Raw genomic sequence first — 72,089 nt, 5'->3', positions numbered from 1 at the left:
TAATATAATAGAATTTCAGATGAAACTGCCTGAAACAATCAGTTATGAAGATCTGATTTTCAACACACTTAACTCAACTATTTTCACAGCTTCCTGGGGAAGCTATCCTTTTTTGTTGGATAAGATGCAAATTGTTCCATACCCTGGCACTTCATCCTTCTCCATCGCCAAAGAAACTGATAATCGACAAGACAATGTTATTTTTAATGAATATCCCATCTCTTCATATGCTGACAGTGATCTAGGCGCAGGTGAGAACATATATTTATCGTTACAACGGTTAATAAATGCTACTGACAACAAACTCTTCAATGTACAGAAAGAGTTCTCCTACATCAGAATTGATAGAGATCTTGATGTTCTAGATACGAAGATCAAATCTGTGTTGGCCGAGGATGACACTGAAGCAGTTGATAGCTCCTTCCCAAAGACAGCATTCGAGGAGGGAAACGCAAAAAATATCCAGCTTCCTATGACCATAAGGTATGATCAAATGTTGTCATCTGGTGTAGAGTCCAGGATCTCCGCATCCTCTCATGGCGATTGTACCTTCATAGCAAAGAAGACGCCTTTTGTCCCTTTTCTGGGGTCATCAAAAGTTTTCCCTGCAATGCAGATGATAAATCAAGAAGGAAAACGTTTGGCAGGAAACCTTTATACGACTCAGCGTGAAAGCAATAATCTAGACTTTAATACGGCGATTATTATTTCGCTACAGCAGTTTGTTGACGCCAAAGACAATCCCAACTCAAAGATATTTTCCGAAGTTATGGAAACTAGACTTCAACAGTTCACCAATAGCGGCATAAAAGGTCAAACTATGCAAATTCTAGCCGAGGTGGCCAGAGAAGGCACGAAGGAAGACGTTGTCCTTATTCCAAAGAGGTCTTTCCAAAGGCATATACCAGATGATATTTCTTCAGAGTGGTTACCTACATTGGAAGGTTTTGATATCCTTTGGTGTCAGAACGACTGCAGGATTGAAAAGCTGTGTTTCACTGCAGCATTAGAAGATGGGAGATATAAAACACTTTTAAGAGTGAGTATTTAAAGTTGCTCTCTTGTTATTTGGTATTTGTATCAGTCCTTCTATTATCATTTAGTTATTTTATATTACAAAGAATCATCTAGAAAATATATAGATGCAAACAAGAACTTAAAGGGCCATCAGAACAGTGGTATTCGGACACTTTTTTCCCTAAAATTAAGGTAATTTTTTTTCTTCGGTAGGGTTTTTATATTGAACTTTATATTTCATAGCCAGTATATTATCAGGCATATGCATGTGTGCATACATTTTTGGAAGCAAAAGAGTCCATTCAAAATTTAGCCTTTTTATCCGAATATTAGTTTGATTTGTTTATACTGCAGTTAGTCGTGAAGTGGTTGTTCCACTTGGGACTCACTAATAGGTTTTATTGCCATATTCGTCTTAGTATAAAGACAAGTCTATATCCTAGGGTAACTATGGACACGTCCGACTTGTTGCAGCTGTGTACAAGGATGTGATGAAGCAAGTGAACACGGATTGCCTTGCAACCATCAAGTCTCCATTCCTCGCAGAGTAAGTTTGTAATTCTCACTATCTGGATTCATGTACATACTATATGTACCATTCTCATATTATGTATAACATTCCATACTATATTGACCATTCCATACTATATTTTCTATTCCATAATATATGTATTTATAGGTTACTGCATTGATATGGGAAAATATAAACGTTTTTTTTTCTTTCTCGAATGGATACTGTACGATTTTGTGGAGTCCAGTATCCATCCGACAAAACGGGTTCATAATTTCCCATGCAAATGCAATAACCTTTTTATTATATGCTCATTTTCTTATTCTACCTAAAGTTTATTTATATTAAAAAATAAACTACAAGACACAATCTATTTTAATGTATACATTATTTAAAATAAATATACAAGCGCAGATTCATCAATACACAACAATACTAGTAATGAGCACATGCCCAGCGAAATCTTAGTCGCGTGCTTGACATCACTTTCAAAATGAATTGTCGCTTTTGGTCTATTTAAAATTGCAATTTAGAGTCATATTTTGAATGAATGAGCATTGCAACAGCTTTTCCAGCTGGTCTGGAATGAATGGATATTTTTCTTTTGTGTCGATTATACTCAATTCCGCTGGACCTGGATTCATTAGCTTGTGAATTTCATACAAAATACACGTATCTTTGACTTGTGCAGAGAGGGACATGTCTTGATTCGGATGCATGTGTGTTCCTGTTTTGTCAGTGAATGCTTGTAATCTTAATGTGGGGAAATATACGAACCTTTTCATTTCTAATTATCTAAATGATTAGAATAGTATTTTCAATTCTGCGTCACTTTTGTTTGTTGTTCCAAATATTATGTTCATTCATTTGCTTGTTCGAAAGTTTCATTTGTAAACTCGTCGACATAGTTCACTGTATCATCTCTGCTTTCAAATAAACGAAACAGCTGTTTTAGTTCATTCACAAACAAATCTTAAACTTAAATCTAAAGTCTACAAACATGAGTGTACATGATTTGTTTACAAAATAGTTCCCAATACACTATACTATTTTTAGGCACAGTGTCGTGCACGTGCTATATCAAGGTGTTCATTATTGTAGAATACTGCACGATTCTGACAATGTAAAGTTAACGGAGAAAATAAGGAGTATAGAATAAAGTTCCATAACATAATATATGTACCAGTCCATAGCAACCTTACAAGCCAAAAGACAAGTAGTTTGAGAACCTGAATACATGTGTACTTCATAAACACTTCATTACCTCCACGGTTACATTAGTTACTATTGTTTTTTGAGAAAATGTGATTGGTCCTTACACATTGATTAATATATGCACATATATAGCAAGCCTCAACTCCGAGGGAAGATATAATCAAATTAATGTGCAATACGATCTAATAGACAATAGTGATATGTTAATATGATATCCAAGCGATGCAATTTATTTTCGACATTTTTAAAAAGTACACAGTAACATGCAAAAATGAGAAATAAACTACAGTAAACATTAAAAGTAAGATATTCTAGAAACAAGCACAAATGGTAGTGGTGGTGGTGGTGATGGTGATAGTCGGGGTGTGTGTGTGTGTGTGTGTGTGTGTATGTGTGTGTTTTACACCAAGGTAGTTTTGCTTGAGCTTTTACTGAATAAACAATTTCTGAAGGGCAATTTATTTGGATTTACCACATTTATAACCGCAGGTTGTTTGGAATGTTCCATCGAAGGGATCAGCGCTGGGTTATATATGAAGAAGCAAAGTATGGAGACCTCGACACATTTCTCCAGGTTGACACTCAAAGGTACATTTATATGTAAAGCCCAATACAGCTTAACGTATATATAGTATATACACGAATAGGAGACTGTACCAACGCATTTTAATCAAGTATGTCATAAGGCATATCAATTGCTTGCCTAAGTATTTTGTTTGAACTCGTTGGTTATGTTCCCATTACTTAGTATTTTATTGGCAATCTCCACCTGTGTCCCCCTCTAGTTTCCCGTGACTAGGTATTTTATTGGAACACCCCATCTTTGTGCCCTCTAGTTTCTCATGACTTAGTATTTTATTGGAATGTCCCAGTAGTGTCCCTCCTCTAGTGTTCCGTTCCTTATTATTTTATTGGAACTCCCCAGCTTTTGTTCCCCTCATGTTTTCCATACTTTAGTACTTAAATGGGACTCCCCCGTTGTATTTCCTTCTACTTTCCTTTGCAACTTTCTAATACGAGTTGGACCATGCCCCTATGGACTGACATTATCAGTGATATCTGACCATAACGAATCATTTGACAATTATAAAAATATACTTGTACTGGAGCTTAACGTTTATTGGCGCTACATAGCCAGGTTTTTCATGGCATACCGTTAAACCATAAACATACATATAATACCGAATGTCCGTTCCGTTATTTCTTTTGTAATTGAGATTTTCGAATGATCTTGATGATTAGGTTATCACACTCTTGATTAATTATCACACTCTTGATTTGATTATCACACTCTTGACATTAATGTAATTTTTATCTCACCTGCCCTCAAGGCCATGTGAGATTAATGTACTGTCCTGCTGCCAGTGTACGTCGTCCGTCTGTAGCCAGTGATTGACCTGTCACCATAGTAAAGCTTTTTGCACACATTTATCATGGCACATACTAGAAAATCAGAGTATTGTATGCTAACATTTACCACATGTAATTTGCTTTTAACTCTTTAGTGTATACAGAAAATTTAATAAAGAATGGCAATTAGAAAATAAAAAAGAAGTTGTTTACTTCAATCTTACTAATCCTGAATCAAGGTCACGAACTAGGTCAGCATTAAGATACAAAGTTCTAATATTAGGTGTTTACGAAAAAACAGTCAGGTCAAACTAAGTTCTGGAAAATATCAAATTCCAATAAATAAAATTACATTACAATAGCATGCAATGGAATAATAAAAAGTTTAAAACTAACAAACAAACAAGTAAACTAAATCAAATATAAATTAAATCAAATATACATAACACTTCCCCCCATAAAGATAAAGAAAGACTTATATAATAATGCTTTCTTTTTACCATATATTAATTATGCATGAGGTTAAAAAAAATAAGATGAACTTTTATGAATTATACACAGTGTACATGAAATAATACATTTCTATACACGGGAAAGTGCATCTGCTATTAAATTATCTTTTCCCTTGATGTGCCTGATGTCAGTATTTTATTCCTGTAACAACAAACTTCACCACCTTAATAGTCTTTGATTTTTATTTTTCATCTTGCCGATAAAAGTAAGGGGGTTGTGATGACTAAACACAATAATCGAAGAAGGAGCTGAACCAATGTAAACTTCAAAATATTGTAATGCCAGTATCAAAGCCAAACATTCTCGATTGTTGAATAATTTATTTGGTGCTTATTTAATATCTTAGAACAATAGCACACTGGATGATAAACACCATTTTTGTCTTTTTGAATCAATGCTGCTTCAACCCCCACATCACTTACATCAGCAGACAGTTTAAATGATTGGCTGAAATTCGGAGCTGTAAGAACTGGCGCTCGTTTAAGTAAGACTTTTAACTTATCAAAAGCCTCCTGACATTTTTCAGTCCAAAGAAACTTGTTTTTCTTACTCAATAAATTTGTCAGGGGTTCAGCAATTATGGAAACATGGAACAATGTTTCCGATAGTATCCAGCCATACCTAAAAATTGCATCAGTTGCTTTTTACTAACAGGCACTGGGAATTTAGAGATAGTCTTGACCTTAGCATATATAGGTTTTACTTGTTCATGTCCCACGATATGTCCAAGAAATGTTACACTTGCACGGCAGAACTCACTTTTGGATAAATTAATTGTCAAACTTGCATCAGTGAGTCTGTCAAAGAATTGCTAAATGTTCTTTCCAAATGTCGTTGTAGATGATGACATCATCGATGTAAGTATCACAATTATCTAGACCAGTGGTGATCACATTCATTAGACGTTGTAAAGTACTTGGCGACCCTTTCATCCCAAACGGCATCACTTTATATTGGTAAAGTCCATCTGGATTCATGAATGCCGAAAATTCCTTTGCTCTTTCCGTCAGTGGAATTTGCCAAAATCCTTTCAGACGGTCAAATTTGGTGACATACTTGGTATTTCCGATCTTATCAATACAGTCATCGTTTCTTGGCAATGGAAATAAATCTGTTTTAATTACACTGTTCACCTTCCTATAATCAGTGCACATACGGAAGTTTTATCTGGTTTTGGAACAAGTATACATGGTGAACTCCAGTCACTTTTACTGGGCTCTATAAAATCAATCTCCAGCAAATATTGAATTTCCTTTTTCAAGTATTCCTGTTTGAGAGGGTTCATCCTGTACGGCTGTTGTTTCACAGGTTTGGAATTTACAATTTCAGCGTCATGGAAAAGTTTGTTTGTTCTTGTAGGAACATATGGGAATAAGTGCTCATATTCAAATAATAAATGTTTAAGTTCATTTCTGTCGTGCTCTTGCAAATGTGAAAGTTTCTGGTCCAAATCTTTCATAATTTCTGAATTGCGAAGATTTTTCACTCCAATATAAGTAGAATCCGATGATATTCCTTCACTTAAATCTTCATTGACTCGGACAGGTATAACTAAATTAATTGCATTAACAAAGCCGCACTCTACTCCCTGAATAAGAACACTTTCATTAGAAGAAGAATTCTCACAAAAAGGCAAAGTACCTGACGATAAAAGACTCTGAGAAGCTCCTGTGTCCCATAACATTTTATTAGGGATTTGATTTGCCAAATAGAGTGATATAGAACCCTTCAATATGAATGGTTCATTTTTCTTCATAATAAAATCAGAATGGGGTTTATTAGACCCAACAAATATATTGCTTTCAATACATGACCGTGACCTTAACCTCTTAGAAATAAGAGCATTTGAAATAGGTATGTCTTGATTCTGGTGCCTATTTTTCAATTTGTAGCAATCAGAAATAACGTGTCCTTTATTTCTTGCAATAGATACACGTAGGAAGAGACAAGGATCCTTGAACAAGTTTATCTTGAACAAGCTTATCTGAAAGTTGTGCCAGATTGAAATTTGGGCATCGGCCCGTGTAAGGCTTTGATTGGCATATAACAATATGTTAATTGCTAGTTACTTCTTCTATCAGAAACCACTAATGTAACCAAGCCCAGAAGAGGACTTCAGCCGTTGCTAATAATTGCACATCGTAAACCTCTACACGATTTCTCAAACATGGCTGAGCAGACATTGATAAATTTAGCAGCAATTTAGGTTTCTTGCGCAGGTTCGGATACAAGCGTGACACATTCAGTAAACCTGCGTCTGGAATCATCCATGATTCCACGCTGATACTGTATATCTATACAAATAATCGTCCATGAGTCCACGCTGATACTATGTATTTATACAAATAATCATCCACGATTCCACACTGATACTATATATTTATACAAATAATCATCCATGATTCCATCCTGATACTATATATTTCTACAAATAATCATCCACGATTCCACACTGATACTATATATTTATACAAATAATCATCCATGATTCCATCCTGATACTATATATTTCTACAAATAATCATCCATGATTTCCACACTGATACTATATATTTATACAAATATTCATTCCCTTGATTTCGCACAGATTCTATATATTTATACAAATAATCATCCACGATTCCACACTGATACTATATATTTATGCAAATAATGCATACCTGCTCCTAAATATTGGCGCCGTTGTTAAAATTAGAAAACCCTTTCATTGTTTTCTCCCAAACAGCTAGATTTGACAAAACTTTGACAGAGAACGCTATTGAATTATAAACTCTGATACTTGTATAAAAGCATGATGCCATTTTGCAATGCATTTTTACGCCGTAAAAAGAAAGCTTTAAAATGACTTCTTCTCACAAACTAATGAACTGAATTTGGCCAAATTTGATAAGTCATTCAAATGTTTGTGCAAAGGATGTGAAGTCTGGTCACATTATAACAAAAACAAATACTAAAAGTGACTTATGTCGAAAACTACTTAACAACATATGATCCGATTGGACAGGAAGCACGTGCCGGTATGAAGGCCTCGCAATGTTACACAAATGATGCTGATCCACTATTGATCCACACGGTGCTACTTAAAATAATAATAAAATCTTTAAAAGATCTTTTCGGAAAAATCGATCAAAAGGATCTGACGAAATTTCTTACAAAGCATATTGTCACAAAATCGTTTAAATCTCCAGAAATGCTGCTCTCTCTCCCCCCCCCCCCCCGTTATTAAAAAATATTGTAAAACCTTTAAACGCTAGAGAGCATCAGACAAGCCCGTTTATGTTTGGACTGCTCCCCATGCTAATGGATATTAGGAACCTCAGGCTCACGTGGGCCTCATATTTTCAAATGAGGAAACATTGCAAAAGGATGGTAATCTTGCCGTATTTACTTAAAGGAGTCGTCTAATCTTAAAATCTGTAGCCGAAGGATTCCAGCAATTTCGTATACTTCAATATATTATCAGAGCATATATTAGATTATCTTCAGACGAAATTAAAATTTAAGAATTTGCGCCCATTAGAAACTGGGAAACATTATTTGAAGTATAGAATGTGCTCATTACATCTTATAGTGAAAAGAGGGTATAGTGTCTATAGTATGTTTATTTCTGCTTCATGAAATTCCATCTGTTAAACACTTACACGGCAATATTACAGAAAATAATATACATTATATACTTTCCAGGGAAGTTATAGGTGAAAATGTGGCACGATTTGTTGTAGCCAATGTTTTGTTAGCCCTCCATTACCTGCACGGACATGGTATAGCACACGGGGACGTCCGGCCAAGCAAGGTCCTAATTAATTTTCTCGGTCAGCCAGTACTGGTAAGTACTTAGGAATAAATGTAATAAAATTAAATCTGTTAATATTCCTAGAAATCTGCATTCCGTCTTCAAGAGCGTTTTCTAACATCAAGTATGCATTATTTATAACTTTAACTATTTAAACTAATATCGTGAACATTTTCTATTAAAGCTCAGACTACTTAAACTGGTGTGTGTGTGTGTGTGTGTGTGTGTGATTTGGATTTTTGACATAACTTTAACAATTTACCAGTCATATCTTCAGTGTGGCATTTATAGTGATGTCTAGCATTATGGCATCATGCCGCAGATATTTAGGATCATGTCCCACCCAGTCTCATTATCCTGACACCAGGCCGACCAGTTCTAATACTAATCTCTTAAGGCTGAGCTCCATGCGAGACAGCTGCTAGTATCATTTTATAAGTCTTTGGTATGATTCGGTCGAGATTCGAACTCGCGACTTCCCGCATCTGATGTGGACGCTCTGACCAGTTAGACCACCGGAGCGGTCACTTAAATTAAAGTGATATCGCAAAATTGTTTTTGTAGCTCAAAATACTGAAGCCGATAGGGGCCCCAGGTGGTCGAGTGGTCTAAACAGCTTGCATTTACCGATCACTGCCATCTCACCTCTGTCCGCAAGGGTTCGAGTCTCGGGCTCGGCCAAGGTGGGTATACGAGAAAGCTTGCCCGTTACTGTTTGTTGGTTGGTGGCTCTTACCGCGTCTTTCCCGGGTTCTTTTTCTAGCAGTTATGTTGGCCGCCGTGTATAAGCATATCGTAAGTTGAAAAATGGCGTTAAACCCACAACAACAACTGAAACCAATGTCGAGAACGTGTTCTTTATTACAACTGTAACTAATGAAACTGATATAGAGAACGTGTTCTTTATGGCTCTAACTACACACAGCCTATTTAGTAATGCACAGTTCAGTACAGGTGGGTAGGAGATTGTACCATGATTGTAAACAATGGTCAAACGTCATGGTAATAGTGATGTTCCATTTCTTTCAGTTAAGTAGTATTTAGCAGTAAGTGTGAAAGAATAACGTATAATAAAAATTATACCATTTTGTCAAGAAACTTTGATGCAGGGTACAGCAGTATGGAGACTGTATGTAGTGAAAATGTAAAGCCATTGACACTTATGAATAATCCATTTAGTGGCAGGGAGAAGTGGATTTTGTATAAAACTTGGAGAAACTGAACATGAGTTATTCGTCTGCACCTGCGGTTAGCAAATAAAATGGATTCTAGTCAGTCCTGAACAACCTTGACAGTAGTCCCTAAACAGTTTACGATGAAGACAGTAACAATTCTCCATGTATGTTGGTAATAATAATAACAATAATGACAAAACTTTAGTCCCAAAGATTAGGATAATCCCAAAAATGAATACTCTGGAATATTCGTATTCTCTGCTCACATGTATTACTATTTATGCTGAACTATCTAGTCCACCGATATTGGTATTTCAATTGTCTATACTTTATTAATTACTGAATCCACACAGGGCCGGCCTTAGGCCGATTGGATCGATTCGGGCCCCGCGCTCACAGGGGCCTCGTGCATTAGTAATTTTTTAAAAATATATCTAAGGAGAGAAATTACTTTTAATGCGATGGATGAAAATTTCAAGTTCAATATGATATAAAACTTGTTTAAAAGTTTATTTCCGAATTCCGTGCTCATAGGAGGTCCCACGAGTCAATCGAGGGGGTCCAGCCAAAATTGTCCAAATTGGGCCCCGCTTTTGCTAAGGCTGTTCCTGAATCCGAGATAAATAAAATCACTACCTTGCTATCCTAATAACACTGGTTTATAAGTTTTTAGAAGTCGTCTGCTTCAGAGATAAAATGTGCTATTTATTATGGATATTGACGTACTGACTTAAAATATGACAATTAAAATAACTGATTGGCTACTGTTTCCAAGATATCTAAATTTTTACATTTTACATCCATGTATACCGTGTGGATAGTAGAGTTTTAATCATAAATTGTAAACCTAGGTCTTTTATGTGTTTATGTTTGCTTTACCTGATAATATTTCATTTGTCTTGTTTATGTAACACTTCAACAAACCAAATGGCTTATAAAATACAATCTATTATGAAACAAAAGACCAAGAACTATTATGTATAAATAAGTAAACATTTGAGTCATTATTTAGTATCTACTTGGCGCTTCTTGGCTTGTCTCTTGTATTTATTAATGGAGCATCACTTGTCACTGTCCGGCAATAGTCTGCAAGCATTGGTGGGCTCCATTTGCCCTGATAACGTTTCTCTTGTACTGCAATGTCCTGGTGAAATCGCTCCGCGATTGGGTGGAAAAAATATAGATGAGCAAAATATATTTCTTAAGTGACACATTGCAACCAAGGCTTTTGTATGCCTTGAAGAGGTTTTCCACCAACTCGCTGTAGTTGTCTGCCTTGTTGTTTCCGAGAAAATTTGCTGCCACTAACTGGAAGGCTTTCCATGCCGTGTTTTCTGTCCATTGCAGTGCACGGTCAAATGCATCATCTCGAAGAAGTTCACGAATCTGAGGACCATCAAAGACACCTTCTTTTATCTTATCTTCACTTAACCTTGGAAATTTTCCACGTAGGTACTTGAAAGCTGCTTGTTTTTTTTTCCATGGCCTTGACAAAGTTCTTCATCAGACCCAGCTTGATGTGCAAGGGTGGTAACAAAATCTTCCTTGATTCAACAAGTGGTGATGCTTAACACTTTTTCTCCCAGGCTCCAATGACTGTAGGAGTTCCCAATCTCTCATGATATAGTGGGAATCTCTCGCATGACAATCCCATTTGCAAAGAAAACAGCAGTAGTTTGTGTATCCAGTCTGCAGACTAAGCAAGAGAGCAAGAACCTTCAAATCGCCTCAAAGCTGCCACTGATGTTGATCATAGTTTATGCACATTAAAAGTTGTTTCATGTTTTCATAGGCTTCCTCCATATGGACTGCATTACCAACTGGAATTGATGGCAAAACATCGCCATTATGCAGCAAAACAGATTTAAGACTCGTCTTCGATGAATCAATGAACAGTCTCCATTCATCTGGATAATGAACCATGTAGAGGTCTTCCATCACACCATCAATGTTGTTGCAAGCTACAAGATCACCTTCCATGAAGAAGAATGGGACAAGATCCTTTTGACGGTCACGGAACATGGAAACCTTAATATCAACTGCCAGAAGATTCCACTGCTGTAGTCTAGAGCCAAACAGTTCTGCCTTACTCTTGGATAGTTCCAAATCCCTGGCAAGGTCATTCAGTTCACCTTGTGTTATGAGGTGCGGTTCAGAGGAGGAAGATGGGAGAAAATATGGGTCATGTGACATTGATGGTTTAGGACTAAAGGTTTCATCCTCTTCTTCCTCATCTGACTCAAGTGAGAATGATTCTGGTGCATCAGGAACCGGCAATAATTTACCGTGGGGTAATAGGCGTATAGCTGATGGAATGTTTGGATAATGCAGAAGTACCAAATGCTGATATGATATGTTGGCTCTTTCAAAATCATTTGCAATGCAAAAAACATATAGTTCCTTTTCGTGTTCAATCACTTGCGAAGATTTGTTGCACAGCATATGTGTAGGGCCCACCTCTTGTCCTGATCTCCAATTTTGCAGCCAAAATAAAGGTGATAGACTTTCTTAACCATAGTGGTTATACTTAGCTTTTGTGATGCAAAAGTCACTTCACTACAGTCATAGTAGACGTTATATGCATTGTTCACGCAAGTACGAGGTATCTCACTTTGGCTAAACAGAAATATGTCCCTTTTCAAATTAAAACCCTGAAAAATAAGAGAGCACGACAGTGTATGATTTCTAGAGCTGATATAGGGCAATTTGTTCAGCAGAGTGATGTGAGCTTAGCACTGATTGCATCATCCATGACTTGTAGGAATAACATGATGCAATTCATATCATGTATCACGCAATACCAGCTGCATATTGCATCATTCATTGTTTTGCCTAAAAGGCATCTTCTGTCAAAACCCAGTCATAGATTTATTCATAGATCCAGTCAAAGATGTCATTTTAGTCATTTCTGGTTTAAATTGAGATCCCTTCCCTTTGTAATTCACTTATCCTCTTCCATTCCCAAGTCAAGGGTCAGATGCTTTGCTGTGATTATCTCCGACGAGACCAAGTTGTTGGCGGGACAAAGGTGACCTAATGATGGTCTTTGAAGCACCTGTGAGAAATTTGTAGTGCTTGCAATTGAATGACACACGTGTAATGGTGTTACATCACGAAGATGAAGTTGGTCCAGCGACAGCCAGTGTGCAAAAATAAGGAGCTCCATAAAATAAAAAATGACTGTGGGGTCACATTGAAACTTTCTACGACAAAGTTAAATGAAAACGACTCATTGTGGCTAACTCAAGCACAACTTAATCACCTCAATGCGGCAAAACAAAATAACACATCAGTGACATTAAAGTTGACGAAGTCAAAAGTGACGCAAATATAACGACTGGTAGAATATTTTGATTTCTCACAGCGATTCCAGAGTTTCTACCGGCTGCTGATCCTACAATTTCGAAATCGACTGCTTTAGTAGCCGTAGTAGCCCTATCCGAGATGACTTTGAAAAGGCTGCGGGAGGCCGCACTAGAACAAAAACGATTAAAACCAGGTAATAAGAGACTCTGATGAGTCGTCTGATTTCTTCAAAGACTACGTCGATAATGTTGATGCTGTTACAAAACGTACATGTATGCAAAGACTGTCCAGGTGCTGTCAGCAATGGCGTAATCTATGTAGCCTCAGATGTACGAAATGGCATGTCCACAGACCGCGGAATTGCCAGAGATAAAAATATTCCCTCGGAAGAGAATTTTTCATTATTGCATTGCGGCTGTACCAGCGGGAAAAATGCTTGGTTGTAAGTGTGCGTTTGGCAGCCCAGTAAGGCCGGCCTGTCGAGCGATTAATCTTTGCAGTAACACTATTAATGGAAGAACTGTGATGGCTTTCAAAATTACCGATGCGAAAAATAATCACAGCGGAATAACGGCTGAGAAATGAATTCACGCAGAAAACCGCTTTACTTGCAAAATATAAACACGCGTGTGTGGTCGCAGATGCTATTTGTGGAATCACCGCTGCAACCACCCCTAAACTTGGTGTTTGCTGGAATTGTGACTACGGCACTATATCAGTAGTAATCGGTGTCGCAGGTGGGGCTGTCAAGATAGTTTTGCAAAGGGCTGCATCAGCGAATACAAATAAATGTCTGTTCAGAACTACCATGTTATGTTGAAATTGTACCCATTCGTTGTCAACTGCATTCTGTTTAATTATTAGCCAACAAGTATGTAAGTATAACGCAACACAGTCACACACAAGTTACGCTGCTCGAAATCACTATGAATCAAAAGACTTGTAACATTTACGCTGGTTTTACAATAAATTAACCATACTACCCATACTTTACTCTTGTGACTAAATTTGCATGTATAGACAATAACGAATAAATGTATAAATGTATGTTTATGCCTGCTTCCATGCTTCCGTCTCAGAGCACATAATACATGAATAAAGAGAGAGAGAGAGAGAGAGGGTGAGTACATGTTACATGATACAGTAATCTACCTGCAGGGAGGACTTGAGACCGTGTTTTGGCCTTGCAATCAGACTTTAATGAGACGGAGCGCAACGGTCACTAAAATTGGATTTGTAGCTCCAGAAATTGTAAAGAAATCCAAACCTAACTCAGCGTCTGATGTGTTTGCAGTCGGGTGCCTTGGCTATTTCATTGTTACAGGCAGGTAATGTGATCTATCTATATATTTATTGCATATGTGGTAGTCATGTAATATTATAACTATTTTATTAGTCCCTCTGCCATCATTTTTATCTAGCCACCTTTGACATCGGGATCTCTTTGATGTCTACGTGTGCTATTTATATTTAATTGTGTACTTAACTTTTTTCCAAGATTGATAATGTAAAGAGAATGTTTTTTAACTTGTGTCCATGATTGTCAGTTGTAAATAGAGTATTTACATACTATTTGAGTTCCGAATGTTCTAGAACCAGTATTGTTTGCAATCAGATTGTAAGTTTGCGTTGGAATGATTCACATCTAGGTCAAGTAAAAATGTATATAAATAGGAATTTTATAAGCAAATAAATCACTCCTGCTCTATATCATTCTGTGTGAATCCATGATCAGTTTGTAGTTATGTTTTTGACGTCAGATATGATTCGAGAGCAATTGTCTTTTTAAAGTATTCATTGGAACAACAAAAGTGCGCATCGACTTTTAAACTATTATTTTTGCTTTGGATTTTTGTGAACTTATTCAAAGACATTCTGGATTGCATCATTGTGTTATATCGGACATTCGAGACTATTTGAATTCATTCGGTACATTCTATAATTTTTCGACTTCTGATAGGCCATTGAGGATTATTTAGAATTTAACTCACACTATTGTAGTATTGAAGTTTCATTTTTGTACTGTAAGGGAAAATGGCTTTTTGATTGTACTTACATGGTTTGGTTTCATTTCTTTCTGTTACATATTTTGAGACCTAAAGTCGTAACATTAATATTTCGTCACTCCTTTGCCTGTATTTCTCTATTTTACCCCAAACAGAGTTTGATGTCGGACCCTTTAACTCATGATTCAGTATTTTTATACCTTCATTTTCTGATAACCAACGCACGTCTAAATCTCTTTTGGACGTAACGTGTCAATTCATGACTAGCTCATTTGGGGCCGGGTAGGTTGGTTGAGGCGCTGTCTTTTAGCGTTATGACCCTAGGCCATACATTTTTCAAATATATTACCTGGTACAATTTTGGGAAACGACAGCTTAGTACTCGTTGGATATGTTTGTCCCCCATTTCATAGGAGGTTTTTATGTAAGATCTACTCGCACCATTCCATAGACTAATGATGTCATGATTTCTGGAGAAAATACACGTATACGTTGAATGGTACTCATTATTAATTTTTTCTAAATCGATACGATATAAGATAACGGTTTAGTAATATATTTACTGAGCAGAAAAAGGTTAATATATTAGTGACACATAAGAGAATGACTTTTCTAGTATGTTTTGCAGACAATATTAAGTCGTAATTAGTGAAGTAGGGAAAAAAGAAGTTTGAACACACGGATGTCTGTCCAAAACAGCACAAATACAATTTCACTGAGTATATCGTATCCTTTTCATCATCATCAGATATCCCTTCGCTACAAAGAGAGAATTACTCTGTTACAAGACAGTGCCCACTTTTTCTATCAACGATTTCTCATATGCGGGGGAACAGTTTCTTGGAGCATGTTTACAGTAAGTACAAAATCAGTTTATAGAAATGAACAGGCAGTAACCAGTCATTCTCGCCAGTGCCAAGACAGCAATCTCCCACCAATGAAGTACCGAATGAATTCTTCCCTTTTAAGGACGTGATCTATATTTACATGTACCTGTACAGCTAGTACCGAATGAATTCTTCCCTTTTAAGGACGTGATCTATATTTACATGAACCTGTACAGCTAGTGGACGAAAGAGCAAGCCCTGACTCGGAGTCTGCTTGAAAATAGAACAGCGAATCGCATTTCAAGCTACGGTTCCTATAGATAAATGTGCCAATACACGGTTTATTAAGATATGCTTTATTATGCAATATTAACCTCAGTGAAGTTTAAATGTTAGACTTTTGTCCAGTCTCTGTGAATGTCAAGGTCACTACGGGGTGCTGTCTTCGAAAAATAGTTATGATTCCTTTGACTCGTCTTTGTCTTGTAGAAAAGATGTAGTTAAGTATAGGCATTTATATCTCTTTTTTATTAAAAAATTGCAACAAAACAGTCACAGGAGTCTCTAATCAATCAAAGATGAAATCAGCGTTGTATTTTTAACCTTTTATAAGAAACCTTTTGTTAAAAACCTTTTACTAAGTATTGCTCTCTTTACTAGTATTTCGGTTGTTTTATTTTGTGTATAAGGTTTCTTGAGGTTTGATGAACTAGGTCAGATATTTTACATGCTTTTAAGTTCAATGGTTTAATCCATAGAGGAAGTATGATTGTTAAATTTGTTGATACTTTTGTGTACTGTACTATTGTTTGAAAGAGGCCTGAAGGAATGTCCTCTTTTCCAAAACTAGTGGGAAGGAGGGCTGTATTGCATGAGGACATAAGAATCGACAGTTGTGAAAAAGAGGGCGTACAGAGTCTTTAACTATGGCACTACTATTAATTAATGTTCATGTACAAATTTCAATGTGTTCTTTGCAGGAAACGGAGAGCAAGGAGAATCAAACTGGATAGTGCGCTGAGGAACATCCGCAGAAATGAGTGAGCAGTTGCCTTGCTTTATGTTATCTATTATTTTCAAACTGTTGACAAGTAAATAAATAAAAAATTCTCATTAGGTTAGAGACCCTGCAAAATACATTTGCGGGTCTTATCAGAGACAAACTAGTTAATACAATCAAACGACCTGTTACATTTTGAAATGGCCCAATTAAATGGATAGTATTATGATACTAACAGTTTTGTATTTTGGTTTTACAGATCAAGGTTTAAAACTTCTCTCCTCCCTTATAACTTTGTCCTCAAGGTCACGTGTACATGTACACGGCCCAGGTGGACCACAAGGTCCAGAGGCACGACAAGTGTGGCGCGAGTACTTACATTGGAAACAACATAATCGGTACACTGACTGGTTATCCTATCATTTTTCCCTCGAATTCTTGTTTATAACCTCACTTAAAACTCTTGCATCCACCATCTGCATCCTTTTCCCATAATGTTCCATAAAATGCTCTATGATTAGTGAAAAAGCGTTCGTTTAAAGCTGAATGCGTTGCACGTGTTAGGATCTTTTGTATTGCTTTCATAATATTTTGGTTGTTTGCTGATAATTTTTATCCAGCTCTTATTATGTCTTCCACAACATTGATTTCGTCCATTATTATCTGGAGAATATACATTTGTACGGATGTTGTCATTGACTTAATACTAACAACTCAGGCATGCTAATTGTTTAAGCCATCGAGTGTAGCTTTTTGTCGATACCAGATGTGTTTATGGACTTAATACTATCAAGTATAGGCTGAGGACGATTCAGGTTGATTCAGGTTGATGCCATGTTGTGTTTTTTTTTTTTTTTTTTTTTTTTTTTTTTTTTTTACAACCGGACAATGTCTGAGAGCGTTCTGATATAATCTGGTTGAGCTGATTCCATACGTTTCTTGGACTTATTTTATAGAAATGGATCCATTTTACGCAACTGTCTGCGAAAGAACGTCTGCTTGTTTTCTTGGAATTTGTATATTTTTTATATTTAAAAATTAAATTATTCTACTTTTCTGCCTTTAAATGAGAGCAGAATTGCCGGTGGTTCTCCTTTTACTTTAGCCGAGGTGTATAACTTGATAATTGTATTGAGACTGCTTTGTGTATCCGCGATAAGTTTTGAATAGACATGCATTAGTAAATTCAGCCGTGATGATATTATTTTACCAGCGCCGACAATCATGATGGTTCATGTATACGGACACTCACCTACGTTTGTACTTCACATATAGCGCGGTTCTCTTGGTGATTTCGTCTTGCAGCTGTTGTTCCGGTTTGATTATTTTTTTTAGGATAGCACTGAAGGTATATCATAGCTTTTGAATTAATAATGTAATCTCGAAGCATAATTGCTCAACAGGTTGGTCTCGTAAAGGTGCAAGACGCACGTGCACTTCTAACCGATTGCCCATTTTTAACAGTACAGCTACCATACGATAATGGAAAATATATGCCTCATAAATACTTAATTCTCTGACGATTGTTTGTTCTGTGTAGCCTAGTACCACGTTCATATAGAACCATATTGATTGCACCTGTTCTTAGTGTCTTAAACGATAGTTCTAGTCTTGCCCAATAATTGATTACACCGACAAGTGCGTCCTTGTTGAATAACAGTCGAGATTATTCTCTTCATAGTCTAGTTAATATTGGTTTAACATAATTACACGAGAATGCAGCCGGATTGGATTTGTCGGTGAATTCCAGTTCATCGTTGAATAAACAATCAATGAGTGTTTTAATTCTTGGCTTTGCAATCAACGACCGGGTGTTTCCACGTGCTAATGCAATGATTGTAAACTGGCTTCTAGTTGGTATTAGCACAACTGGATGGTTCCAACTGTTGATTTCTATTTTACCTTTAACAAAGTTAATTTTCAGTGTATACGAGGGTTATTAACATCGTTTTCACGCAGATATGCAAGTGGAACGAAGTTGCTATCAACGGGCATATCACTGGTCACCAGCCATCACCCTGTTGATAAATTTCTCAACCTCATGACCGAGGTCAGAATCCATTACCTATATTTAATAATTATAGGTTACTGCATTTGTATGAGAAAATATGAACGAGCTTTTCGAATGGAAATATTGCACAACCATGGGACTTGCAGTATATCCATCCGACAAAACGAACTCTGCGAACTGTCATTCCATTTGATATTACTCGTCTTCAAAACACCAAGTTTATCTTGACAAATAACAACTTCATCTTTATCAACTCTAGAAAGATTCATAATATCAGCAAGTTCATCTTTAGTCGCGTAATTCGACAGATCGATATCATCTTTTTTTCTTGTCTTTGATAGAAAAAGATCTTCCGTAAATATCAACCATTATAATTTAAAATCTGTTTAAAACGTCTACTTGTATAATCGTGCACGACCTTATGAGGTGGTGATGTTGATTTCGATACAGGCTCGAGTACAGCAATTACTTCACGACCGCATATTGGCGGATCTGTTATTGTTTGTATTGGTAATGTTGAGTAACAGATTGGTGTTGACAACGCCAGAGTTTTTATTGTGTTTACGTAATTTATAAATTCTTTTGGTGGAGCCAACCCATACGAATCAAAATAAACAATTCCAACTGGATCAATCGCGTATGCAACCCATTGAGTACCGCGGTGAGAACTTTCGTCAAGATTAAAGATATCGATTTCCATATTATTTGGTTTGAAAGATAACTGATCACGCATAAAAACACCTCTAAAATGTTTGGTATTTAATATTTAGCAGCATTAAGTAAATAAAAAATTTGACATTGGAAAATTACGCTTTGTGTCTAATGAAGTGTTTATGGATGTTTCAGACATTTTACGTATCTTGTTCCTGGTAATCTTAGACGTTTCCCTCTTTTTAAAATCCTTTTCCTGTTGCTTTCTTTAGTGCCAAACCATCAGCGCTTCCAACAGCACCAAGTGCGTCTTCTTTTGCAACCGCATGTGCGGCAGCGGCAATTAATGCTGGAATAGCTGCTAGAAGTGGAAATATACCACCTGTTTTAACAATATATTTAATCGCACCCGCGGAAAGATTGAGTTTAACACCTGTCTTTGATTGTTTATCTTTATTAAAGTTTTTAAGTTGACGTTCTGATAATGATAATTTATTCGGGCCAGTTGCGATAAGATCTCGCTTTAGTGATATTTTTATGCCGCAGTTTTTTTCTGAATTTGATTGAAGTTTTTTAATCTAACACTAACATGCTGATAGTCATTATAAATATCGTGAGCTATATAATTACACATTTTGTAAACGATGTTACATATTTTCAACTGGGGCATCAATAACTCTCATTCGTCCACCAACACCTTCAAGTAACAATGATTTGTCGCTGAGTATAACAGCAACTGCTCTGTAATTAACACCAGCGCCTGGATTTACACGAGCTCGAAAATGAATATCAACAACAGATTGTCTACATAAATAATAATAATAACAATAATAATAATAATAACAATAATGAGGACTTTGTATAGCGCCTAATCTTTAGAAGCTCTAAGCGCTTTGCAACATTAGACAACACATATAAGATAAAAAAACATAATGCTATGATTACAAAAACAAACATCATGAAATTAGAAAACATTAAAAAACATGCTGAGAATATTTAAGGTAGGAAATATTATTCAGTCTTTAAGCTTGTTCTTTCAGTCGAAATAAGTGAGTTTTGAGAGACCTCACTTTGTCTTTGTGTCTAAGTTCAGTGGGCAATTCATTCCACGTTGCTGGGCCCTGGTATGCAAATCAAGATGTTCCAGTGAGAAGTAATAAATCGGATGCAGATTTCTAAAATCTAACTATGATATTTGTAAACCGGTATCTATATTTTGATCACGTCCCATAAATGTCATTAAACGATGATATGGTAGTGCTATATAATTAATTTCAAAATTTAAGGTTATATCTTCGGATGGTTCTTGATGTCCATTGATCCGTAAAGAAACTTCACTAACTGTAAAGTTGTCAAATATCGTATGACTATGTTCTTGTTTATCTAATCGATCAGCATTTTGTAAAGCGATAAATGGTATGCCTAGGCGCAGAAACTCCTTGTTGTGATGCAATATGCCATGTAAATAACCCATCAGTATTACTCTGAATTCTATCTGTGGTCATTTTTAACCATGATAATAATGATTTACCTCCTGAATCCTTTAAATAAAGTAATCGTTGTTCCTCAGCAATTGTTGGAGTCATCACTGGCATCAATAGTGAAAGTTTAAATAATATTACTTTACCAACGGCACTTGGTCGCCAAATAGCATCAGTATCGTTACCTTTTCTCACAAGTACAACTGTATGTTTCGCTCCGAAGATAACTTTTTTGACATTTCTACAAAATCCAAAAATGTGTGATTTTGGAATAGCGCATGAATAGCTTCTACAAACATCCTTCAACTTTAATTTACGTGTAGCAAAACCTAGGTTATAATTTGGTCCAGTGTTAATAATCATGTTTTCAGCATTAATATCAGCAGCGCCTGCAATGTTTCTTGGTCGTCTTATATCATACTGGTTACTTTCAGAATGATCCGCGTTATCCTTTCGCAAACGTCATTGACGAACCAGCTGATCTTGTATAATCATCTGAATATCTTGCTAAAATTATTATCGTTGTAGCAACATCAACATCTTTTTGAATTGTTTCAATCTTTTTTCCGTCAATCCTACACGTAACGCTATCAAACAACGCCATAATACCATTGTCAAAAAAACAAAACAACTAAAACATCGGCTCCATATACTGTATTAAGAGGGGGCATCTTTTACAAGCTCTCCTTCTACTTCAATAAATGCTTCAGCAGTTAAGAAATATATGCTTGTATCTTGAACATGTAGTTCGATTCTTCTTCGTGCGTTAGATACACGTGCGTCATAAGAATACTATTAATAATCGTGTATAGATTCATCTTTGAGAACTAGTGCGTCTATGTCGAACGCTGGATCGGATATACGCTTGAACATTTTATTATAACAATGGTCGTCTAACACGAAGACCATTTCCTGACATTAAACTTTTATTTGTCAGCATAATTTCATTAGTCAATTTTGTAGGAACAACTTCATTAACAGCCATTTCTGCTAGATTTTGATTTGCAGCTTGATTTATTATTTTACTGATATTTTCAAGCATAATTTCAGTACAGGGCAATTTTACTGGTGGTTGTGATTTTCTTCGCATTAATCGAGCTAATCTTTCTTTGATTGCTTAAAATGCTTTACCGGCAACATTACCAACAGCACCAATACTCTTATCTCGAATAGCGTCAATATCCTTTATTCCTAATTGTTTTGCAATCGGTATTGCTTTTGGAACTATTCTTCTAAATAAACCTTGAACAACATCACCAAGTCCATCTCCGTAAATCGCTTTATAAGTAGGTAATCGTGAATTTACTACCCTGACCATGATCGGTCCACGTTGAGCATTATGTATAATCATCTTATTTGTTATTCATTTATATAATCGGAGGATAATCCTAATCTTTAGAAGCTCTAAGCCCTTTACAACATTAGACAACACCTATAAGATAAAAACATATAATAATATTATTACAAAAACAAACACCATGAAATTAGAAAAACATTAAAAAATAAAAAACATGCTGAGAATATTTCAGGTAGGAAACATTATTAGGTCTTTAAGTTTGTTCTCTTGCAGTCGAAATAAGTGAGTTTTGAGAGCCCTCTTGAATGTGATCACTGTGTCTTTGTGTCTAAGTTCAGTGGGCAATTCATTCCACGATGCTGGGCCCTGGTATGCAAAAGAATGCTGTCCATATGACTTTGTTTTGATAGTGGGAATAATGAGTATACGATTGTCAGAAGAGGAGCGTAAGTATCTTGCTGGTGTGTACACATGGGTGAGGTCGGATAGGTATGTTGGACTAGAATCCGACAGTGAAACGTAGCACAGAGAACAAATTTTGTGTTTGATTCTGGATCGAATGGATAGCCAGTGTAGGGTACAGATCAGCGGGGAGGTGTGCTCTGATCGTGGTACTCTAAGTATGATCCGAGCAGCTGTGTTTTGAACTTTTTGAAGTTTCTGGAGTAGATAATGAGATGAACCAGACATAATTGAGTTACAATAGTCCAGTCTTGAAAGTACTAATGAACATACACGTGTTTTAGTGGCATCAACTGAAAGATATTTGCGAATTGAGCTGATGCGTCTCAGCTCAAGATATGCAGCCTTGCATATGTTCATGACATGTTGGTACAATGTGAGAGTACTGTCCAGAGTAACACCTATGTTTCGTACTGATTGTGTGAATTAAATGTTGGCGTTGCTGATATTTATTGTTTGAGGTAAAGGATGTGAATGAGAAAGTCTTTTTGTTGTGATCAGACTGGCCTCAGTTTTAGCATCATTCATCTGCAGCTTGTTACATCCATGATTTCACATCAGAAATGCACCTCTCTACACCTTGGATGGTAGCATCAACTTCAGTTGGGTGCTTAGATTTGTATATTTGGGTGTCATCAGCATACAATTGGTGAGACACTGGATGATGATCTATGGCACTTGAGAGCGACTGAGTGTACATAATGAAGAGAACAGGTCCAAGAACAGACCCCTGTGGAACACCACAACATAGATCAACTGGGCTGGAGTGTATTCCATTTGCAGATACAATTTGTGTCCTGTTGACCAAGTAGGACTTGAACCACAGTAAGGCTGTATCATGAATGTCAAATACATGCTGGAGACGGTGAAGTAATACATCATGATCTATTGTGTCAAAGGCTGCAGACAAATCAAGGAGGGTGAGGACTGTAATGTTTCCGCTATCCAACGCAGAGAGAATGTCATTAACTACTTTTAGAAGAGTAGTTTCAGTACTGTGGCAAGGGCGATATGCAGATTGTACATTGCTAAAAAGACTGTTTGAATTTAGATGAGATACAATCTGGGATAGAACAACCTTTTCTAAGATTTTTTTATATGAATGGGAGATTAGAAACTGGGCGGTAGTTCTTTAAATCGTTATGGTCTAGCGTTGGTTTCTTCAGCAGAGGCTTTACAATGGCAGTTTTGAAAAATGATGGGAATTCCCCGGATGAGAGAGAGGTATTAATAACATCCGTTAGTGAAGGCAATACTGGATCTAAGCACTCAAGCAGCAGTGATGTTGGAATTGGATCAAGTTCACATGACTTAGGTGCACTTTTCATCAGGATTGTACGTACGAAATCCATAGAGACAGTTTCAAATGCTACTAATGGTTGCCGCTCAAATTCTGTATCCAAACTGTATGGTGACGACGAGTCAATTGAAATTGTGGTGTCAAGCTTATCTCTAATGGTTTGTACTTTGTCATGGAAGAAATTTGCAAACATGTCCGGAAGGTCGACTGGAGAGAAGGTAGTTGGAAGTGGTGTTGATTTGTTCCTTGACATTAGCTTGTTAGCAATCTCGAAGAGCTCTTTGCAGCTGTAACTTTCCATGATCTTAGTAGTGTAGTGGGCTGATTTCGCTGCATGGACTATATTTGTGACATTCTTCTTAGCGACTTCATAGATTTGCTTATGAATAGTGAGTCTGGTGGAAAGCCAGAGCCTCTCAGCTTTACGGCGGTCTCTTTTAGCAATGCGAAGCTGGTCCCTAACACTGCTATACCAGTGATATACGAAATATCCATTTGTACCAGATTTTACGACTTATATAACCGGGATTGTATCCATATTTTAAAAAAAATCTTCTTTTTTATTAATACTTTCAGCGGCAAGTTTTGATAATGTATCAACGTCTTTAATATCTCTTTTTATAAAATTAATACTCCCAATGGTAAATGTATCACTCAGTATGCCTCTACTCTCATCTTCGTCGTCTTGTCTTGGTTTTGATATGTGACTTTTTATTTCGCCTATATCAGCACGAACTCTGCCAACACCTTCAAGTGTTTCTTCAGGAGGAGGCTGAGAAGCAGCTCTTTCAACCGGAAGTTCTCGTAAAATATTTTTCATTTGTTTAGTTCTTCTCGCTATCGCTTCAGTTTGTTCAGCAATTTGTTTTAACGTAGGAAGAAGACCTTCAGTGGCTTGTACAACATTTTCAGTAACTTTTGTAACAGGCTTAAATAATTGTTCTGAACCTTCTGCAAATTCAACTTGAGATTCTTGTCGTTCTTGTAGTTTTCGCCGGACAGAATCACGAACAGGGAAAAATTTCTTTATTACTTCTAGTCTCTTTCGAGCTAATCTAGCTGTGTAAGATTACTTAGTTGGTGGCATTCGTGCTATGATAATGATTTAATTATAGCAGCAGGGAGGGTGCGACCTCAAGTTTAGTCCAATTTTGTAAGGTACGAGTATACGTTTATATTTTCAGTTCGGGAATAAAAGCAAAATAAAAAGTTGAACTAACCCAATTAGAAAAGCCTCCACTGGTGATTAGAAGGCTCAGTCTTTTTTTTACAAAGGCTTATTTCATTTTTAGACCCTTCAAAAAAGTGGTCTGTTCACCTTCCCTGCTGCTACATTTGAAATAACGCACACAATGTGTCAATACATTTTCAATTTAATAAATATGTGATCTTTATCCTTATATACATGTTAGTTGCCAAACATTTTTTCATTATGCACATACTAAAACGTTACTTTCTAGAGTCTGTGTTGTGTTTTTGCTTTTGTCATAGTATGGCACTTAACTAATGTAGTTTTCAATAATCGATCACGAATCTTTAAGAAACTTAGCTTGATCAAGTTATAAAATGGCACTGCCATACGTATGTTGTTACATTACCGATTTTGACCTGGTTTTTCCTTGAGCGTCCTACTACGAAGGACCTTCAATCTGCATTGCACTACAGACGATGCCTATCCGCCTTTTAATTCTGCCGCTATATGAAAAGCAGCACATCTTTCACATGCTCATTTTAAAAAAAAGAAATAACAGAACAAACAAGCAGAATCACGGAAATTGTAATGTCAAAATCAACACTTTATTTCTCCATAATCTTGTGTAATCACTTTCGCCAACTATGATACGTAAGGTTGTAATATAAGAACCTGCAAAATCCCATTCTTCCCCAATCGTTTAACTCCATTATGTTTATGAATAATGATACTAAAATTACACGAATGTTCCTTTACTACTAGACTTATCTGAATCTAAATTTACAGAGAGTAACATTTAACCTTTTGACTTGTTGACCTATACTACTAGACTTATCTGAATCTAAATTTACAAAGAGTGACCTTTAACCTTTCGAATTGTTGATCTGTGCAAAGCTACGTTGCTCAATCTGAAGCCCAAGCTAATCTTGGTTTATGCAATGTATTTTATTATAGATATTATTATTATTATTATTATTATTGCAGATGGTTTGCTAACTTTGATGTTGGAGCAGTGTTCCAAAATTCTCCAATTATTGCAGCCGTGAGTTTATTTCCAACTAAAATAAAATGCAAAGATGTCTTCACGACTTAAATGTCAGCATGCAGATATAGGTTGAAACGAGTGAGAGTAAAATGTTTCAGATACAGGCTGAACATTATTATTATTATTATTATTATTATTAGTAGTAGTAGTAGTAGTAGTAGTAGCAGTAGTAGTAGCAGTAGTAGTAGTAAATTGCACGTTTAAGAGGTCGAATAATCTTTTGACAGTTCATTTTTTCATCTTAAGTTGCGATAGGTGATAATTAATCTTTCCTTTTTCAACTCTGCTACAACAACTATCAATACAAACTCTGTTACAAGGCACATCAATACAAACACAGCTACAACTCCTGGCAATACGAACTAATCATATTGCAAAATCAATGTGAATGCAACAAGTTTAGATTCAACATCATTGCGATGTGCACAAAAGGGGCTTTGTTGTTCAACAAGGAATTGGAACAACATGGAAGCATACCCGGTGATCTCGGCCAATTATGGGTTTTACTCATCAGGAATGTCATATTTTTATGGGTTTTACTCATCGGGGATGTCATATTGTTATCGGTTTGACTCATCAGGAATGTCAGATTGTTAAGGATTTTACTCATCGGGTATGTCATATTGTTACGGGTTCAACTCATGGAGGATGTCATATTGTTATGGGTTCAACTCATGGAGGATGTCATATTGTTATGGGTTGTTACTCATCAGGAATGTCATATTGTTATGGGTTTTACTCATCGGGGATGTCATATTGTTAGGGGTTTTACTCATCGGGGATGTCATATTGTTATGGGTTCAACTCATGGAGGATGTCATATTGTTATGGGTTTTACTCATCAGGAATATCATATTGTTAGATGTTTTACTCATCGGGGATGTCATATTGTTATGGGTTTTACTCATCGGGGATGTCATATTGTTATGGGTTTTACTCATCGGGGATGTCATATTGTTATGGGTTTTACTCATCAGGAATGTCATATTGTTAGATGTTTTACTCATCGGGGATGTCATATTGTTATGGGTTTTACTCATCGGGGATGTCATATTGTTATGGGTTTTACTCATCGGGGATGTCATATTGTTATGGGTTTTACTCAGTAGGGATGTCATATTGTTATGGGTTTGACTCATCAGGAATATCATACTGTTATGGGTTTGACTAATCAGGAACGTCATATTTCTAAATTTTAAATAGCTGGCTCCTCTACCGTAAAACTTTAATCAGTATTTTGAGTAGTGACTATTTTACTAGAAATCGATACATGCAGCCATTTGATTGGTCATAATACCTTTGAAAAAGATATGAACATGAAGAAAGTTTTGGAACGAACATATCTATTATTTATTTTTATTTTCATGCCCCTCCACCCCACTCTCCTTCCCGACAGTAATAAGGTGCACATAGTAATAGCTATTACCATCTGTCATACCTACGTCTGATGAGGTTCTTCATCTGTATCACTTTATTTTGCACTTTGGTGGACCATTTGTGTTCCACGATTCTAGTTTTAAAATGGGCATTCTATGCTATTCACATCGTTGTTGATATGGAAATTATGTATTAGTAGTATTCACGTATAGTTAGATGGGAAGGAATATATAGACTTCTGCCTGAAGCACTAATTTTCTTCTAAAGTATAATTTTTATTTGTTGTAGATCGAATGTATAAACAAGAGGACTACACTTACACCTTACGAGAAGAGAGTCTCTGTCACAAGCTGGGAAAACAACATTAATTTCCTTTACCCGACACTGCAAACTTGTGATACTGCCATATCCTAATTCATTAATAAACAGCTCTTTTTAAAACAAATTTGGCATCATTTCTTTTATGAAAATGTGACCTTGCTTTGACATACATACATACATACATACATACATACATACATACATCGCCAGGTTCCTTCCAGTGTTTCATTATATCTGGAGTTTGCACTAGTTTTAATCTTGAATTGTTTCCTGGGTATAGAAGACATGTAATATAATTCAAGATTTAAATATTTGCGACTGGAATACTTGATATGTTTTTTTTTCTTTCTACAGATATTTCGATGTTTCGAAACTCGTCGAAAATTCAGAAGCATGTGCTGCATCAATATTGTCTGTTACAAGTCGACTTTCAGCATTAAGAACTATATTACCTGTTACAAGTCGACTTTCAGCGTTAAGACCTATATTACCTGTTACAAGTCGACTTTCAGCGTTAAGAACTATATTACCTGTCAGTGTCAATGTTTATCCTACTCAGTTTTTATAGAATCCCCAATATAAAAATGTTCTAATCAGTATCAAAATAGTTCAGAAAGCATAAAAACTTGTAAGTCCTGCATAAAATCGTATTTAGCACCAGACTGGCCGTCTGAGTATTGTATTTCTCTTAAGGCTGCAGAGGTATTGTATATAGGCATGCAGTCAATATGCACAAAAATGAATGCAAAGAACGCATTGAGTATATGTGATTTGGATTCTTTTTAAGTAGCTTTTAACAATTGATCAGTCAATCGCTACGATGTCTGCATTGTGGCAGTTTATAGTGACGTCTAGCACTGGGGGCATGTATCATAATGTCCCACACAGTCACATTATTCTGACAACAGGCTGGCCAGTCCGAACCCTAACCTCTTAACACATTAACCCCTGGAGGTTATTGTCGTTTTCGCCTGAAATTCGAGTAGGAAACACATTTTGAAAGCTATTTCTGATTGCATCCGAAAACACCAAAATCCCAGGTGATCTTTCAATAGCATACTGCCTAGTTGTGTTAGAAACAACGTTTTCGTTGGATATTTGTCTCGCGCATGAGCAGAACGGTAAAAGTTGGAGTTCTTTTTTGCTTTTGCTTTTTTGCTAAACGGACCCATTATTTTTGTATCGAAACTACTTTTTATTCCAAATGTCCATCTTATCCTATTTTTTGCAAAGGTTCATCTGTCTGTTTGCAGTTCATACCGGTTTGCCTTAGATCTGAGACCAAAAAGTCTAAAACCTGGACACAAAATCGGATTCCGACCACGGGCCAATTTTGGGTAGAAAAAAATCGGGTCCACAAAATGAGGTTTTACCCTCTGTATTTTGTAGTGCAACTAGAAATTCCAGATTATTTGGTATCATTGTAGAGCTACATTTGTCTACCTTTCAATAATACCACCCGCTTTAGTGTATCACGCATGACCATAACGCTACAGAGCTCGGCAGTAAGCTACTACCTCCTGCCACGTTAACTCGTCGCCAGAAGTTAATGTGTTAACGTTGAGCGCCTAGTGAGGCAGCTGTAAGTCTTTGGTGTGGCTCGGCCGGGGTTTCAATCGGCGAGCTCTCACATCCGAGGTGGGCGCTCTAACCACTATGCCATATATATATATATATATATATATATATATATATATATATATATATATATATATATATATATATATATATATATATATATATATATATATATATATATTATGACCAATTAGGAATGACTTATGCAGTGTTGATGCACCATAATGGAATTTAACAATTAAATATTCTTTCTTATCCTTTACCTCAATAAATACGAAGGAAATAAATAGCGAGTTTTACCTATGACGTTTACATTAAGTTCTACCAACGTTTGGCCCTTTATACTATCGACAATACAACATTCATGGCAATAACACGTTTCTGTAACCCTGATATGGTACGAATATTCTAAAGGTTGAAGATCAAGATGGTTCGAACCATAGCGTAATGAGGATTTATTTTCTGTATTTTATTTTTTTATTTCAAGCAATGCTATATCTAACATTGCTGTCTTCGTTTACCCTGTTGAAAACTTATCTTCCCAAAACGTAATAAAAAATTGTACAATTTTCCTTCACCTTCATAAATACCACAGTAGCTTGACGCTACATGGTTTGTATCTTCTGTAAAATCCAATCGACTTTATAATAAGGAAATGATGGACAGGCATCAACCGTACTGAAGCTGTGATATTCCTCGGCAGGACCATTTTCGCAAGACATGCATGGGACGTCGATCCATTTTATAATTTTAAAAAAGATGAGGGTAAAATAAATTCAATTTTCATCGAACCCCGATATAACGAAGTGAATTATGCCATTTATTTTGCTCCATGTTTTTAATGGTCTATTTTTTCCCCAATTTTTACTTTACATAGGAATCTAGTACAATGACCCATTATTAGTTGTTTGAACTAGTGAGATTCCTGCTCTTGTGGAACCTTCCATAGTCTTACTTTCGCATATTTATTGGGATAAACCCAGCTAGTATACTTTTCTTTAATATTAGGTGCCATAAATTAAAAAAATGTAACCGGTTTTTATTACAAAATATCACAATGAAAATATAGTACCAAACTTCTGTTTCTTCAATAACCTGCATGAATAAATTATATAGGATCTCTGAAATAATTTAGACTTAAGAGATATCTCATAAACTATTAAAACGTTAATATGATATTGAGTAATGCTCATGGGATATATTGTAAACTATTTAAGACAAATTATAGGATATAATATATTACGGAAAGAGTTCATTGATTGTATCATATATCTTATTAACTTTATAACTTGTAAGTTGTATGCTATCTTGAAAATTATATATATATATATATATATATATATATATATATATATATATATATATATATATATATATATATATATATATATTAGCTAAGATTGTATGCAAGATTTTATAAAATTATATAGTAGATTTTATAAACCTAAATTAAAAATTCAAGTCTTTCATGTCTATAATTAGTGGCAATACAACATTGCTTAATATAGGATATGAAATTATTTGCTTACCTGTGTGAAATGAAATTAAAACCACTTTTCAGCAGAACAAGCTGTAGGAACAGATAATCAGCAGTGCAGAGGAACTGCTATTCAGTGGTGCAGACTGAAGGATTTGCTATTCAACAGTACGGACTCTAGTAAATGCTATTCAGCAGTACGGACTCTAGGAAATGGTATTCAGCAGTGACAATATTTAAAGGTTGTTATTCAGCAGTACGGACTCTAGTAAATGATATTCAGCCGTATGGACTCTTGTGAATGCTGTTCAGCAGTACGGACTCTAGGAAATGCTACTCAGAAGTGAAAATATTTAAAGGCTGCTATTCATCAGCTTAGCGACATTTTTTAGAATTCTGGACAGTTTCAATTCACAACGAGGACAGGCTATTTTGACATCAATTATTAATTTCACTCAATTTTAAATGACATATAGTTTCATTGTTTTATCTGACGAAATTCAATGCAAAGAAAAGAATCTAATGTGGTTTTTATTCTTTGTTCTCTTCAGGTGGTTACCAGTTAGGAAAACTACGGTACTGTAGTAGCCAGAATGAAAGCAAATCAGTATTTTGAAACTGGAAAGGTTGAAGCAATATACCCTCGGGTAACTCTGTACGCGGTATAAAAAAATTCCATAAGACATTTGTGTTCATGTATAATACAAAAGCACTTTCGTACACACGTTTGTGAAATACTAATTTGTAGTAAAAATATTCCTTACTTATTTCTCGTCAGAAGATCGTTGCAGTGTACATTAATATGGAGTTTGTATGCTCTGAAAAAAATGTCACTGAGACTTATAGAGTGGTAAGGAGGTTTTGTATTTTAAAAAATCGAATTGGGTTAAAGGTCTTTTGGTAATGAGAATCATAATAATGACGTTGACATCTTCAAGTTGATCAGTTTGGCATAATTGCATATTCTCTGTGTGATTTAGATTTTTAACGTAGCTTTAATAAGTTTTCAGTCATATCTTTACGATGTCTGCATTGTGACAGTTTATAGTGATGTCTAGCACTGGGGCATCATGCAGCAGACATGTAGGTTGATGTTCCACCCAGTCAGATTATCCTATACCAAGCCGACCTTTCCTAACACTAACCTCTTAATGCTGAGCGCCAAGCGAGGCAGCTGTTAGTACAATTTTTGTAAGTCTTTGATATGACTCGGCCGGGGATCGAACCCACGACCTCCCGCATCCGATGCGGACGCTCTAACCACTAGGCCACCGGAGCGGTCCGCAATATTCACTGCTCATGTGTCTTTCTGTATATTTATTTGAAGTTTGTATCACACCCATGGCATGTAACAGCCTCTTTTATGGCTTTCAGTATGCAAGGTTACAGGACTGCAAACATTCTCTACCATTTCCTTAGTACAACTAAATGGTTATATGCTTTGAATTACCCATTTTCGAAGATTTCGTGGTTCGTACAAGCCACAAATGTAAAGACCGAATGAACAGTATTTATGCTGTGCAAGAAGTGGAACTACTTCCAAGGATCAGCATTAAATACTTTCAAAATCCTAGAATAAAAGTACCGAAATGAATAGATGACAAAAATTAGATTGCAGTAAATATTCGCTAATCAAATTGTACTTTTGAAGCTACATCCAATTATTAAAAATGTGTCGATAGATTAAGAGCAGAACGTTGCACTGGTGTATGACTAACCTTTTTTCCACTCACGTACAAAATAAATTCCATTAGGGTTTATTTGAACGTTGCAGAATTTATGTCCTTAAATAATGTTTTCTGACAATGGCAGAGAATTATCAGTTGTGGTTCAGAATTACGTTCATAAGACTTGACCAAATACAATTCACTATGGTTTTATTTCCGGTTTAAAGGTTAAAACTGCATACATTTTACAATACTAATAAGGCGATATTTTATTATTGCTTTAATACGATCGTTGAACTCTTTACTAATTGACAAGATTATGTGCGTGAAAGGCGAGAAAACAGGTCTCTAATTATGTTGGAGTGTAAAGCAGTTTATATTGAATAATAATCTTGCTTCACACTTGTAACTCATGTCAATTAGAGCTATAAATGTTCAAAATCTGGTCCAAATTGGTATCTTTTGCCGATCCTGACCAACTTTCTAGGATGTGTTGTGACCATTATATAGGAATGGACTGGTTCTTGATAAAGCTGCTCTAAATTAGAGCTATCATTGCAATAGTTTTGGTCCATCTTGTCGATCCTGACGTACTTCTCATGTTTGTTTCCTCAAAACATAAGACATCCATTTCAAACATTATGTTGCAAAATTTCGAAGTTCTTGTCTGCTCCAAAATAAAGCCAAATTTGTATACTCATACACACGTAAAAATTACTTCCAAATACCTTTAATTAATATATGGGTCAAAAGGAACAGGATTGTAAGGGTTTAATGTAAGGGTTCAATGTAAGGGTTCAATGTACGGGTTCAATGTAAGGGTTCAATGTAAGGGTTCAATGTACGGGTTCAATGTAAGGGTTCAATGCAAGGGTTCAATGTTTCACAGAGACAAATGATTATTCCAGTCGGTCTTTTAGACGAACGTGTTTCAGCTTCGAAAGTTTTTATCCGATTCCCCTCCTCCAAACCCAGGAAATATCGCTTGCTTCATAACTTGTATTGAGCTAATTCAATGCAAAGGGGATATTTTGTTTGTTTGTTCATTTATGAATACATATATACAGATAGACAGAGTCTGATATAAAGTGAAACGAAAAAACGGATTGTAATTAAACCTGTATGATACTTCCTGAGTAGAACTCTTCCTCTTTCTAAAATGACTCTTATAACACGTACATTAGGAGGCACTTCAGTTTTGCGTTTTCCCATGTACAATGCACTGGCTTGTTGCGTTTTCCCATGTACAATGCACTGGCTTGTTGCGTTTTCCCATGTACAATGCACTGGCTTGTTGCGAGTAAACATGTGGCAGGAAACCTCTTGAAAGCCACTCCGTGTTTTTTTATTATTTATATTCACAGGACATACCTAGTATCTAGGTTATTACGTTGTAAGAGCTGAGGAAGTATGACACTTACGATAAAAGTATCACTAAACCTCCAAGGCTGATTTGTTCCGCAATATAAACATATATATTTTCTTCATACAAACAGAAGAACACACGTTTTCTGTCATGATCGCATTTTTATTATTGCTTCTTAGACCTGTAGGGTCCTTAGTGGTGTTACAAGAGCAGGGTAACCAGATAGCCGCTTTGTCTCAGCGGTTGGATCGTCTAACAGATGAATTCAACAAGGAAAGTTCGCAGAAACAAATGCAGTACAATTCGCTGGCAGGACAAATCATCTCTCTCAGGCATGAACTGGCGGACGAGAAAATTCTCAGACGTACCCTGAATGACAAGTTAGCTTCCCTGCAAGAAGCGGGAAAGTTAGAACACGGGGTAAGAAATGTTGCACCACGCGAGGATATAACACAAAGTGAAGCAATAATGCAGATTCAAAGAAACCTATCGGAACTGAATAATAAATATGCCAAGCTGGAGAAAGATACCGACTTTCTGTTATGGGGCAATAACGGTGATTCGAAAGATTTCAATAAATTCAGTTTTAAATTTGCAAGTAAATTTGAATCGCTTGCTAAAGGATTTCAGTCTCTTAAGGAAAAAATCTATAAATACGCAGGCCGGATTGAAAACCTGGATAAAAGTATGAATGTGATAAGCAGCAATCTGAGAGAATATCAGACCAAGACAGGTGGGAATGAAAAAATAATGGATGGTCTAATTAAAGACATCAAAAAGTTGTTTTTATCTATACTGGAGCTAGATACGAAGCTTGACAGAGTCGCGCAGATGCGGACAGCTGCAATTAGCTCATTATCAACTCTAACAACGGTTCGTCCAGGAAAATTAAGGAGTTCTGGAGCAGAGTTGGCGGCCATTTTGAAGCAAGGGATGAGAGTTGTGCGAGGTCAAGACTGGCAGTGGGGAAATCAAGATGGAAACCAGCCTGGACCAGGAACGGTTTTGACGGTCAGAGACGACGGATGGGTTCGCGTCAAATGGGATGCAGGAAATGAAAATAACTATAGAATGCACGACGGGAAATATGACCTTGCGCTGTATACACCAGAAGACGTAAAGTCTGGTTCCAAACTAGGGGCGACTCTCAAACCAGGAATGAGAGTTGTAAGAGGTGTAGACTAGAAATGGGAAAATCAAGATGGCAATCCGCCTGGACCCGGGACTGTCATGCTAGATCAAGATAACGGTTGGGTTCGTGTCAAATGGGATGCGGGGCAGGAGAACGTATACAGAATGCATGATGGGAATTATGATCTTGCATTATATTCAGCGTAACAAACATTATATATATATATATATATATATATATATATATATATATATATATATATATATATATATATATATATATATCGATTATTTGGTCATTATGATTTAAAAAGAACGATATACCTATGTATTCTAATATTCAGAACCTTACTGTTTTTAAATTTATTACAAGGAATTTACCCGTGTCTGGACCATTTCTCTGCTGACTGTAACATTATTCTGGAGATAATAGCATCAGCAGGTACGTCACAGTACTTCCTATATGGTAGTCATGCTAGTGATAATGTACTAGGGCTATATATCATTTATAATTTATTTGTGTTGTTTGATAACTATTTTGATTTTCTCGGGCACAAAATTGCAATTTGTCATAAATTTAACATGTAAGAGATTTTCATATGCTTGAAGAAAATGTGGTCTTATTTATTTCCCATTATTTATCGGCAATGTTTTCAATACGAATAGACTGATTTAGGAAGGTATTGATAACAAAGAATAAGACTGAAGTTGAAATGGAGCGAAGTGTCATACTCTCAATTCGGTCATCGTAGAAAAAGCAATCAGAAAGAATAAATTGTACAGACAAAATGAAACATTTCAGAAAAGATTCCGCATCACTTACCTGCACTTATAATGTCCCAAGAAGTTTTTATATTATTACTTCAAGATAATCAGTAACCAAATTATGTATCACATCTTTGAAATGGGCCAACTGTAAACGACGACATTAACAATTATACAAAACTGACTTTGCGTAAGAAATGCACTACATTTTTCAACAAACACATTAACCCTATGTTAATAGGATAGTAATTTGTGTCAGAAGTAATAAAATAGTAGAAAGGGTGACAAGTAATCTAGCTTAAAAGTTATAGTTTAATAACTGTTCACTTCGGTATCATTTTATTATTAAAATACTATCTGAGGACGTCTTCAAATGTGAGGAAATTCTAACATATTCCTCAGAGGGAAAACACACCATTTTCAGATGACTTTAGGATATTAAATCTATTATTAGTCACTTAACACCTGCTTAATACTCAGTGTGCTTAATGCTAAGTAAAACATTTGTTGATCCGAACTGAGCATGAGAGAGACAACGACAAAATGAAGAAAGAAAAAAAAATCTCAATTTGAACATGCAAATTTTAGATGTGTAGTGTAGCTCTCACATCTCAGTTCACTTTAAAACTATGCATACGGCAAAAGCCTTGGAAGGCAATGGATGTTACAATCTGTCATATAAAAGTATGGTGTTGTTTATATATTTGTTATGTGATCGTGGTACTTCTATTTTTGTACAACTACATTGATACGGTATCATTTTATCCAGAACGGGACAAGTATACATGCGTAATGTTGCAATATATTTCACTTTGATTTTAAGCTGTATTGTGTCTTTGTAGTCTCTTTAACGCAGGACCCAACTATTTCCCATGCCAATTCTGTCGCGTGACGATTTGACGTCTTTGCTGTTTGTTTGGTGTTTGGTGAATGGCACATTCCATATGAACTTTACGTTTTCAAACCGTAACTTCAGGCAATTATTTGTGCACTTATTAACACTACATTCATGTCAAAGATTCTCAGATCTTCATGGATTAGGACTTGTATTGATTTTATACAGTTTGAAAATAATAATAATAATAATAATAATATTCTGTTGCTTTATTTAAATTTTATGACGCTACCACTCGCAAATGTTTTCTATTATATACATGTCTATCTAGCATACATACATACATACATACATACATACATTTTCCACCTGAGATTTCGCGTGACTAAATCCCTTATAGGTCTCGGATTCCGTTTCAACCTATTCATACACCGTTTTTATACAGTACGAACTGTACCTCTTTTAAATCGTATATAGACTATTACGTCTGTCTTCTTCAATATTGTTGGATACAAAAACTCAACATCTTTCACCTAGTATTTCACATTCATTTCCATGTCGAAATCCAAGTCTGATTTCTGTTCAAAATGCGTGTATGTGCGTGCGCATGTGTGCGGTTTAGTTCCTTGTTGTAAATCAGGGCAACGATGGATACAAGAAAGTGTTGCAAACATAGGAATACACGCTGTCTGTGGGACGTTTTGGCTGTATGTTATATAAAATAGTGTTCTAATGACAAGAAAATTTCCTGCAACTCAACAGATTAAAATTAGTGAAAGTAATGCATTGTTTCCTGTTAATATATCATAATTACCTTCAACCTTAAAAATAGGGGGAAAACACAAAAACATGTGTATAGTTTGTCAGCATATATTGAAAATGTATATACATTAATTTAACAATTGATCTCAAGTCCAAGGAAAGTAAAATTTCTAAAATGTATAATACTAAAGTTTACACTTTAAAAATTGAAATCAATTTGTTTTCCCACACACTAAGCTGTAGTTATTCATCACAAACTCATTTGTAAATTGTAACGAACCAAAGTAATGTGCGTACACTTTGTAAAAATATCTATGGTTTAAGTTGAATGTAAATACATCTATCATCAAATGGCATAGGCTATCATCACGAAATGGCACAGGCCTTAAGTAAATACATGCATCAAGTAATGACACAGGCCTTAAGTAAATACATGAATCAAGAAATGACACAGGCTTTAAGTAAATACATGCATCAAGAAATGGCATAGGCTTTTACGTACATACATGCATCAAGAAATGGCATAGGCTTTTACGTAAATACATGAATCAAGAAATGACACATGCTTTAAGTAAATACATGCATCAAGAAATGGCATAGTCTTTAAGTAAATGCATGCATCAAATAATGGCATAGTCTTTAAGTAAATGCATGTATCAAGAAATGGCATAGGCTTTAAGTAAATACATGCATCAAGAAATAACATAGTGTTTAAGTAAATAAATGCATCAAGTCATTAATAGCATAGTCTTTAGGTAAATACATGCATCAAGTCATTAATGGCATAGTCTTTAGGTAAATACATGCATCAAGAAATGGCACAGGCTTTAGGTAAATCCATGTATCAAGAAATGGCATAGTCTTTAAGTAAATAAATGCATCAAGTCATTAATGGCATAGTCTTTAGGTAAATACATGCATCAAGTCATTAATGGCATAGTCTTTAGGTAAATACATGCATCAAGAAATGGCACAGGCTTTAGGTAAATACATATATCAAGAAATGGCATAGTCTTTAAGTAAATAAATGCATTAAGTCATTAATGGCATAGTCTTTAGGTAAATACATGCATCAAGTCATTAATGGCATAGTCTTTAGGTAAATACATGCATCAAGAAATGGCACAGGCTTTAGGTAAATACATGTATCAAGAAATGGCACAGGCTTTAGGTAAATACATGCATCAAGAAATGGCATAGTCTTTAAGTAAATAAATGCATTAAGTCATTAATGGCATAGTCTTTAGGTAAATACATGCATCAAGAAATGGCACAGGCTTTAGGTAAATAAATGCATCAAGAAATGGCATAGTCTTTAAGTAAATAAATGCATCAAGTCATTAATGGCATAATCTTTAGGTAAATACATGCATCAAGAAATGGCACAGGCTTTAGGTAAATATATGCATCAAGAAATGGCATAGTCTTTAAGTAAATAAATGCATCAAGTCATTAATGGCATAGTCTTTAGGTAAATACATGTATCAAGAAATGGCACAGGCTTTAAGTAAATAAATGCATCAAGAAATGGCATAGTCTTTAAGTAAATAAATGCATCAAGTCATTAATGGCATAGTCTTTAAGTAAATAAATGCATCAAGTCATTAATGGCATAATCTTTAGGTAAATACATGCATCAAGAAATGGCACAGGCTTTAGGTAAATATATGCATCAAGAAATGGCATAGTCTTTAAGTAAATAAATGCATCAAGTCATTAATGGCATAGTCTTTAGGTAAATACATGTATCAAGAAATGGCACAGGCTTTAAGTAAATAAATGCATCAAGTCATTAATGGCATAGTCTTTAAGTAAATAAATGCATCAAGTCATTAATGGCATAATCTTTAGGTAAATACATGCATCAAGAAATGGCACAGGCTTTAGGTAAATATATGCATCAAGAAATGGCATAGTCTTTAAGTAAATAAATGCATCAAGTCATTAATGGCATAGTCTTTAGGTAAATACATGTATCAAGAAATGGCACAGGCTTTAAGTAAATAAATGCATCAAGAAATGGCATAGTCTTTAAGTAAATAAATGCATCAAGTCATTAATGGCATAGTCTTTAAGTAAATAAATGCATCAAGTCATTAATGGCATAATCTTTAGGTAAATACATGCATCAAGAAATGGCACAGGCTTTAGGTAAATATATGCATCAAGAAATGGCATAGTCTTTAAGTAAATAAATGCATCAAGTCATTAATGGCATAGTCTTTAGGTAAATACATGTATCAAGAAATGGCACAGGCTTTAAGTAAATAAATGCATCAAGAAATGGCATAGTCTTTAAGTAAATAAATGCATCAAGTCATTAATGGCATAGTCTTTAGGTAAATACATGCATCAAGAAATGGCACAGGCTTTAAGTAAATAAATGCATCAAGTCATTAATGGCATAGTCTTTAAGTAAATAAATGCATCAAGTCATTAATGGCATAGTCTTTAAGTAAATAAATGCATCAAGTCATTAATGGCATAGTCTTTAAGTAAATACATGCATCAATTCATTAATGGCATAGCCTTTAGGTAAATACATGCATCAAGTCATTAATTGAATAGTCTTTAGGTAAATGCATGCATCAAGAAATGGCATATGCTTAAAATTTTACTGGAGGCGTTTGTGCGGTAGTTACCAGTGAAAAAGAGTTAACAATGATAACTAAAATTTACCTTAAACTGTAGAGTCTATTTAATTTTTTTAAGCATTATTAGTAATTCATGTGAACAGGATGGAACAAGTTAGTATGCAGAAAATACGATCACTCAGTGACCTATGAGAAAGTCTTCGGTATTAACCTTTTCTGAAATACTGAACACCGTTTAAGATTACGCTTTGTTGAAATGGAATACTGCTGTCGAGGGCTATAAGACACGCTAATATTTTTCACATATTAATATTCTTTAGAGTTTGTCAATGACGAGGATAGCATGATTTAATTCATGTAAATGTTAAAATGAAAACTGCACCCTGGATTTTGTTCAGTAGTGGGGATGCCATGGTAAGCTGTGAATTTCCGTCCATTAACACTAAGCAGGAAGAAAAATAAGTTTTAGGAGAGACAGTATATTTATTTGTAACGTTTCAGAAACGAAGATAGAAAAAAAAAACCCAATATTGTTGCCTTGAAAATTATTTTGTTGCCGGTGCTTTTCCCCCTTTAGTCGTGCATTCCTCCCAGTCAGGCCAGAACTGGTTTTTGATTCTCTCGCAGTAGTCAACCAGGTTAGGGCAGTTGTCTGCAATGAACAAGTGCATTAATGCAAATGTGTTCCGTTTCTACATTAAAGTGTTACTCCGGCTTGCCGAAATTTTCGGCTAGTTTCCAGAAACGATATATAAATCAAATTTTTATCAGGGACAGTTGTAACGGCTAGCTGTTTGTTATTTTATAATTTAAAAAAAAAATGTTACTCCTACAAATAATAATGCTAAATGTGTCACTCCTGATATTGACTGGAATAAACACGGTAATGAAGCCATGTGTCAAGCGGAGGTACGTTTCAACTACCACTCTGAATTAACTCGTTTCCACTTTGATATTCACTTTTAGTAACTAATATACACTTGTGATTTTAAAATTAACTTACAAATCCACTTCAAATTATATCCATGCATATTTTGTTGTAATTCTTCATTATTCCGTGCATTGTTTGCTTTAGCGGTGTTCTCTGCTTCTCTGTAGTAGCCGCCTTCTGACTGGTCGCTTATCATACGTCTTCGGCAGTGACAGGCTCTCGGCGGCTGTCATGGATGCAGAGGCACGTGATTACTATAAATACCGTTGCATATGGGTTCAGGGAGAGCTTCCTGCATAGTTTGTATTGTACATACGTCTTTTTTAAATCCAACTTCTCCACCTCGGTAAAGATCGGTAAAATTGGCCAGAATATTGGAGGAACAGATACACCAAATGTAACACAGGTCGGTATGCAAACCATGTTGATTGAACTTACAGTCCTCCATTCCCTTCAGCTTCTGTACTTTGTTTACTAAATTCACCTTTGACAACATTACCGAATTTTACCGAGTTTACTGAGAACTGAACCCCGTTTTTACCAAGCTCTCCCAAGTTTATTTGTCCATGCGTTTATGATAATTCCAGTGCGTGTTTCTTGCATAATAATTACTTTTGGTAACTTTAACCCGTTTGGGGTTCGGTGTATTGCAGTGGTTGGGGAAATCCCGATCTGACCTACTTTTACCGAGTTCCATCAGACATGTATAAGGCGCTATACCGGTGTGTACCAACAACGTAGAAGGAATCTCCATTCTATCACTTTAACTGGCTTGTACTCTTACATAGATTGAAGTGGATTCGTAGGTTTTTTTCCATGTAGTAAACTCGCTGCTTGCTAAATAATTGTACACATATTGAAAATTCAAATGTAAGCAACATAATTTCACTGAAATACATGAATAAACATGTAATTTAACCTAAGTTCACTCTTTCTCTTTATTATATCCCTTGTTCCCAATATCTTAGTCCAAGGGTTTCAAACATGCTGACTGCGGACCGCCAAGCCATATCATGTGGCCCACAACATGATTGGCGTCAGAAGGTGTCATGAGAGATAGCAAAGGTGGTGCGGCCCTTGGGCCATCAAAAATGCCCACGTGCAGCCCTCAGGGTGGTTTGCGTTTGAGATCCCTGTCTTAGTCAATGTTATTAACTGCTTTGGTAGTTTTGTTTCCTGAAAGGGTTTTTGTAATCTGTGTGTGCCGTTTTTGGCAAGTGCATCCTGATGTTTGAAGGCCATAATCCTAAAGCACTAAACAGTATATAGCCCGATGATATGTCAATGTTTACTTTTGAAACATTGCTGTCAATAAATGTAGTATAGGCAGCTAAATGTAATGCAAGTTAATAGATGGTAGTGGAACTTTAATGCAAGCCAATGAACGGCAGTGAAAGTTCACTGAATGTTAATAATGGGAGTTATAATTTAACGCAAGCCAATGAACGGCAGTGAAAGTTCACTGAATGTTAATAATGGGAGTTATAATTTAACGCAAGCCAATGAACGGCAGTGAAAGTTCACTGAATGTTAATAATGGGAGTTATAATTTAACGCAAGTTAATGAACGGCTGTGACATTTCGCTGCGAGTTAATGAACGGCTGTGACAGCTTAACTGAATTCAGTTTGTATCCCTCTTATGCATTGTTTCAGTATAAGTGTCAGATACGATCCACAAACATAGAAGTGCCAGGTTTCATAAATCTGATGCAATGTGGTGTTTTCTAAGCAAATGGGTCTGACAGGCCTACTGGGTAGAGGTTATAGGGCACTTTCAGGGGCGATGTACATTGTTTTTTTATTTTATTATTTACTTATTACATCATATTAACATTGCCATGAAGTTCCTTTTTAAATTACTACAGTAAATTTATACTTGCAATTCCCTCCGATACTAAATTGCTACAGTAAATTCATACTAGCAGTTCTGTTTGATACTAAATTATTGCAGTAAATTCATACTAGTAATTCTTCTTCATACGAAACTACTGCAGTATATTCATACCATTAGCTCCCTCTGATACTAAATTACTGTAGTAAATTTATACTAGTAGTTCCCTCTGATACTAAATTACTGTAGTAAATTTATACTAGTAGTTCCCTCTGATACTAAATTACTGTAGTAAATTTATACTAGTAGTTCCCTCTGATACTAAATTACTGTAGTAAATTCATACTAGTAATTCTTTTTCATACGAAACTACTGCAGTATATTCATACCATTAGCTCCCTCTGATATTAAATTACTGTAGTAAATTTATACTAGTAGTTCCCTCTGATACTAAATTACTGTAGTAAATTTATACTAGTAGTTCCCTCTGATACTAAATTGCTGTAGTAAATTTATACTAGTAGTTCCCTAAGATACTAAATTTTAACGATAATGCAGTAAATTCATACTTCTAGTTATTTTTTATGCTAACTTCGTGTAAAATTTTTATAAAATTTTCTTATCGAGCATACTATTTTCTACAGTACGGGTACAGTGTTATTAAATAACACTGCCGACATATACAGCAAGTCTGCCAAGTGATCTTTCTTCATAGTTATGAAATAAAGATGGAGGTGGAGAGGTTAACACCTTACCCATATTCACCCAGTACCACCACCACCCCAACTTTTAAGAAGAAGCACCCCCCCCACACACACACACACACCATAACCCAACCACTTCCCATCCATATGTCCACCACCATTTCTCTCTGACTAAACGTAAAATTTCATGTCTTTATAAAACTGCGCCCTGTCCTTTTCATTTGAGGAAGTTCTATTTATCTGCTAGATTTTTTTGTCTTTAACATATAGTGAGTTTAAACTATCTATTAAATAGACAGGGTAAAATTATAGACCTGAATTCTAATGACAATTAGAGTTGTTATGTATATTTGATTTAATGTATATTTGATATAATTTAATTGTTTGTAAGTTTAAAAACATTTTTAGTTTTAATTTCATTATATGTCAAAATAATGTAGTTTTGTTTACTTGGAACTTAATTTGTTTTCTTCAGAAAATAGCTTGACTTTGACTCTTTAGTTGTAAATACCTTAAGCTAACCTAGTTCCGGACCTTGATTTCAGAAATCACTGAGACAAGTAAACAACTTTTTATATTTATCTTATTCTTAGACTAAAATGATTGCTTTTTGTCAGGGTCATACTGGGACTACGTGCTTTTAGACCTAAATACTTCTCGAAGATTCTGGAATGTTTACCCTTATCCGGGAATCTGTTTTGCGTTTCAAGTTACTGTATATTCATTGTTTATAGAGATTTTTTTTCAGTTTGGGCTTACAACATTTGATGTCAATGTGTTCATTTGTTTGTGACTAGTTTGGGAATTACATTGTAATGTTTATTCGAATTGTTTGGATTCAAAAAGATTAATTCTTTTTTCTTGAAATATATGAGTGTTCATACAGAATTCTTGGACAAAGACAGTTCATTAAATTTTACTGATAAATTTAAACAATGGATTATTGTTTGTGAATAACACAGAACTGTAGACACAACAACACAATAATAGCTACAGTATACGTCATCGCCTTCTATCTTGGATTCTTCGTAGGGACTCGAATTGGAATTCATTATAACATTTCATTATTAGGACTTCTAAAACTTAATTCGTGGATTATTCTTGGATTAATTTTTGGATTTTATACTTAAAACCATAAGTTCTGATAGTTTTCAATTTTTACAGTATTTTTCCGGGAAAATAAATTATTTGTTAAATTTTTCAAAGCTTGTTGTTTTCACTCTTTCTTGTGATACTGTTTATTCGAGCCTAAACACGTAACATTACAGAGTGAAGTGGTGATTGGGTGTGGAGAGGGGCCAAGACGTGACGGTGCTGGTGGTGGTGGTGGTGGGGGGGGCTCGAGTGTTATTCAGAGTGGAATGGTATTGATGGTATTGGATGAGTTTTGTTTTGGGCGGTGACACCTCCCTCTTCTCATTTTTGCATAGCAACGTTTCTTTCAAATTGCTGCACAGTTTTTAACAAAATGTTTTCGAGAATTAAGTAGTGCGATTAATCCATTTTCTTTTGCATTCATGCTTCGTAGAATTGTCACAAGCGAAATTGGCATCACATGCTGAGGACAAGTACCAATTGTCATCGTCATCAATTTTAATTCGATCGTAATACTATCTAATTTCATGCATTTATAAAATACCATCTGTTATTATCACCTTCAGTGACGTAAGTAATAACTAAGACACCAGACGATATAGACGACTATTTTGGTCCGGCTTTAATGATGCGTCACGAATATTTGTGTACCTCCCTATAATTTTACCGTGAAAAAAAGGCCCAAGGTGTCAGCCCGAAGAAAACACTGTCAGTAACTGTTAATCACAAATCAATATATAGCTCTGCAACACATAGTTTTGCAAAGATAAATTGAATGATGGTTACCAATTAATCATTATCTTTGATTAATCACTGGATGTATTTCGTGCCTTGGGCTCAAAACAAGGCTTAAACTAATTCTATGAGAGTTCATCCTACCTGTTAGAAAGTGTTTGGCATCACAATCTGGCATACACCATAGCAACTGCGTCAGCTGTCCAAATACTGCGCAGTCTACCTCCGTTGGCACATCGCCAAACATATATTTCTTTTCACCTAGAAAAAGATTGGTCCGTGCAAAAACGTGCAAGTAGAGTTCAGTTAACAGCGTGTACTAGATGGTATAACGGTACCAATTGCGCAAGTCCAGGTGGGCGGAGCTAAAGGTGTAGGGTGCATTCAGAATTAAAGAACAACACTAGCTGTGATTGGTGCATTATGTTAGAGTTGTACTTTCTGCTTGGCTTAAAAAAAGTTGAGCCTCTTGGCAACATGTGAGCTTATGTTAATTTCTATCTAGGTCATATTTTGTATTTTTTATGATTTTTTTAAAAATATGGTAGACTTGGCTGAAAATGTGTTTGTTGTGACTAGATAACTCTTACCTCTGTCTAGTTCCAGTAGAGTTATCTCTCTTAAATGCAACGGAGTACCTGGTTATGTCATTGTCAAATTGACAATCTAGCATTGTTCTCTATGACAGAGTGTGACATGCATGCTGAAGTAGGATAGAAAGTATATTTATTTCACAAAACATTAGCATTGAGGTATATGGAAAAACAGTTGGTACCGTGATACCAGATATATATCACTACACTAATAGGCTAGTCAGTTTAAGTCGCATTGATGTTTTTTTCCTTCTTATAATCTCCACCCAATACTTACGCACAAAACAAAACGCATAACATGTTTAGTGAAACCTGGCCAAATACATTTTACTCTGGATGATGTGTGTATGAATTTTTGCATGGCTTTGATTTTTGTCATGAGACATTTACTTCATTTCAAAGGACGTGTTTTGAAAGATAGTTTGTGTAGGATTTCTCATGTGTATTTCATTAACAGGATTTTAAACAGTTACGTTGTTTAATTTTATATATTCTTACAACTGATGTTGTTGTTGTTGTTTTAGGATTTAACGCCAATTTCAGCACAAGATAGGCTATGCATAGCGGCCAGTATAAATTGTGTAGGAATAACCCGGGAAAACCAGGGAAAGAACAACCGACCCACGAGAAGATACTGGCAAGCTTCCTCACGTACCCACATTGGCCGATTTCGAGACGGAGATGAGATGGCAGTGATCCGTAACGGTTTAGACCACACTGCCACTTGGGGTCCCCTTACAAACTGAGATAAGATTACAATAAATGATCATGCTGTGCCTACATTTCCGATTATGTCCTATCTTTACACATCTCCTGTCCTTAAACATCTCTCTCTCTCTCTCTCTCTCTCTCTCTCACACACACACATATATGCATGTAGGTCCGTTTTTTCTTTCATTCTCATATTCCATTAAATAGAGGACCTTTATTTATTTTTGAAGGGAAAAAAAGAGAAAGAAAAGGAAAAACATTTTACATATCCATTTTTGACATTGCTTAATGTTAATATATGTCCCACAATGAAATGTTTTCTTTCTACTACTACCGATCTTTTCATCCAACTCTAGGCCACGATTTCCTTGCCTATAACTGCAACAGACAAGTGAGAGAAAACGAAAAAAAAAATTCTTTCTTTTCACTTGGTCTATCAGACTTGTTTACATTCCAGCTGGATAAATGTGTTTGGAATTTGAGACAACGCTCCTTCGTTTCCTTATATCCACTATTGCATGTGCAACCTTAAAAAAGCAAACATCATATTGGATTGTAATACACATATAGGGGTCCTGAATTGTAATACACATACACAGATAGAAGCCCCGAGTGGCCGAGTGGTCTAAAGTGCTCACTGTATGACAACAACAACATATACAGAAACATACAAAACAATAAAGTCCTTTGTGTGAAATATGAGAGATAGGAAAACAAAAATGTCTTTAAAAGTATCGAATTTTAATAAAGGATATTATACCTAGTGTACTCAAATCCTTACCTAAAATATCACTTAGGGCTTGCACATCGTCGGTTAGTATCTGCGTGACCTCCTTGGGTGTGTGTCTCCCTATCCCATGATAATAGGTACTCCTCCTGGTCCGGCGGTCTATCAGCCACACAAACAACCACTGGATCTGGGTCAGTGTCACGGCTGTCTTGTCTCTGTTATAGACCCAACGGGTCAACAAAACCGCCCTGAATAACAACGGTAAAGGATGTCTCTATGACAAACGAGAGAGAAATACTCCCCCCCCCAATAATCTGTGAACGACAACACTGAAAAGTGCTTGTAGAAGAACGCCATATATATATATATATATATATATATATATATATATATATATATATATATATATATATATATATATATATTTATTGTCACTGATAGTTAATTTTGTTAAAGTATTTACTTATATACTTCCCCATGCGAATGAGGCTATAATCATTCATTAGTTCATTCATTTGTTAATGCATATACCAACCACGCACATTTTTTAAAATTTAAAACAGACTTGTATGAAGAACATACTTTATTCCAGATATTTGAATGATTTTACCAGTAGGTATTTTCTTCGACCATTTTCTGTACAGCTCTTGCTGTGGCTCGTTCAGATGTGTTGAGATGTTTGTTCAGGTCCATTCCAAACTTTTTATTGAGGTATTCAATAATGAAAGAGCTATCACAAATGGTCTCCCCATTGTATTCTATCCAGGGTGCCTTCCCCTTTGGGCCCGTCTTCATCTCGTGCACATTCTGTAGGAAAGAATCGTCATTATGAGACACTGAAATTTTAAACCGTGTGTGTGTGTGTGTGTGTGTTATTATTTGTAGATTTTTCGCGGTGATAAAACTGGAAGACGAAATGAAGACAAAGAAACGTTATGTGGAAATCATCTGCCTATCCCGCACAATCATAACATTTATTACCACCTTGAAGGTTCCTCGTGTATAATCAACACCAATATAATCCTCTTGTTTAGAATCTGTTCATGACTGGGTTCATTCCAATCTTTGAATATACTTTTTGCCAACACTTGGATCACTTCAGTACATTTTTTTAAAAAATGAAAATAAGAGCAATGTCAGTAAATGCTAGAGCTTAAAAGCCTACAGTGTGATCGCGATTTACGCTATCTCAGTTTACGCGAATTCGAAATAACGCGAGATGGGAAAAATGGGAAAAAGATCGCCACTATTGAGATGACTCTCATACATATAGATTGTGCCACCGTCGCAGGCAAACATTACTCACAATGACCAGCTCTTACGCCCCCCAGATTCTGTTTATTGTGGCCGCAGTGCTTATTTACATGTACAAATTGTTTGTTACAATTTTGGAACGTTATTAGTGATGGCATCTAAAAGACAAGCAAGTGATAGTCCGAAGAGACCAAGGAAAGCTATTTCTTTAGAGGTTAAACTTGAAGTAGTGAAAAGGTATGAAGCTGGTCAGAGTACCGCCATGATAATGCATGTTTTGAACCTTATTGAAAGTACATGTAGAACAATATATATATACTTGACAGTGTTGAAAAAGTAAAAGCAAGTATGTAAGCTGGAACCTCCCTTTCGAACCAGAAAAGTTGCTATACCCGCCCCAACATAATGGACAGGATGGAAAGGATGTTGGCAACATTTTTTAATTACACGTACATGTGTTCTATTGATTAAAATTTATAACTTAATTTTTTTGTTTTATGTTTTCTATGTTTTTAAGTTCATTTCCATATGCTTTTTATGAAAACTTTTGTTACTTTTTATTTTAATCTACTTTGCAGAAGCCTCCTCTAATTTTAACATGCTGAATTTATACGGAGACAATGATCTCAGTTTACGCGAATCTCAAATTATGCGCGCGCTTCAAAATCGTAACCCTCGCGTAAATCGCCATCACACTGTCCTTCATAACTCCCGTTAGAAACAAAACAAAACAGGACCGGAATCCGGAATCGCAAATATCGAAAAGAACAACCTTTTCTCGTTATCCATCTTCACTAATTACACAAACCTAACGATACAAACTTTAAATCACAAACTGAAAACACCCTCAAACTGTGATCAGATACATGGCCGCATTATCAGTTAAGTTTACAGTGCAGTATATATATATATATATATATATATATATATATATATATATATATATATATATATATATATATATATATATATATAATAATCTTCAGTCTGAAAGACTATGAACCGCTCCGGTGGCCTAGTGGTTAGAGCATCCGCCTCGGATGCGGGAGGTCGTGGGTTAGATCCCCGGCCGAGTCATACCAAAGACTTATAAAAATGGTACTAATAGCTGCCTCGCTTGGTGCTCAGCATTAAAGAGGTTAGTGCTAGGACTGGTCGGCCTGGTGTCAGGATAATGTGACTGGGCGGGACATGATGCTACATGTCTGCGGCATAATGTCCCAGTGCTAGACATCGCTATGAATTGCCACACTGCAGACATCGTAGCAATATGACTGAAAAATTGTTAAAGCTACGTTAAAAATCCAAATCACACACACACACACACACACACACACTCCCTACAATTCGGCTTCCAAACTATAATACACAATCTTTTTGATAAATGTCTGAAATTGATACCGGGCCCATTAAGACATCAGGAATTATCTGACAATGTAAAGATGACCATTTTTGTAAAATCGATGGTTAATGCACAGCTTGAATGCCATAGTCAGTATGACATCGTCGGTTGGATATCACTGTGACCAAGTTGTATTGTAGTGTTATGAACTCTGGCAGAGAAACAACATAAATAACGTGTTACGGATTGTCTCTTGCTTAATAATGCTTAGTAATGCAAAAATTCTGGTCTGCTAGTCTCGGATTCGGCTAATGTGGGTATGTGAGAAAGCTTGCCAGTAGCATCTCGTGGGTCGTGGTTCTTTCCGGGGTTTTCCCGGGTTCTTCCTACACCATTAATAATGGCCGCCATGTATAGCCTATCGTGTGCTGAAAAATGGCGTTAAACCCTATAACAACAACAACAACAACATCCTAGAAACCACAAGTTGATATGTACGTAAGAAATATCATTGCAAGAACAGAATTTGAAGATGGACAGTTTTTCTCAACAAATGAAATCTTGGAACAAACCAACGAATTGCTTTCGAATCTTTTGGAGTGTTGTACATGTATATCCAGCCTAGCATCATAACTGGCAAAATGGTATTAGCAAAAATGGTGCCAAAATAATTAGTCAATTGTTCACTTTGCTTTAATGGCAATACTGAAGATGAACTTCACTGTCTGTTTATTTGTTAAACTGTTGGGTAAAGAAAATGGAATAGAACGTCGAAGACTAAAATAATGCAGGGAGAATTGTTTTTTTCATGCTGGTTTTTGGTTATTCTTAGTTTTCAGGGTCAAAGGCAGGAGAAATCATTTTTACCAGAATGAACAAATCATATCATTGATGCCGTTGTTCAGTGATTGTTGTGTAACAGTGTTTTCCTTTACCATCATTTGCTCCTCAGAGACCACCGAATTATTCATTTGACTCCCAGTTTTGTTACCAAAGTTTGCTTTTTACTCAGTCTGACCCCCTAATCTTGACACCAAGGAGATTTTTGACGGCAGTATTGCACCTCTAGGGGATACACTGTGTAATTCATTATAGTTCTGCTGCCTTATTGGGGAAACAAAAACAGGAAGTAGAATAGCAAAAGAAAACAAACTTAAAAAAAAAGAAACAAATGGACGCGAAAGTGTTAATTAGTGATATGTGGCGACTGTGGGTCAATGGAAACTCCATGTTAAAGACCTAAAACTGTATAGGGTCAAGCGGGGATTTATCATGGGTGACGTCACGGCACTGTCGTCACTGGGGAAAATTGGCAGCAGCGGTACAAGTGGCTGACCTCAATACGCGCTACTCTAGGTAAGTATGGAAAACTCTATGTTAAATGTGTATAGGGCCAAATGGGTTTATAGGGTCATATGGGTTTATATGGTCAAATAGGGGTATAGGGTGAAAAAGGTTTATATGTCACGTGGATTTATAGAGTCAAAAGGGTTGATGGGTCAACATAAACAAATACTTATACAACAAAACGATAGAAAAATTGTTAGGCAATAGTCAAACAGTATATCTTGTTCGAGGCAAATGAGTGGCCCTCTAAAGGGTCTTTGGAGTTGTGTCTTTTTTAAACCAAGTTAAAATACGGATCATCGCGGCGATCTTCTCTTCTTTAAACTCCATCTGACAGTGGGACAATACATCAAGACTCTTTTCAGAAAGCCTTATCTCTCCACATAAATTCTTATCTTCCAAATAGCTGTATATGTCATCATCGTGAGAACTCATGATGATTTCACATACATCAGATATTTCGGGTTTGAAAAGCATTCCCTTATGAGTGTGGATGCTTCTTGCTTACATGGTATGGTGTACGGCTTAGACTCTCCAATCATCAGCAATTTATGCATCTTGATTACGAGATCATGTGACTTCATGAGGCGAGCCGCTTTTATTTAGTCTAAGGTCAGATCGAAACCGAATGACATATTGCACCAACCCAAATACGCGTTACAGAATTCCGTCAGAGTGCAGAGTCTCTTCCAATCAGAAGAGAGCACCGAGTGCCGTCACATGCAGTATGTAGGTCCGCTAGCGTTCGTGCGCATTGATTCGATGCGTCATAGTTTGAGCTTGGGCTGAAACTAAGAAGTTGATGTATTGGGGTGCGCCTGCGGAGGATGCGAGGAGCGATGGCATGGCAGCTACCAAAACAACCACGGCTATACTTCCAGATGAGAATGCCTTTTAATTGGGATTTAGTCGATTTTCTTTCCTCTTCGCAAGAATTTGTACCATCACTGCATTCTCCTTCCTTATCTTGGGTAGAGGATTTTAGACAGAGGCAGAAAGAAGAATTAGATCATTTTCTTGCAAAAGCAAAAATAAGTAGAACAGGCCTTTTTGTCGTTTAACAGCAATAGCAAGAAGACGAACGGTGAAAACTAGATGGGGAACAGAAGAGAAATTGCGAAGGAGAAGAAAGATGGTGAAAGTAAAATGCTGTCGTGCAGACATTCTAGCAGAGTTAAGGTTTTTGTGAAAAAAATATTATACTTCTTTAACTGGACCCAAGACAAAAAGACTTCCCGTGCCAAACATTCCAACCCAGACATCACTACCTCTATGCCGACTACCACTAAGAGTACAGCAGCGATAACTACCAAATCATTCACAGTTGCAGGTGAAGAAGTAGGACTTGATTGTGGCAAATCTATAAAGCAGTAGAAAAACTCATCGCGTTCAGTTCATGAGTTTTTTCAAGAACAAACAACAGTCGGGCCTTTTCAGGACCACCCACCTCTCTAAAAATGAGAGACTACTCAAAGATTGCCAAATCAAGTAAAACTTAAGTCTCTGCCTATGATGTTTGAATAGTGTACATGTGTGAATGCGTGCGTGTAGATCCTTATCTTAAAACTCAGGACCAAGAGACACGTGTTCTTTCTGGTCTCTTTCAGAAGTCAAAATTATAATTTCACACCACGTCACCAAAAAAAAAAAAAAAACAATTTTCTTCTTCTTTGACTCAGTCTCTCAGTTTGAATTTCTTCACCTGCACATGTTCTTCCTTATCGTCACTTTCTTCTCGTAGCTAGGATTTCTTGCCTTTCTTGACGGTAATGGGTTCTTCATCTTTGGAACACCTCTCCTTCTTCTCCCTCTCCTTCACATCTTTTGTTTCTTTTTTCCTTCGCGCACTCTTAAAACCAATGCCATTTCTCCTGACAATGATAACAGGTATCATGACCTTTGTCTCTCTTTTCTACTGCCTTGTTTTGACGTTGTGGACATTTTCTTTCTCCTGACAGATATATAAACTATTTTTACATTTATATCGAGAGGATGAGTAGTCCGTTGACTTCTCTGAAGTATACTTTCGTGTGACTGTTGGCAAAGCTCTGACCAGAAGGTCGATCTTTGTGGACACTTCCATCTTGATCGTTTGAGAACTGAGTGAATACTCTAAGACATTAACCACGCGAGCGCTCCGCACACACACACACACACACACTAGCTAGTCAAACGAAATTTTTACAATCAAGTTGAAACGGTTCCAGTGAAAACCTAGAAGAGGGAAGATGCACCAACGTGCTGTATCGCCTCTCCCCCCCCCCACGCACGCACGCACACACGCGCGTTGGATAGAGAAGGTACTGTGCTGTTAGGACGCTTACGTACTCCGGAAACCCAAATTGTTCTTTTTTTTTTGTACCATTCTTTCTTTTTATCTGTGTAATGTTAATTATCTGTGCATCTCTCGAAACACTAGACTCCAGATTAAAGTACCACCCGTTCTGCTGTCACCCAATGCAGTAACACGTGTGTGTGTGTGTCCATTTCCGTGCTTAACGACAAGACCAAACGTACATATTGGAATAAAACTGTATTTAAATGGTAGTACCAACGCTATTAGACTTTTCATGCCACAAAATCATGTACATGTAATTACCTGTAAATTGCCCTTTAAATGGACATATTCCCCGAAAGAAGTGCTTAATTTATTTGATGAAGAGATTGTACCAGGATAGTGGCAGATAAGGCGGAAGTTTGTTCTTTAATTGATTTCTTAGGTCGATCTTGGACCATAAAATCACTGTTAAAGGAGCACTACTACATAATATGAAAAAATATAAAATTCCTCGAAACTCAAAAGGATTGTTGTCCTTGTAAAACACAACCTTCTGCCCACATGTCAAGCATTTGGACCGGCATAGATAATCTAAGTAAAACTATCAGATTTTAAAAAAAACGCCGACGTTGGTTTAGAGTTCCCTAAATAGCGCACAAGATTAATGTTCATATATTCGAACAAGTACGGCTGCTATCCTAGAAGATTATGATTCCATGCAAACATTAAGATTATCGGATACTAGCATCCCAGAAGAGAAAACGTGTTTTAGGAAAATCTGTAGCACATACGAGATTATTGTATCAAGCAAACGGAGAAAAAAGAAGGACAAAAATACAGTGGCGCTAGACGCTTCCAACCTATACGGGAAATGGCTTGAGTCATCACTTGGAAACTGTTGAGATCCCACAGCCTATAACTATATATAAGTTTGATGGGAAAGAGGAATAAAATGTATGTCCACCACATACCATAGGCTGTGGTCACTAACATGATCCTGGCTCATAACATGGAAATTGTTATATTTATAAAATGTATCATCTGTCCTGCATGAACAGATCAAGTGATAAAATGTTAGTCCAAATAAAAAAATCGGATTAAAACTACAATTTGATATCTACAAAATAGTTATATTTGGCTTAATGTTTGAGGAGTATATTAGGCAGTTCTGTTTTTGACAGATTACATAGCAACCATGTAGAAAATACATTTTCACATCTCCCCCTCCCCCACCGCAGAAAAAATAAATAAAATAAACTGGTAACATTTTTATGAAAGTGGGGATGAAATATTTATTATGTCATAATCTACAGTCAAATGCGTGCATCTTGGTCCCGATGACAGCCAGGTGAGAAACATTATTTGTACATCTTCACAGTCACTTTTTTAATGTTGTCAGACTTTGAAGAAATGTTCAAATGTGACATGCTTTATTTGTTTCCTATGCCATCTTATACACAGCCCAGATATAGATCTATTTTAATATTTTTAGAAAATCTTTTATGACAATTTAAGTTAAACTTTAGAAATAAAAGAAATTATTTCATCTCGTAGGCGATACCAGCACACAGTCTTTTATTATTAAATAAATATGAAAGCATCAACTCCCACTGTTTACGCCGTAGATTATTATTTGGATCTGTCAGGTGATCAGACATAGCGTAATCAAGCTCTATATTTAGACAAGGAACCCCTACGTACGTCGAAGTTAGTCTGGCCCCTAAATGTGATTTTCAGCCTTATTAGATTGAACAAAAGCTTGATTTAATTTTTTCGACATTTCGAATCAAACAGAAAATGAAAGCAAAGTTAATTTTGGAAAATGTATGAAATATAGCTCCTTTAAAATATATCGTGTACATGAAAGTTTTTCATCGCGGTTTATTGGACTGTATTAATGTAAAGGAAGTAACTGTTGCCTACTTTGGGTTTTATAGATTTAGCTGATCAATGTAGATTAGGAACGTACCATATAAGGGATTTTCACCATCCTGAGGTAGGTTTCCAGTTTGACTACGAAAGCGGACATGCTTGGTGCATAATGTCCTCGGTGAAATTGATGAAGCACAACCATGTTCCTTGAATACGAGCGATTACTAGAGCTGCAATAATAATAATAATAATAATAATCAATTTAGGCAATATATATGGGATCGAACACAAAGTTCTTCATACTTAAAAACAAAGTGAATAACATATGTTTTAACGTTCTTGCTTCTTATGTTTAATCAAGATATGGAAACTAGTAGTACTCTCCAGCTACAGTATATATCAGTACGAAAATGGCTTTTGCTTGAGGAGATGCCTTGACAAGGAAGGGATTGTATTTTTTAATTTTGTTTGATACTGGAACTACGATTCCCGAGAAGAAGAAGAAAAAATGTGTGTGTGTGTGTGTGTGTGTGTGTGTGTGTGTGTGTGTGTGTGTTGTTTGGATTTTTAACGTAGCTTGAACAATTTTGCAGTCATATCGCTACGATGTCTGCAGTGTGGTAGTTTATAGTGATGTCTAGCACTAGGGCATCATGTCGCAGATGTACCACCCATTCACATTGTCCTCAAACCAGGCCGACTAGTCCTAACACTAACCTCCTAATGATGAGTGCCTGCTTAGTACCATTTTAAAAAGGCTTTGGTATGACTCGGCCGGGGTTCGAACCCACGACCTCTCGCATCCGAGGCGGACGCCCTATAACCACTAAGCCACCAGAGCGATACCTCCCCCCCCCCATAAAAAAGAAAAAAAAGCAACAAAATAAAACAAACATTTAAAGCAAACGTTTCAAGAGAAACAGTTTCAGACAAGAAGAGTGAAGACTATATATATATATATATATATATATATATATATATATATATATATATATATATATATATATATATATATATAAATTTGAAAATAAATTCAGATATACTTCCAGATATACTTCCGGATAGTGCATGCTTTGGAGGAATAGTGTCTTCACTTTATTTAAAGCTCCATTTCTCTGAGAACAAATAATGTATTTGCAAACGGTCGTGGTCTTTTGGTATCAAAATACCATACACGTGTATGGTTTATACACGTGTACTGAGAATGACTAGATACTGTACATGTATTTCATACTGCGAATGACCAAATGCTGTACATGTATTTTGTACTGCGAATGACCAAATACTGTACATATATTTTATACTACGAATGACTAGATACTGTACATGTATTTTATACTGCAAATGACCAAATGCTGTACATGAATTTTGTACTGCGAAGTACATGTATTTGGTATTGCGAATGAACAAATAATGTATTTGCAAACCATCGTGGTCTTTTGGTATCAAAATACGATACACGTGTATGGTGTATACACGTGTACTGAGAATGACTATATACTGTACATGTATTTTATACTGCGAATGACCAAATGCTGTACATGTATCTTATACTGCGAAGTACATGTGTTTGGTATTGCGAATAAACCAATAATGTACATATGTATTACTAATATAGAGGATTGTCTTGCACTGTGTCACCTATAACAAAGTTTCATACTTCGATTGCAGAAGAGTCCATACATCCGGGTCATAGTAAGGGAACTCAATCTCTTATTGTCTGAAACGCTTTTAGATAAACTATTTACAGCCATTAGAAAAGTTAATGGAATGGAACGGATTAAAAAAGTATTTTTACACAAAGTACTAGCAGAGGAAAATTGTCCCACTGGTGTAATAGTTATAAATGTAATAAGTTCATCTGGATTGTTCTGGTTCAAGATGATGAGAGCATTTGTCATAAACTTAGGTAAACCTATAATTGAAAATAAGGTTTAATCTCGCAATCAAAGAAATTAACACGTGTCATTTATAACTTTTTTTTTATCATTATACCAAACCATGTATAATTTTCATACTGGCAAGAAAAGGTTTTGACAATATTCTCTCATGAACAAAAGTGTTCCCTTCTTAAAATACGATCACCTTTTCGTGCTTAAAAGTATATAAAATCTCATTCGCCGGGCGAAAACGTTTTAACTGAGTTCAGAGTTTAACTTAAAATTGTACACGACTATTAAAATTTAGAGTCAGTCGGGTCAAGCGCTCCTGCAGAATCATACCGGATCCAACTGATTTAATGCATCCGATATTCTGAAGACAGTTAGTCTATATATACAACCATTCGGTTGCATCGTTTTCGTTTTACCACTGCTCCTTACTGACGTTAACATTCTAGCATGTATGCTTTACCATACCTAACCCCGACCAAAGTCTTTGTACTTTAATCAAATTATATATATATATATATATATATATATATATATATATATATATATATATATATATATATATATAGTCTCCCGGAAAGCTCCTACGTTTTAAGTATCCAGGGCATAATTTTAACCATGTAAATGGAAACTTAGTATAGCAATCATTACGGTTGCTACGCGATCATTGTTAGGCTGGGGAGGGAGATACCTGCTCTGAACCCCACCCCCAACCGTCTCTGATTCAGCTATACCTATCCAAGTACAGTAGCTGTCAAATTATCCTCTACATGTAATGTAACCACTGAATTCAGTTACTATCACTTTATTATGGATGACGTCAGTACCGCCGCCCTAAAATGTTACATACGTCTCGTCATTGACAGACGAGACAAAAAGAACTGGAAAATGTTTTAAAATGGCCACGTACACAAAATGGATTGACGAAAAGAACAAAATGCGTTCTGAAAGACTCAACTTCAGACTATCTTCCTTAAACGGTATGACAATGGAAATTTAATCCCGTTTTATTTTTTAGCTCCAACTAGTCGCCTTTTACGAATATATTTCATGTATGAAGTTTGCCATCGTATACAGATATCATACAGTAACACATTGTACTTATTGCAATAGCGGTATTCGAAATTGTTTTGTATGACTCATGTATTGAGAACGAGATAGAAAGAAAGAGGTGGGTAGAAGGGTTGCTGATTTCTTCTTACCTTGAATTTCCCCGAAGTTTTCTCGAGACCAAAATGGCTACAAGCAAAACGACTAGTCCGCTACTAAATATTAAATTATTCTCCATTTTCCTCTTATCTTCTTTTTTCTGTTACAACTGTTCGTAACCTTTAATTTCGCTTAACCTTTTATTTCGCTGTGTCACGGAGGCGGTTCTTTATATATATATATATATATACTCAACAAAACCCCAAAACAGAGACTATTTCAATTCTGTATATGAACCATAGATTATATATATATATATATATATATATATATATATATATATATATATATATATATATATATATATATATCTATATATATATCACCTGATGCATAAATTGCTATATTTTCTTAGCATATACACAGTACCCTACACGCTATGAATGAAGTGACATTGATTTGATTACACGCTTCGTGATCTCGTCACAGTAAGCGCTTTTCCGTGCTGAATCTACTATAAGAAGTTTGTGTGTGTGTGTGTGTGTGTGTGGTTGCATTCTTAAGGATGAATTTTGAAATTGGATGCCTTAGTAAGAGAACCAGTCTAAACAATGCCTCGCGCAATTAACACGTAGCCCAATGCTAGTCAAAGTCACAGATATGCCGTTCACGTAAGATCTGACTAGCACCATTTCTAGTAAAAGAATTAAGTGTTATTATTATAACATATACAAATATAAAATATGTAAATTCAAATGAAAATAACTTCGTCATTTTTCCACCATTTGTTTAAAATTACATTTTCAGTATAAACAGCGTTCACAGTAATGCAGAGGCGTAGCTGGGGGGGGGGGGGCAGGGGGGTACATATGTCCCCGGGCGCCAAGGTACAGGGGCGCCAAAATGAGGCTTACAACGTTACATTATAATAAGTAAACAAGGGTAATATTCAAAAATGTGATTAAACGGGGAGGGGGCTGGGGCGCCAATTTTATAGTTCGTCCCCGGGCGCAAAATATCATAGCTACGCCTCTGCAGTAATGCATATTCGCATTACTGTCATTTGAAACAAATGTTGTGGTATGAGCTCACCAGTAGGCGTGGTTACCTATGCTCTATCGATGTTTAATTGACCAAATGGTGCGTACTCAACCGGACAGAAAATGACGCGTCATCCTTTTATGCCTCGGAAGCCTTGAAAACACTTTCATGACGGGATGGGGGTGGGGGTGCGTGTGATTTGGATTTTTAACGTAGCTTTTATCAATTTTTCAGTCATATCGCTCCGATGTCTGCAGTGTGGCAGTTTGTAGTGATGTCTAGCACTGGGGCGTCATGTCGTAGACATGTAGCGTGATGTCCCACCCAGTCACATTATCCTGGCACCAGGCCGACCAGTCCTAACACTAACCTCGTAATGCTGAGCACCAAGCGAGGAAGCTGTTAATACCATTTTTTAAAGTCTTTTGTATGATTTGGCCGGGGATCGAACCCACGACCTCCAGCATCCGAGGCGGACGCTCTAACCACTAGGTCACCGGAGCGGTGACGCGCGCGCGCGCGCGCGCGTGTGTGTGTGTGTGGGTACATCTGCTTATAAGCCAGGATTATTTTCCTTTTGACATCTCTCCGAAATTAGAATTAGATTGGGTGTGTTCTAAATTGCAAGTGAATATATATATATATATATATATATATATATATATATATATATATATATATATATATATATATATATATATATATATTCCCTTTTTCCTGTGCTATTACATTCGTGTATTTTTTTTAAATTTAATAATTTCATAAAATTAAATTATTTTGTTTAACGGTTTTCAGCCAAAATGTTTATATAACATGCATCTAGAAAACAGTATTTGATCACTAATAGATGGAAATTGATTTATGAAACAGTTTTCATTACAATTTTGTATATTTTCTCAAAGGGGAAACCAGCTCAATAAAATGCATGCGTACAGGCATGGGTACAGGCATGCGTACAGGCATGTGTACAGGCACGCTTAGGTACCGACATACTTTTGTCATTAATACACACATGGTGATGTGTGATTTAGTAAATGTAACACATTGTTATTTAGCACTTAAAAGACCTTCAAAGATGCAATTTGACAAGGGTAAAGGTCTGTACTTATTTTGGTTTGAGTATATCCAAACCGTATTATATTTACTAAGAAAGTGTTCTGTTGTAGGTAGGGAGGTCGGCTCATATAGGCAGTTTAGGCTTTTTTTTCTCTTTTCTTGAGGGGATGTTACTGAGTGAAATGTATCAATATAGAAACAGGATTCGAAAGTCATAAATTGTACAATTGTATGAAATAACGAAGGAAAAGAAAAATGATTGCAACTGATCTGACTTGGCTGTACTTTGGTTCCGCTCTGTGGTTATTTAGTACTTCTAAAAGAGGTAAAGGTATATGGTATATAGTATGTACTTCTGAGAGAGTGGCAGGTGTAAGGTGAAGTTGTTTGCATTTGCAACATACACAGTGGAGAGAATGTTGGCACACCTCTGTCACTTTCATGTATTGTAGTACATTTCGTTTGTGGAAATTGTACATGATCTAAGCACACAGCTAACAAAAATGGCTGTTCCCACGTCCTCGAATAATTAGCCTGAATTACACTATTTTAGCAGTTTTTTTAAATAGGGAAGACGAATTTTGCCAAACTAGACAATACCAGCTTCTGAAAGTACAATGAATGAATTGCAAAATATAAAAGTAAAATAAGTTATCTGCTTTCTGGATACAATTTACCTTTGAAGTCCATGAAGTGAAAACGACCAAGTTGAACTATTAGTTGTTGTGGGGTTTTTTGTGCTACAGATGCATATCTGAAGTAATGCCAAGCTGTATGCTCAATAACCCAAACTGTATACTCAATAACCCAAATATTATACTCAGTAACCCAAACTGTATACTCACTAACCCAAAACTGTATACTCAGTAACTCAAAACTGTATACTCAATAACCCAAAATGTATACTCAATAATCCAAATTTTATACTCAGTAACCCAAAACTGTATTCTCAGTAACCCAAACTGTATACTCAATAACCCAATCCGTATACTCAATAACCCAAGGTGCATCTATCAATCATACACCAAAATGAAATACTGTAGAGCGCCACCGTAAAATGAAGTTGTGTGCAGTTGTACCAAGTACATTGAAGATAATGTTGGCATATATCTGTGCTACTTTCAAGTATTGTGACTGAGATTTTTTACATGTGCTATTAGGGAAACAACACGCTCCCGAAAGCAGACTTCTAATCATGTGCTCAAGAAATTAACCTGGACTGGTCCAAACTATACTAACTTTAGCAATTATTAAATAGTGGGAAATTAATTACTTTTGCCAGAATCAACAAGAGTTGTTTCTAAAAGTACAATTAATGAATTATAATATTAAAAAGTATAAAAGTAAAAACAATTATCAGCTACTTTTTCCTAAATTTCCAGCTAAGTCCATGAAGTGAAAACGATTAGTCGCCTAATAAGACATGCACGACTAAAGTAAAGCCAAAATGCATACTCTACAACCCAAATTACACTCATCAATCATACACCAAAATTAAGGGAAATAAAAGTTAGGCCAAGCAGTATATCCTGCAACCCAAATTACACCCATCAATCATACACCAAAATTAATGGACTTAATCTTACTTTATAACAGTATCTAAGGTATAACATGTGTCTTTTGAATTACAAGGTAAACCAGTGAAGAAAACCTGGGAAGTTCTTTTTCTTTAAAAATCAAACTTTGTACAAAGTATGAAACTGTAGAACGGAACCTCTACACAGTGATGCAAGATACGATGAAAGAAAAATGAAAAGTTGACTAAAATGCTTCATCATTTTTTTCTGTTTCAAAATGATACAGTTACAGTTTTTTTATATCGTAGAAAAATTTGCGAAGAGGATAAAAATGCACAGCAATAGAAGATCTTAGAACGATTCTGAAAAAAAGCATGTCCCATCATTACATTCCTTGCAAGGCTAGAAAACTGAACGTTGTGAGAAAGCTTGCCAGTAGCTTCTCGAGGGTCGGTGGTTCTTTCCGGGGATTTCCCGGGTTCTTCCTCCACCATTAATACTGGCCGCCATGTATAGCCTATCGTGTGCTGAAAATGGCGTTAAACCCTACAACAACAACAAATTATTATTATTATTATTATTATTATTATTATTATTATTTAGCACATCTTGATAGCTCATTACAGTTTTGATTTTTTTAAACATTTATTTTATCTTTCTATCGATCTCAAATTTCCGGCATGTCTGTCTCTATTTTGGTCTCTGTCTCTCTCAAAATTCTGCAGTGACGGCCTGACCTAACCGCAATTCCGCCCCAAGCATTAGTCAATTCAAAATTCTGCCGTGACGGCCTGACCTAACCGCAGTTCTGTCCCAAGCATTAGTCAATTCTTAGTGATAGAACTCTTCGCAAAAAGGTTTCCAGGCGTTGTTCTTGCGTATGTATGTATGTGTGTATGTATGTATTAATATTGTTATTGTTATTATTATTATTATTATTATTGGGGCCCCGAGTGGCCGAGTGGTCTAAAGCGCTCTCCGTTACGGATCACTCCCATCCCACCTCTGTCTGTGTGTATTCTCAAAACTCTCTGAGCACAGTAAGTAAAATGGTACATAATCCTTTCTGTGACAGTTCTTACGTGTGTCGAAGTTACCAAATAGCAAACCACAAAACTCACTGAAAATGATGAAGGACATACAAATGAAGCGGAACAACCTTGAAAAGAAGTATTATGCGCTATGTATCTCTTTCCTGAATTATCATTCATTTTCAATCAGTTTGCTTTTACAGGCTTTATGTAAGAAAGATTGCATGCTAACTTGAAGATTAATTTTTTCTGCTTATATTTATTTTTTCTAATTTTGTCTATGTATTCGTGTAACATATGCATTATTTTATAACCTTGTATGCATAGGGTGACTTCAATACTAACAGCCTCTGCATGGATATGACCTGTCTTGTATCTTGTATGCATAGGGTGACTTCAGTACTAACAGCCTCTGCATGGATATGACCTGTCTTGTATGCATAGGGTGACTTCAGTACTAACAACCTCTGCATGGATATGACCTGTCTTGTATGCATAGGGTGACTTCAGTACTAACAGACTCTGCATGGATATGACCTGTCTTGTATTCATTCGGTGACTTGAGTACTTACAGCCTCTGCATGGATATTATCTGTCTTGTATGCATATGGTGCTTTCAGTACTGCATGGATATGACCTGTCTTGTATGCATAGAGTGACTTCAGTACTAACAGCATCTGCATGGATATTACCTGTCTTGTATGCATTCAATGACTTCAGTACTTACAGCCTCTGCATGAATATGACCTGTCTTGCATGCATCTGGTGACTTCAGTACTTACAGCCTCTGCATGGATATGACCTGTCACGGCCACCAGATTTTGGGTCCGTCAGAGAAAAGAACTACACGTTTGTCTGGCAAGGAAAGAGAGCCGATGAAGCCAGAGCGTTTGGTTTGGATTCGCCGTCAGGAACACTCTGCTGGGGATGATAGAACCCTGCCAATTCGGAAACGGAAGACTGCTATCCCTCCGCCTCCACACCACAACCGGGCCTGTCAACCTGATCCGCGTTTACGCTCCCACACTAAGCACCATATCTGCGAGTTAGGCGCACTCATCGACAAAATTCCCAAGGAAGAGAACTTGATAGTACTAGGCAAGAGGGTAAACCAGGCATTGATGTGAGCAAGACGTTTTTTTCAGACAAGGATGAGAAATTCACATATGCCCTTTCCAAGACATTTGATTCAGAACATCCCAACAGCAGTGCCAAAGAGAGATCAGATCACATCAGAGAGATTGTGTACAGCACAGACACACGGATCTTTGGTAAGAAGCAATCAAAGAACAACGACTGGATTAAGGCTAACTCCGCCACACTCATGCCAGCCATAGAAGATCGTTGCAGTTCTCACCTGGAATACAAGCGATCCTCCTGCCAAAAGACACTACAGGCATACAGGTCTACCAGAAGCAAAGTGTAGAGGTTAGCACGACAGTGCTCCAGTGGATACTGGCTTCAGCTCTGTCAGAGCACCCAGTCAGCAGCAGATATCGGAAACATCAGAGGCATGTACAATAGCATAAAGAAAGCAATTGTTTCCACGAAGAAAGTGACAGCACCACTGAAGTCTACCGTAGTTGATACCATCACAAGGGCAAGCAGATGGAGCGTTGGGTGGAGTAATACTCTGAACTGTACTGCAGAGGGAACCACGTGACAACGCCTTTGAAAACATCACTCTCATGGCCTAACGGGACGAGAAACCTACTACAGCAGAACTAAAGAAGGCCATAGAGAAACTGTCATTAAGTAAAGCCCCAGGGAAGGATGGCATCTCAGCAGAAGTCATCAAGTGCGGCTTCAGCGTGCTCCTCACACACTATCCCTGACCGCCTCTGCCAGTGCTGGGATGAGGGTGCAGTGCCTCGGGACATGAGACACGCCAACATCGTAACCCTGTACAAAAACAAGGGCGATAGAAGCGACTGCAACAACTACAGCGGCATATCCCTTCTCAGCATCGTGGGTAAAGCCTTCGCACGCGTCATCCTGAACGCAGTGTATCCAGATTCGCAGCGCGGGTTCCGTGCAGAGAGGTCCACAATCGACATGATCTTCCCTGTCAGGCAGCTGCAGGAGAAATGCAGAGAACAACACAGACTGCTCTTCCTGGCCTTTATAGACCTCACCAAGGCGTTCGATCAGGTCAGCAGAGACGGACACTTTACAATCCTGGCGAAGATTGGATGCCCTCCAAAGCTGATAAGCTTGATCTAGTCCTTCCACGATGACATGAAAGGCACAGTGCAATACGATGGCTCAACGTCCGACACCTTCGACATCCTTAGCGGAGTGAAACAGGGCTGCGTTTTTGCCCCCACGTTCTTCGGCATCTTTTTTGCAGTCCTGCTCAAGTACGCCTTTGGGACTTCCACAGATTGTGGACTGTTCAACCTGCCACGATTAAAGGCAAAGAGCAAAGTGTGTGAAGCAACCATCAGGGACATGCTCTTCGCAGACGATGCTGCTCTAGCCACTCACACAGAAGCTGAGCTACAGTGCCTGATGAACCGCGTTGCTAAATCATGCGATGAGTTTGAGTTGCCCATCAGCCTATAGAAAAGAAACGTGATGGCTCAGGACACGGACCCCAAGCATCATCATCAACAACGAAGAACTTGAGGTAGTCAGTCAGTTTGCGTACCTCGGCTCTGCCATCACTAACACCATCTCGCTCGATACTGAACTCAATAAGCGGTTCGGAAATGTATCAACAACTCTCTCCAGGTTGTCGCAGAGAGTGTGGAACAACAACATGCTGACCCTGAAAACTAAGATCTCCGTGTAACGTGCCGGCGTGCTAAGTACTCTCCTGTACGCCAGTGAAACCTGGACTATGTACGCATCACAAGAGAAAAGACTGAGCGCCTTTCACATGCGATGCCTCTGACGCATACTTGGGGTCACCTGGACCGATCGAGTAACAAACAACGAGGTGCATGAATGTGCCAAGATTCCCAGCATGGTCACACTCCTCCGCCATATAAGCATGTGATGGCTGGGCGATGTACATCGGATGGATGAAGGACGGATCCCCAAAGCCATTCTTTATTCGAAACTTGTCTCTGGCAAAAGGTCAATCGGACGGCCACATCTCCTCTTTCAGGATGTCTGCAAGCGCAACATGAAAGCCCTTTACATCGATGTCAACACCTGGGACGAGCTTGCTCGAGACACGTCCAGCTGGCGAAACACTCTGATCGCTAGTCTGAAAGCCGGCCAGGACAACTACGCTTGCTAGCTGATGAAAAGCGATCTCCAAGGAAGAAGCAGCTCCAACATAAAACAGACAACCTTCAAGTGCAGCAAGGATTGCCACTCCCATGTTGGGCTCCATAGCCACAGCAGACACTTCACAACCACCAACCAGGGCGTCTCTCATGGGCGCACTTCCATCGTCTCTCGAGACTAATGGATGCCGGATCATGTATACATAGGGTGACTTGAGTACTTACAGCCTCTGCATGGATAGATATGACCTGTCTTGTATGGTTTATAAACTTAAGTACTTAGCCTCTATATGGATATGGCCTGTCTTGCATGCCTTGAGGGACTTCAGCACTTGCAGCCTCTGTATTGGTGTGACCTGTTTCATGCATAGGGTGACTCTACTTACAGCCTCTGCATGGATATGATGTGTTTTGTGTGCCTTGACAGACGTCAACACTCCAGGTGAGTGTGTATATAGCCTGAAAGATGCCTTTATTGGATGCTCCGTCGATGTTGTATGCTTCTTTTGTATAAAAAAAGATAATATCAGAAAACACTAAGTAGTTGGTTTAGTTTTGGACGGATTGGAGTGGTAATAGCTGATATTGTGCAGTAACTGATATTTCACGTTATTTTTGTTATGTTCAACCTGCATGGTATATATAAACATATTTCACATTATTATCATTATGTTCTACCTGTATGGTAGATATGAACATATTTCAGATTATTATCATTATGTTCTACCTGTATGGTAGATATGAACATATTTCACATTATTATCATTATGTTTTACCTGTATGGTAGATATAAAAGTATTTCACAATATTATTGTTATGTTTTACCTGTATGGTAGATATGAACATATTTCACATTATTATCGTTATGTTCTACCTGTATGGTAGATATGAACATATTTCACATTACTGTCATTATGTTCTACCTGTATGGTAGATATGAACATATTTCACATTATTATCATTATGTTTTCCTGTATGGTAGATATAAACATATTTCACAATATTATTGTTATGTTTTACCTGTATGGTAGATATAAACATATTTCACAATATTATTGTTATGTTTTACCTGTATGGTAGATATGAACATATTTCACATTATTGTCATTATGTTCTACCTGTATGGTAGATATGAACATATTTCACATTATTATCATTATGTTTTCCTGTATGGTAAATATAAACATATTTCACAATATTATTGTTATGTTTTACCTGTATGGTAGATATAAACATATTTCACAATATTATTGTTATGTTTTACCTGTATGGTAGATATAAACATATTTCACAATATTATTGTTATGTTTTACCTGTATGGTAGATATGAACATATTTCACATTACTGTCATTATGTTCTACCTGTATGGTAGATATGAACATATTTCACATTATTATCATTATGTTTTACCTGTATGGTAGATATAAACATATTTCACAATATTATTGTTATGTTTTACCTGTATGGTAGATATGAACATATTTCACATTATTGTCATTATGTTCTACCTGTATGGTAGATATGAACATATTTCACATTATTGTCATTATGTTCTACCTGTATGGTAGATATGAACATATTTCACATTATTATCATTATGTTTTACCTGTATGGTAGATATAAACATATTTCACAATATTATTGTTATGTTTTACCTGTATGGTAGATATGAACATATTTCACATTATTATCGTTATGTTTTACCTGTATGGTAGATATAAACATATTTCACAATATTATTGTTATGTTTTACCTGTATGGTAAATATAAACATATTTCACAATATTATTGTTATGTTTTACCTGTATGGTAGATATAAACATATTTCACAATATTATTGTTATGTTTTACCTGTATGGTAGATATGAACATATTTCACATTATTAACGTTATGTTCTACCTGTATGGTAGATATGAACACGTTTCACGGGCGATTGCAACTATTGAATTGTCAAAAAACATAATCCCTAACCGAAACAGTAGTTTCCTCAGCTATATTCAGTAACTACATATTTGTTGATAAATTTAGAACCAAATATTCAAAGATATGTGCTCAATAATTTCTATGCTGATATAAATAAGTCAAACTCATGGCTGGCTGTTAAAAAGATCATTTTAAAGTCTTAAAATAAAGCTTTTAATTGCAACTAAATGTAAAACACCACGAAGAGATATTAATTTCTATCACAAAATATTTTGTATTCTATATAATTCATATACTTCGGGCAACACGTCTCAGAATTTCTGCAAATTCTTTCTGACACAATTAGGTAAACTTAAGGAAAACATGAAATGGATTAAAGCAACGATAATTCCGTTGGACGGATGTACAAATATACACATATACAAGGGTAATAATATATGCCTCGACAACAATCAAAGTACTTCATAAAAATGTCGTAATCAGAATGTTGCATTTAACCGTATTAGTAACTGTTTTATGAAGTAGCAGCCATTTACAACGCGAGTTTTAAAGCGAAACCTAACGGCAATGCGATTACACTAAATACACAAGTTTAACAGCGACAATAATTGCAATTATGTTATTTTGATAGCGACAAGAATTACAATTATGGTACTGTTTTGATAACGACAAGAATTGTAATTATGGTTGTGTGTGTGTGTATATATATATATATATATATATATATATATATATATATATATATATATATATATATATACTTAATATCTTGGCAGTTGTCTCGTTAACTAGTATCCTGACTGTTGTGTTGTTATCTAGTATCCTGGCTGTTGTGTCGTTGCCTAGTATCTTGGCTGATGTGTTGTTATCTAGTATCCTGGATGTTGTGTTGTTACCTATTATCCTGGCTGTTGTTTTGTTATCTAGTATCCTGGATGTTGTGTCGTTACCTAGTATCACGAATGTTGTGTTGTTATCTAGTATCCTGACTGTTGTATTGTTATCTAGTATCCTGACTGTTTTGTCTTTACCTAGTATCTTGGCTGATGTGTTGTTATATAGTATCCTGAATGTTGTGTTGTTACCTGTTATCTTGGCTGTTGTATTGTTATCTAGTATCCTGACTGTTGTGTCGTTACCTAGTATCTTGGCTTATGTGTTGTTATATAGTATCCTGAATGTTCTGTTGTTACCTATTATCCCGGCTCTTGCGTCGTTATCTAGTATCCTGTATGTTGTGTCGTTGTCTAGTATCACGAATGTTGTGTTGTTCTCTAGCATCCTGGCTTTTGTGTCGTTACCTAATATCTTGGCTGTTGTGGTGTTACCTAGCATCCTGGCTGTTGTTTCGTTACCTAGTATCCCAGCTGTTGTCATGTTATCTAGTATCCTGGCTGTTGTGTCCTTACCTAGTATCCTAGCTGTTCTGTTGTTACCTAGTATCCTTGCTGTTGTGTCATTAACTAGTATATTGGCGGTTGTCTTGTTACCTAGTATCCTGGCTGTTGTGTCGTTAACTATTCTCTTATCTGATGTGTTGTTACCTAGTATTCTGGCTGTTGTGTCGTTAACTAGTATCTTGGCTGTTGTCTTGTAACCTACTATCTTTACTGTTGTCTTGTTAAATAGTATCATGGCTGTTATGTCGTTACCTAGTATCATAGCTGTTGTGTCGTTAACTAGTATCTTGGCTGTTGTCTTGTTACCTAGTAACTTGACTATTGTCTTGAAATCTAGTATCCTGGCTGTTTTGTCGTTACCTAGTATCCTGGCTCTTGTATTGTTACCTAGCATCTTGGATGTTGTCTTGTTATCTAGTATCCTGGCTGTTTTGTCGTTACATAGTATCCTGGCTGTTGAGTTGTTACCTAATATCTTGCTGTTGTGTTGTTGTCTATTATCCTGGCCGTTGTACTACATTGAAAGCTCTGAATACACTTAACTTGAACTTATTACTTCCATGGCTGATTTTATGCTCTAAATATACATATATTGTTTCATAGAAACATTGGAACGCACTTTTCTATCGTGATCGCAATTTTACTGGTGTATCTTGTGCTTGTGGTGTCTCTGGTGGTTGGAAAAGAGGAAGACTACCAGATAGTGACTTTATTCCAACGGATGAATCGTCTCATAAATGAATTTCTTCAGGAAATATCCCAGAGTCAGATTCAGAGCAATTCGCTTAAGGTTACATCAGGTCTTTCGGGCATGAACTAACAGACGAGTGAATTGTCAAGCGTGCCATGAATGAAAAGTTAATTTCCCTTCTGGAAGCAGGAAAGTTCGAACTCGATGTAGATGTTGCAGAAGACGAGGATAAGTCGCAAATTGAAGCTAAAGAGTAGATTCTGAGAGCTCTGTCAGAAATGAACGACAAACATGGCAAGCTGGAGAATGATGTCACATTCCCGTCCAGGACCGTAACAGTGATTCGGAATACTTTAATCGGCTCAGTTTGAGATGTAAGATTAGGTTTGAATCGCTAGCTAAAGGTTTTTATACTCTTAAAGAATAGAGCTATTAAGATTCCGAACAGATTAAATACGTGGAGAAAGTTGTGGATGTGATAAGCATCAACCTTACAGAGTATCGGACAAAGACGGATAAGAATGAAAATACTATAGGTGGTATAATGAAAGACATCAAGAATAGAATCGATGAGATACACTGAAATGTGTTTAGCACAACAGCTATTATACCGAACAAATGTCAAGGCCAATTGATTGGCTTAGGTCAAGTGAGACGCTGAAGCGGAACAGAGCTATAGAATGCATGGTGGAAAATATGACCTTGCCCTTTGTACCTTTGCCCGAGGTCGTAAAATCTGGTCCCAGACCAGCGGCGATGATCAAACGAGGAGTAAGAGTTGTAAAAGTGGAGACTGATAATACGGAAATCAAGACGGCAATATGCTGGTGACCGGGGACTAATTTGCTGCGCAAAACGTATGCGACGCAGGAAAACGTGTAATTCACAATGGATTTTATAACCTTATGATGGGAGTCACAAATAGGGTGTATGCGTATGTGCCAATTTGCAGTCCATACTAATTAGATTTATATTGTCTTACACAATCGCAATTCATTACTGATAGATTCTAACGTCAAGAACTACTTGCTCTTTAATCAGTGGGAAGGACTTTATCAGTGTTTGGACTATTCTCTGGTGACTGCAACGTCATTCTGGGGACAGATAGTCAGCAAGAACGTCACATAAAAGATCACGTGAGCCAATATTGATAGTGGCATTTGTTTAATAGATTTACATCACTGATAATTAAAATAAGCCTGCTGAGAAATAGTTTGGTTTTCTGGGCCTCAAAATTACAATTTGTCAGAAATTTAACATATAATAAAATATTGTATACCCTGTACGAAAATATTGTCTTTGCTTCTCATTATTTTCTCCCAATATTTTTAAAACTAATTGATAAAAAAAATTGGTTCAAATAAACTAATAAGACGGTAATTTTAATAAATTGAAGCGTCTACGTAGCATCTTGTCATCAAAGCTATGTCAAAGACGTATGCAAAAGAAAATCATCGAGAATAAATTTAGAAATTTCAAAAATGCAGACTGGTAGGGGTAGTGAGCGCCCCCCCCCCCCCATCACTCAGGTACAGTCTTACGTCCCAAGAGATTATTTAAATGTAATTTTTAAAAATAATGTAAAACCTAATTGTATATAAATTGAAAGGGACATATTTTAACCATAGATTGTTAAAATGTTGTAAATAATATCACTTTGCGAGAAAGGTACTAAATTTAAAGATACATATTAAATATATATAAA

The 72,089-nt window shown here is 36.3% G+C and overlaps 3 protein-coding genes across 6 annotated transcripts in view; 2 read left to right on the top strand and 1 right to left on the bottom strand.

Annotated features, from left to right (window-relative positions):
* The window catches only part of LOC149784341 (uncharacterized), a 33,181-nt gene extending 5,216 nt beyond the window's left edge, over positions 1-27,965 (top strand). Inside the window, exons 2-10 of the mRNA XM_089933255.1 lie at positions 1-1,039; positions 1,461-1,564; positions 3,233-3,331; positions 8,291-8,432; positions 14,039-14,208; positions 15,635-15,742; positions 16,694-16,753; positions 26,092-26,149; positions 27,818-27,965. The exon at positions 1-1,039 is cut by the window's left edge and continues 278 nt beyond it. Of these exons, the coding sequence (XP_089789381.1) occupies positions 1-1,039; positions 1,461-1,564; positions 3,233-3,331; positions 8,291-8,432; positions 14,039-14,208; positions 15,635-15,742; positions 16,694-16,753; positions 26,092-26,149; positions 27,818-27,943 (1,906 nt within the window). The 3' untranslated portion in view covers positions 27,944-27,965. The remainder of the gene's footprint in view (positions 1,040-1,460; positions 1,565-3,232; positions 3,332-8,290; positions 8,433-14,038; positions 14,209-15,634; positions 15,743-16,693; positions 16,754-26,091; positions 26,150-27,817) is intronic.
* A 5,977-nt stretch (positions 27,966-33,942) lies between these two features.
* On the top strand, positions 33,943-41,879 carry LOC149784340 (uncharacterized). Of its 4 annotated transcripts, XM_089932386.1 has the most exons (3): positions 33,943-38,074; positions 38,263-38,338; positions 38,379-41,879. In XM_089932386.1, exon 1 carries the CDS (start codon positions 34,089-34,091, stop codon positions 35,121-35,123), a length of 1,035 nt encoding a protein of 344 aa, XP_089788512.1. In that variant the 5' UTR covers positions 33,943-34,088; the 3' UTR covers positions 35,124-38,074; positions 38,263-38,338; positions 38,379-41,879. The 4 variants fall into 4 exon arrangements, with proteins under 4 accessions (XP_089788512.1, XP_089788510.1, XP_089788509.1 ...); XM_089932384.1 differs by having other exon boundaries at positions 38,263-41,879; XM_089932383.1 differs by having other exon boundaries at positions 33,943-38,110; positions 38,187-41,879.
* Positions 40,519-58,718, bottom strand: LOC149784339 (failed axon connections homolog). The gene is made up of 6 exons (XM_089932387.1): positions 58,541-58,718; positions 55,547-55,679; positions 47,967-48,163; positions 47,408-47,604; positions 45,467-45,583; positions 40,519-40,677 (listed from the first exon to the last, which is right to left on the bottom strand). The coding sequence occupies exons 1-6, from the start codon at positions 58,624-58,626 to the stop codon at positions 40,571-40,573; spliced, it is 837 nt and encodes a 278-aa protein (XP_089788513.1). The 5' UTR covers positions 58,627-58,718; the 3' UTR covers positions 40,519-40,570.
* Between the last annotated feature and the right edge of the window lie 13,371 nt (positions 58,719-72,089).

The sequence above is a fragment of the Sinohyriopsis cumingii genome, chromosome 14 (genome assembly GCF_028554795.1).
Source record: "Sinohyriopsis cumingii isolate HCF-2022 chromosome 14, ASM2855479v2, whole genome shotgun sequence".
Taxonomy (NCBI): Eukaryota; Metazoa; Mollusca; class Bivalvia; order Unionida; family Unionidae; genus Sinohyriopsis; species Sinohyriopsis cumingii.
The sequence above is the reverse complement of the archived record's forward strand: the minus strand, read 5'-3'. Positions and strand labels throughout refer to the sequence as shown.

What these genes read in the sequence shown, in the direction of transcription:
- LOC149784340 (XM_089932386.1), top strand. Translation starts at nt 34,089, where the DNA reads ATGATCGCATTTTTATTATTGCTTCTTAGACCTGTAGGGTCCTTAGTG.
- LOC149784339 (XM_089932387.1), bottom strand. Translation starts at nt 58,626, where the DNA reads ATGGAGAATAATTTAATATTTAGTAGCGGACTAGTCGTTTTGCTTGTA. An exon ending in AAACTTCGGGGAAATTCAAG is followed by an intron (nt 55,680 to 58,540) that starts GTAAGAAGAAAT and finishes TTATTATTGCAG; the next exon opens with CTCTAGTAATCGCTCGTATT. An exon ending in TGGTGAAAATCCCTTATATG is followed by an intron (nt 48,164 to 55,546) that starts GTACGTTCCTAA and finishes TCTTTCCTACAG; the next exon opens with AATGTGCACGAGATGAAGAC.